The 68,352-nt window shown below is 44.2% G+C and overlaps 1 long non-coding RNA gene across 1 annotated transcript; it reads left to right on the top strand.

Moving 5' to 3' along the window:
* Nucleotides 1-31,401: 31,401 nt before the first annotated feature.
* LOC120324022 lies at nt 31,402-32,800 on the top strand. Its single transcript, XR_005565015.1, has 3 exons — nt 31,402-31,510; nt 32,129-32,392; nt 32,473-32,800. It is a non-coding gene; the product is annotated as an uncharacterized LOC120324022 (long non-coding RNA).
* Nucleotides 32,801-68,352: the final 35,552 nt, after the last annotated feature.

Here is a 68,352-nt window from a genome sequence, read left to right as displayed (position 1 = left end):
TGCTCACTTCTGTTTTGACCTTGCTTAGAAAAATATCAGTGAAGCTTTTTCTTAAAAAAAAGAAAACAACTAAGACATGCCACTTTAACCTCCTCAAACTAAATAAACAAAGAAGGGGTGAAAAATCTATTCCATGCCTTATTCAGCTCCGGGTTTATTGCTTTTCCCTGCTGCATTCAATCTGCACAGCAGTGACTGCCTATAAAAAAGGGATGCCTGGCTGTCTCTTCAGCCCTTTTATTTCCAGTAATATTGTGGCATGTACATGATGGAGAAGCTGTTGATGTTTGTGCAGGCACATATTAATATGTGCCATGGGCAGGGACACCTTCCACTAGACCAGGTTGCTCCAAGTCTTGTCCAGCCTGGCCTTGGACACTTCCAGGGATGAGGCAGGGGAGTGTGAAGGGTAAAATCTTATGTTTCATAAATATATATATACATATATTCATATATATATCATTAATATTATTATCTCTTGAAGGCACATAGAGCCATAATCCACCTGCCAGAATTAATTCTGATTCAATGGGGATTTACTGCTACAAAAGAAATGGGCTTTATATGGGGACTGTGTATGTTTTATAGCTTCATAGAGGAAAACATGACAGTCTTAACTGAACTCAGGGTTTCCCTGTGCAACCTCTGTGAACACACTGCCAAAAGGCAGTGCCTCAGAACAAGGGGACTGCAGAGGTGGGTGGGTCCCTGCACAGAGGGAAAATAACTCACCCAAGGGCTGAGTGATTCCTGAATACAGTAGGACTGTGAGAAAACAAACTCACAGCATGAACCAGACACTGGGCAGTGAAAAGTCCTCTTGGAGGTGAACTGGTTTTAAAGCCCAGAGGATTTGTAGCTGTACAAAGGACTCCCTGCTCAATGCCCCAGGGGAGTTGTGCAGTGAGAGGCACCATGTGTCCACACCTCTCGGTTTTTCAGGGAGTCTCAGCAAGGCTTTATTTATTTCAGTCCTTTTCTTCAGCAAATGGCACTGACTGTGGTGGTCAAATACTGTAAGGAGAGAACAGACTTTGCAGGAACAATGAGCCCCACGAACCTGAGGTCATGGTGTGTCTCTGGGCAAGAAGAGAATGGAATTGTCAGTTCAGAAAGCAAAGGGTATCCAGGACTATTTTCCTTGGTCATCACCCTGCCAGCACAGCTAATATTGCACCTGATTAAAATGCACAGAACACAATTATTTGAGGGGCAGCTTTTCACCTCCTGACTTGGCAAATCCTCTGCACTTCCAGTACCTTTCGCCTTCCCATTTGTTCCTCACGTTATTTCATCCTTTCTGTCCAAGGCAAATGAAAAAGTCTGTGTGAGCCAGGGATTGCCACCAGCTACAGCACAGTGCACACAGCAGTGGCAAAGCCTCACTACCTGTACAAGGCGGGGGGGGGGGTCTGAAGATGCTGCAATTCCAAGGCATCCCAGAACCTGTGTGGAAATGTGTGGGGCTGGACCCTCACTCCTGCCTCACCAGCCAGGGCTGAGCCTCAGTGCTGTATTGAACAGCCAAGCATGACCTGGGTGATTCAGTGGTTTCCCCTCCCTCCCTTCCTGCCTCCCTTTAAAGTGTGCACATCTATGAAAAAAGGCTCTATAAAATGCTCAGACAGCAGAGTCCTCTGTTATCTAACTCCATCTCAGATCCCACCGAAACCAGGCCCTCAGGGAGAGCCCTGCAAACAGAAACCACAGCTCCATGAGGGGGAGAAAGGCTGTTCTGAGAATCTGAGTGGCAGCTTCGACTGAGTGTGTTTAAATCTGCCTCCATTCTGCCACGGGTAGTAAAATTGTACCTGGGGGACCCTTTAAAATCGACATAAGACAGCGAGATGCAGGAGAGTGGTGGTAAGGGGGAAGTTTACGTGGAGAACAACCACAGGATGGTATTTAGAGCTTTATATCTCAGCACTCCATACATTGGTCAATACAGCCTGAGCAGTGATTACAGAGCAGAGCAGGCACAGCCCTGCACTGAGGGGAAGTCTGGGAGCAGATGCTGTCAGCAAAACCCCCATGCCCAGAGCTCCCCAGGAAGGGGGAGGATCAGGCTACCCCCAGTCAGGAAGAGCTCTAACAATTATTAAATACATAAACCAGACAAGAAATTGTGTCCCATCCAACCAGTTACCTTTTATTTTGGTGCTGTTGGAGCTCTACTTTCTGTGTCCTTGAGGCTCAACTCTGAAGCCTGAGAAATTCAGCTGGGCAACCTGGTTGTCTGGTGGGAACCTCAGGTGTGATGTGTGTGGGTGTTTAATTTCAGGTCTGAACTCAGCCCACTCTCTCCTTTGCCTGGATTCTGCCTTTAGAAAGGGGTTCTCCCTCTCCTTAACCTGACACGAGTTCTTAAGTCCTGAGATGGGAACAAAAAAATGTCAATTTGTGCCGTTTGTAAGTGAGGAATGCTGGTCACCCCACAGCCTTTGGCTGGGTGGCTCTGAGTCACATTTGCTGCCTCTCATGGGATTACAGACATTTAAATGATGGTGTACTCATTTCTGGGGGGTTTTATTTTTTCCTCTTTTTTTTTCTTTACCAAATGGCAGTTGTCCTCCTTTGCTTATTAGGAGCTGCTGAGGCAGGGAGGTGTCCTGCAGTGTGAACAGTGCAGTGCATTGAAGTGACATGTGCTTAAGCTTTGGTGTGTATTTAAAATCAAACAGTACAAATAGACTCCTGAAATGCACCAAGGCTGCAGTGAGCGTGCTTTTATCTGGATCTGCTGTGGGTAATTTCACCACTCACAGAAGTTTGAATCTCTCTGTAATCACTTGTGCAGGGACTAAACAAGACAACCTAATTACTTTCAGGGAGAGCATTTTGCAACATATAATTGGGCAGAAAGATGAGAGAAAGCTGGTGTGGTGAGGCTGCTGTCCTGGGATCCCTGATTACCTACGATGCAGCTTTTGTCTGGGAGCTGCCTGCAGAGAGAAATAAACCACAGCCATTTAGGACAACAGCTTGATGCCACAGTCGTTCTTGATTGGTGAAGAAACACACCTTGAGGTTAAAGGGAGAGGTAGAGGCTTGTGCTGCCAGAGGGATTATTGTTTCTGGCTCCCAGGGGCTGTAAGACCCTTTGGAAAGGCAGGGTAGGAAGACAAGCAGGAGCTGAAGGCCAGCAGAGCCCATGGCTGACCCCCTTCCACCCACAGCAGTGGGATCCTCAGTGTGCCAGTGGGGGATAGAAAATTTCATTTTGAATTATGTTTCTGTGGGCTGATTGAAGACCACTCAGTTCAGCTTCCACTGGAAAGAAGAACATTGTAATTGAGATTAAATGCTCCTTCTGTTTTCTTTTCTTTCTTTCTTCCTTCCTTTTTTCCCAATTGATTTTCCTCCCTAGCTGCAGCACGGTTTCATTTGTTTCAGCAGAAATCACTTCTGTGCTGCCCTTCCCTTGTTTCCTAAGTCTGTTCTTTTCCTTTCCTGTATTAGGACTTTATACAGCCCAAGGAACACAAGGCAAAGGGCACCTGTCAGTCCCAACCAGGTGGCCTTCTGGCCACCAATTCCTTCAAACACACGGAGTGAGAAAACACAAACAGAAAATCTGTGGCTCATCCAGATCCCACAGGGTTACCTGCCCTGGAGGGGGCTGGGTGCTCTGATCAGGGATTTTCCTAAAGCCAGGCATCTTTTCCCTGGTGCAGATCAGGAGTAACCCGCTGAATGATCTCACCTGAGACTGGATTTTCTTAATTTTGACTTAATTTTTTAATATTTGCGAGACATGAAATAAATCCATTGAGACCATTTCTATTTCCATTTCAACCCACATATCCCCTGTCCAGGCTGCAAGAGGCATCACTTTAGTTCTGAGAGCTGGTGAGGGCTGCTCACATCAAGAAGCTGAAGGAGAGGGATCTCTCACTTATCTTTCAGCCTGGGATCCCATCCACTTGGGCTGGGAATGCCACCACCAGCCACAGGAACAAGGCTTGGCTCCAGAATTGAAAAAAAAAAAAATCACATTTAAACCTCTCTTACCTTTGTATCATTTTGCATTGACTTTAAAGTCTGACTGGAAGGAGCTGAGGGAAGCATAGGGGAGCTTTTGTTGTTGCTATAAGACAAAGAGGTGTGTTAATGGCTCCCTGCTCAGGCTGTGTGCTCCTCGGAGATAACAGCAGACATATAGGCATTATCGGATTAATTATCAATGTAATGAGTGTGTACTATAGAAAAGACCAGATACTCTATAACCCAGAACGATGTGAGCACCTGCTGACAAATGGCTCTGTGGAGAAATAAGAGGATGTGACTGTCTCATCCCCCTGGATACAGAGTTTGCCAAGGCTATCAAACGGATCCCAAACTAATCCCACCTCCAAATTGCTCTGATGGCAAATGGGTGGGTGGTGACTGCTGAGGCATGAGAGGAGTGTTGCTGCCCAGGGATTTTTGGTGACAGTCCTTACACACTCCAGCAACTGGCTCCGTGCTGCTTCCTAATTTGAATTCAGCCTGGCAGCTCCTGGGGAGTTTCCTTTCCTTGTGTGAAGGCAAAGCCCACTGAGAGCTTTACAGAAAACAGGGAGCAGTCCCACCCCCCTGAGTCCCCGTGGCTGGTGGGGCAGGAGTGCCCGCCCATTTCTGCAAATGCCATCATTTCATAGAATTGTGAAATCATGGAATGGCTTGCATCAGAAGTGTCCTTAAAGATCATCTTTTTTCACCCCCTGCCATGGGCAGGGACACCTTCCACTAGACCAGGCTGCTCCATGCCCTGTCCAAACCGGCCTTGAACACTTCCAGGGATGGGGCAGCCACAGCTTCTCTGGGCAACATGTGCCAGGGTCTCACCACCCTCACAGGGAAGAATTTCCTTTCACCAGGGAAAGGGGGAATTTTCTCCAAGAAACCCCACTGTAATTCCAGGCAATTATCCCACAGCTGTCCTCAGTTCTGAAGGGGGTATCCAGATTTTCAGAAGACCTGAACAGCCACAATTAGGCATCAAAGCATGAGGGAACTGAAGTCTTTGGAATGAGCTTCCCTGTATCTCCATAACAGTGGGAAGGGGAGAGTCTCAGCTTCCTGAGTAGCTGCTGTTCACTTAGCACTGTGCCAGGTCCCCACAGCAGGGAATGTTACCTCAGCACAGTTCTTGAATGTGCGGAGATCAGAAGTAAATCTTCCATTGACTTAAAATCCCAGAGTTCTTCTTAGGTAATTTAGGTACCAAATGACTATTATTAAGTAATTCCAGGTGTTTCAAATGCTTTTCTTTGATTTCTGCCTGATGCTGAGAAACCTCACTTTAGGGTTTAGCAGTAAATAGCATGAAGGATGTATTTTTAGTTTTCTAAAACATTTTTAAAATTGTTTTTAGTTAAGCATTTACCACACACAATTTATATGACAGAGCAGAGTGGCTGAAGAAAATCTTCAGCTTGTTGTAATAGTCAGGATGATTTACTCCCAGCCTTCCCAATAATGAATACTAAGCTCATCCCAAATTATAATGAGAGAGTTTTTGTCTCGTTCTTGTCTTGCCCTTCAAAATAGTCTTGCTACAATCCCTTGTAGTTCTCTATATATCCTAGCAATGCTAAGGACCAAGCAGATTCATATTAATGGAAGATCTGGCCCTCTGGTTTTTAATAATTCACAACACTGATTTTTTCCCCCATCTGTATTCTTGCAATCACCTGCAGGTCTTGAAAATTACAATATAAACTGAAAGTGGGTTGCACTAAGATCTGTTTGTCTAATATAGTCCCATCATTTCTCCTCTTGAAGGTCTGTTTATGCCAGTTATAACTCTCTTTAATAGTCTTGTCCATTTTCAGCAATTTTCCTGCTCAGGAGCAAAGCAAACTGAAAAGAAATGATTTAACTTAGGGAGGTTTAGAATAAAAGCAATTATTCCTCCTGTTCATTAAAGTATTTTATTCTCTACTCTCAGCACCTACCTGTTGTCAAAACACCAAGGTACCAGAGTAAACACTTTTATCCCATATTAATTACATTAATGTTTGAGGTTAAACGTCTGGCATTCCAGAGGGAAAGTGCACTTAAAGGATCGCTGATGAGGCCTGAAGTGGCCTGAAATGACACATTTCCTCTGACCTTGGGCTCTTTGCCACAGCCATGGGAGTCTCAAACTGAGCTTCACCAGTTGTGTTCCCCAGAGGAGAATTCCCAGTCTGCGGAGCCTCCTCTTCCCAAACCCTGCTCCCATGGCAAACCAGGATGTGCAGTCCCAGCCTTTGTGCCTGGTGCCACAATTTTGTGGGAAAACCTCCCACTAGTTCTTTTTGAAGCACAGTTGATTTTTTAAGTCTGAAAGTTCTCAAAGACTGTGCTCAAGAGCACGTGTGTGGGGAGGAGGCGGTGGAGGGGAGTACAAAGTCGGAGGAGGAGCTGGAAATGGAGGATGTTTCTTTGACACTCTCCTTTTCATATCACCATTTCCCTTTTTCCAAGTACCGGAAAGTTTAGCGCTTTCCACCCACTCCCAGCGGGGGGTTAGGAATAAGAGAAAGATTTTTTTATTGTTGTTGCCTTTGTTCTGCCACGGAGAGACTGTATCAGCCCTAATGTCCCCCAGCTGTTAATCAGAACGAGATACAGGATACTGAAAAGCATTTGTGCTTCTCTGAAGTTTGGGAGGCTCCAAAAATAATACCCTTTGTCTAAATGTCGGGGGCTCAGTGGCAGCCCCAGGGCAGCCCACTGATGGAAGAGGGGTGGGCAGGACATGGCCTGGGCTCTGACTGGGGTACAAAGGAGAATCAAAAGAGCAGAAGATTCCTGCCCTGCTTTGCCTGTCCCTCTGAGGCTGGACATGACCTTGCCTGTGGAGGTTGTACTGCAGCCCTCGGATAAGCGGTGGAATCACCCCCCAAAAAAGTCACTTGTCATGGGTTTTGCATGCTGGGCTGTGACACTGCAGTACATCGAGGAGGAGGGACAGGGAACTGTGCCATAATTTGTCTTTAATCCTTCAAACAGTGTGAGTTCAATACAGAGAGTTTTTTAGAGGGGATCAAGTGCTTCCGTCCTGTGTTGTTGTGGAAACCTCAGGAAGGCAGAAAGAGCAAACAATAACCATGATCAGCATTTGCATCGCAGCTCCTGGGCCTGCAGCACAGTGGGTGGAGGGTGAGAGGAACCCTGACCACCTGAGAGACAAGAGTGAGGGAGGTCTGGCAAAGCTAAAGGGCCTGGACATGGCTGTGAACAAAACCAATCACAGAATCATATAATCACAGAATCATTTAGGTTAGAAAAGACCTCCAAGATCAAGTCCAACCTGTGACTGATCCCCATCTTGTCACTCAGACCAGAGCACTGAGTGCCACGTCCAGTCATTCTTTAAACACCTCCAGGGATGGGGACTCCACCACCTCCCTGGGCAGCCCCTTCCAATGCCTGACAACTCTTTCCATGAAGAAATTCTTCCCCATCTCCAACCTGAACCTCCCCTGCGCAGCTTAAGACTATGAAATGGATAGGAGAGAGGGAGTGAATTAAAATCCTACCCCTAAATCACAGTCCCAGGACTGCAATTGCAAAAGCTGTGCACCCAAAGCTGAACAGAAAATGCACAGAGAAACTCCACTCCCAGAAGAATCAAACCCCTATGATCCTGGCTTTGGCTTTCAGTGACTCTGCACGACAAGGTGACACCCTTTAAAGTGAGTCAGGCAGCTGTACCACATACGTATTTATTACCCCAGCTTGCAGCAAAAGCTGCCAGTTTTATACAAGCACATCTATAATTTAACAGAGTCCCTTTCAGAAAGGGATGCAATGGGAAGCCTTGACCCTCAAAGCACTCGGCTGATATTTATAATCCAAACAAAGTCTACGCAGTCACGGTGCTTTTGTTTATAAATCAGACACTTGTGCACCTTCCATAGGCTCCTAAATGTGGCTTTGAGGATAAGGCTGTAGTAAATTGTACCAGCCAGTAAATATGGATTGCTGAGCATGGCATTTCCAGATGCTAAAGCAGAGTCTAATCACCAGACTGGGAGCAAAGGGAATGGCTATAAATGTGCAGTGTGGAAGGGCAACATCCTCCAGTGATGCTTTCCCTGTTTCCAGTCTGTGTCACTACCATGACATATACATAAGTCATCATCATCAGTCCCTGACTGCTATTGGGACACAAGCACAGGGCAAGGCAAGCCAAGGAATCCTGTTGAAGGCTTTCCTCCAAGTTTTAGACACACAGCCATCAGCACAGCTCTCAGAAAGGCTTGGTAGATCCAGTTTCTCCATTGTCTGGTGTGATAACCTCTTTCATGAGAGCTGAGATGTATGAAAACAAGTGGAAAAAACCTGGAAGTGTTCAAGGTCAGGTTGGATGGGACTTGGAACAACCTGATCTAGTGGAAGGTGTCCCTGCCCACGGCAGGGGGATTGGAACAAGATGTTCTTTAAGTTCCCTTCCAACCCAAACCATTTTATGATCCTATGATTCTAAGTGGTACAATTTTTATACTTCTCATCTTTTTTTACAAGCCTGTGGGAAATATTTTAAGAGAAGCAATGAATAAGAAATTCCATTATTCTTATCTTCTTATTTCCCTATCATTTTGTCAGGCTCACAGTGTAACACGTAGCTCATACTGGCAGAGTGTCCAGTGCTCAGTCCTGCCTCATTTGTCACATTGTGCTTCATACCTACCTCTGGCTAACTTTGCACATCTCCTGTAATACCACTAATACACCCTGGAGCATGTCTGCAGAGTTGGGATTACATCTTTCTACCTTTTATCTTTCCTTTTGCATATTGCTACAGACATGACTATACTTGTAGTTTCTTCTTTCAATCCAGCTTTGACAAGACTTTCATTTGCCACATTATTTTTTAACACTTTTTTTCAAAGGAAACACCACCTTGATTTGGTTTCCTCCACCCTTCTTTTAATTGTGTATTTCTTGCCATTGTCTGTGTCTCATTTACAACATAGTCCTCATTTTGTGTTGGTACTAGAACCAATTAGTCTGTTGCCCATCTATGATATAGTTCACTATCCCCACACATTCCAATTCTGCAGCACTCACACATCTTTCCCACTGACCTTTCTGTCATCATAAAACATATCTTCATATAAATTCTCAACTGTGATGTTATACACTGTGAATTCTTCCTAATCCTTCTGTTTGCTCTGTCCAGTTTACTCTTGTATCTGAATATCATACATATACCTCTTCCCTTGACCATAATGGGCATGTTAGACTTATAAGTTTAGCTTATTAAGACTTAATTTTATTTTACTTAGCAGTTTTTTCCTTCTGAGGAGCTTCTAAATGATTATAGAAGTCAATTCTCTCAGTGTCTCCTAATATCCTGGTAAATGGTCCTCCACCACATTTGTGAAGGGTATATTAGTACCCACATTGGTTTGTGGGTATTTCCTATGTATTTCAGAAGTTAAAAAAAAAGAAACTGTCTGCAGTTTTAGCCATTAGACTCACATCATTCCAGATTTGCTACTAAAAAGAATTGGGATTGGCCTCTTTTTTAGGAATTGAATAGTCCTTCTTTGTATGTATGAGCACTGAATCCAGTATTTAACTTTGCACAATTATTGTTATTATGAATGCCACTGCAGTTATTATTTCCCTTAAGGAAAGTCATGAAAAATCCTACCCATTTCTATTCCTGGTATAATTTACCTCCCATCTGGTGAAAGCCCATTGCTATGGTGATGGCACCAGGAGGGATGTGCTGTGGGAAGGAGCCGACACAGAGAAGAAAAGGTGTGGTCATGTCACCGGTGGAGAGACTCCAGTGAGGGGCAGAGTCTTAGGACATTTTGGTCCTTACTGTATTTTGCCATGTTAGAAGGTCACGGACAACAGTTTTGGGTGAAGACAAACAAACTTAGCATGGGGCTTAGGGGATGGAAAAGTGAATGTCCCTAATCTGCTGGTACTTCTGCCAGGCAGGGGTGAAAGATATTGTATAAACAGGGAGAACTCCAATCTGTCTGAACTATTTGGTGCAATGGCTGTTCACAGAATCACAGAATCATTAAGGCTGGAAGAGACCTCCAAGATCATCGTGTCCACCCTGTGCACGATCCCCACCTTGTTAACCAGACCAGAGCACTGAGTGCCACATCCTGTCGTTCCTTGAACATCTCCAGGGATGGGGACTCCACCACCTCCCTGGGCAGCCCATTCCAGTACCTCACAACCCCTTCTGTGAAGAAATTTTCCTGATGTCCAACCTAAACCTCCCCTGCACAGCTTGAGGCCATTTCCTCTTGTCCTGTCCCTTGTCCCCTGGGAGCAGAGCCCGACCCCCACCTGACTCCCTCCTCCTGTTGGAAAGAGTTGGAAAGAGAGAGAAGGTCCCCCCTGAGCCTCCTTTTCTCCAGGCTGAGCCCCCCCAGCTCTCTCAGCTCCTCCTCATAGGACTGATTCTCTAGACTCTTCCCCAGCTCTGTTGCCCTTCTCTGGACATGCTCCAGCACCTCAAATTTTCACTAATTGCTTCTGAGTGGGGCTGTCCATTATGGAAACACCATTCATTCAAAACATGCCTTTGCTTATGACAATTCCTCTGGGTTAGGAAGAATCAGGATGATGTTTTACCACCCCAGTACAGCTGTTCCTGCTGTTCAGCCCTCCAGAGCCAAGCACGAGAACTGTCCCTACAAAGAGAGGGAATGTCAAAATTAAGCCTGATGCAGAACGAAAAATGTAAACCATTCTGCTGCAACTTTCAGGGTGGTTAATGATGAGAGCATGGATTTATCTAATGGCCACTTTGATCATTTACTTCACACACTGTTTCATCCTGCAAAGGGCTGAACGCATCCTGCCATGAGCAGAGGATCTTACACTCCCTGCATGGAGCTGAGGACACTCGACATCACACAGAAAGGGGTCCCCAGATCTAATTTGATCCTGACAAAGAATTCTTGTGGAGAAACAGCCCTATAGAGCTTTGCAGGCAATAAGGTAATTAACAGATCATGGGACCACTTGGGACATTAAAGACTCAGCAAACCCAATAGACCAAAAGGGCTGTAAATTCTGCTAAGGCTAATTCAACTGTGATGCATTAAAATAAGAAGGGAGAGAACAGAAATGAATAGGTTCAGAGTCTCTCACACAGCAGCTCAGAACTATTGCTTTTTTTCTACCATCTGAAATCTTATTAACCTGCAAGTAGGGTTTTTTTATTATTATTGTTTTTTCACCCCCCTTTTCCTTGATTGCTTGGTTTGTACTACATCCAAATGACTCTGGGCTGTATGAATTCCAAGAAAGCTTTTGAAGTAGTTCATAAATGCAGCAGAAAATAGTTGTAAACAGTAATTGAAAAAGGTAAGAAGAAAGCACCATCTGCCTTTTTAAAAAGCATTGTTCACTAGGAAGATCAAATGTATATTTAGCTCATTTTGCATGAAAGAATTAAAAAGAGGAAAACAAAAATCTTCTTGATCTTTGTTCTGCTTCTTGTGACAGGTATGGAGAGGACTGAGCTCTCATTGGCCTCCCTGGTCTAATCAGCTTAATTACAGTTAAATAAGTGGAAAAGTAGCTGCCCAAGATCTCATCTTGCAGAAGAACTGCTGCAGAATGGAAAGCAGGGGTCTGCCCAAGGCACTGGGGGGATGTTGAGTGGGCACTGGCAGAAGCAGGGCAGGAGCTGCCAGGGGCAGAGGGCACTCTTTCTTCGCAGAAACGGTACCTCTTGAACCCCCATCCATCTTCTCCAGCTTGTCCCTTGCCTCCTGTCCCCCATTGCCTGTCCCTCCTGCTGTTGCTGTTTCTCCCTCCCCTCTTCCCAACATCAGGGCTGTAGGAAATGCAAAATAATCCACAGCATTTGCTGTTTGCAGGTCACTGTTGCACAAAAGCAGCATTTAGGTCACCAAGACACCATGAGCTGGCAGCAACTGTTAAGAAGATATTTTGCAGTGACATTATAGAAAGGTCAGCTAACAAGGGCTTTACAATGAAATGTCTGAAAGAGGTTAAAGGACATATTCGAAGGAGATCTCCAGCAGCTATAGACCCAAGCTGTGAAGTGGCGATCCTGCTCTAGACCTAGATTTCAATTTGCCTTAGTTCTCATTGAACCTTTTTTTTAAGGACTAATGGCTCTGCTTATTTTCTAGCTCAGGTCCTTTCTTGGTTCTTCCAGGAAAACCAGAGACACATAAAGTTACATAAAAAACCCTAGAAGGAAATATATGGAGCTGTCTTCTTGTTATGTTAGAGCAGCACTGAAAAGATCCAAATTTCTTGTTGCTAGGAACTTCTTGCGTAATGTGATAAAATAGAGCAGGGATAGAGAAGAGTCATCTTGGTTATTCCCCATCAATAAAGCTGGGAAGCTGTGTCTAGAGAGATGCATCAGCTTCAAAGGGCAGGCCAGGAGAGAGAACTTGTGAAGAGAAAAAGTAGCATTGAAGCCAGGTCTCCTGGGTTCCTGCTCAGGGATTTCAGTCTGTCACCCTGAACACACACTTGAGATGGATGAGGAACTCACAGAGATCTTGTCTCATGGGTTCTCCCCTGGATTTCCAAGGAAATCGAGGGGAAATGCTCTCAGACTGGTAGCTCTCTGCAGGTAAAGAGAAAAGTCATCTTTACCATCCCTTCCAACCCAAACCATTCTCTGATTCTCTGCTTAACCACAAGTGTCCTGCAAGCACCTTGTGGACTCTGGAAGCCAAATTTGGCAAAGCTTCCCTGGACTGATGTCGCTAGCATTTCCACTTGAGCGAGGAAAATGAGTCCTTATCTCTTATCGTTCACTCAAGCTGATGTATTGCTATTTCTGTCACAGAAATATTTTCCAGCTCTTCCTCATACGCTTCCTCCTCACAACCGCGGAGCCGCCGCCGCCTGAATGCCCGTCAGATGTTTGCTCTTGAGTCTGGAGGCGTGAGGAATAGCTGCGAGGGCAAATGGATCATGGAGGAAATTGTTTTCCTTTCCTGACATCTCTATTTTCTCACAGGAGGCTCAGGCAGCTCGGTGCATTGGCTGAGGACATCTGTTTGTGTGAAATACTGCAGCACACACCTGTCCCCTGGCACGGGTGGGCGCACGGGTGCCACGTGGTGTTAGATTTGCTCAGCCACCAGAGATGCAGTTTGTCATCCCCCTGGGGACAAGCCATTACTTCCTTCATGTTAGAACATACTGGAGACTCGAGGTCATATTTTATAGTTTCCTTTTTTTTTTTTCCCCTGATGTGGATCAAAACTATTTTTACTATTGTCAGTGGAGGGTTTGTCTTTGGCAATGTCAGCATTCGATACTACGTAACTTCCAAAAACGGGGCATGGAAGAAGGGCCAATTGGCAGGAGAACAGCCATGTTACCTTAAAAATAAAAGCTAAAGTAAAAATTTTGGCTCTTTCCTTGTTACTGGCTTTCCAGTAATGTGATTGTGCATTGGACTTGCACGGTACAAGATGGAACAGGCAGTGCATTTTAATCTGATAAATAATCTGATGTCCAAAATTCCTTCCACAGAATGAAAATGAGTAAGACTTTTAGGAGCATTTCTAAATTAACATATTTAGCTTTTCTAAACCTCCTGTCACTGTACCGTCTGGATGCCAAAATAAATAATAATCCTTTCTCCAGAGCATCTTCATAAGACTTCAAACATTTACAGAAGTAAAGAAAATAAACCTAGTTATTGTCTGAGTAATCACTTGTTTATTGATGGAGACAAGTATGCTCATTTTTCTTGCTCTCTGGTGATTAGATTATGATAAAATGTGACATTTAGTGATAAATTTGATATGGTTGGTTACATACAGCTTAAAAAAGTGGCTGCCCAATTATTCTTTCCTGTGATGGTGGAATGCATTAGCCACCTGTGAAGAATATTGCAACACTTATGAAGCAAACAAGACCCTCTTCTTTAAGCAGCTGTGACAAACACAAGGGTCACATACGTTCCCTGGCCCATGGATATAATTTTTGTTGTCTCCCTTCACTTTCTCTTGTTGTGGCAAAACCTGAGGCCTAAGCCAGGATTGTAATGAAGTCTGCATTAACTGAGTAGAGGATGAATGTAGGGACAGCCAGGACCAAACTAGGAGGGTGAAAGAGAGCCAGTTTCACACAGACTAGTACACTATGCTGAGAACTAAACATCCACCCAGGACATCACTTGGAAAGAGCTCACTAATGGATCCCAAAGAAAAATTCTCCAAGTGCTTCCTTTCTTTAGTCAGAGCTTAAGTTTCTACTTTTTAACCAAAGACAAATTTGCAGTCCTGCAGGGTTTGCAATGAGAATTGCTGGACATAACATGTACAATGATTGAAACCAAAGCAATGTCCCTGTGAGAAATAAGTGTCCCTGAGCCACACTGGGTCACAAGTGGCAGCAAAGAAGCTGGAATCCAAAGTCCTTCCGTTGGGGATAGCTCCAAATTCTGGCCTATGAGGGACCACCAAAGGTCTCCCAGATCTGTTCTCATACTGAAGATTATCTGTGCATCTTTACCCATATCCCTGACATCAGACACCCACCCCCTCGTGCTGGGATTGGCACATTATCACTACTGGCAGATGCTCACAAGATGCTATTTCCCAACAGCTGTGGAAGTATGACTGCAAATCCCCAGGAATGGAAAGGAAATGTTCCTAGACGTGACTTTCTGTTTTACTTAGGGAACTTTAACATCACAATATAGGTCCTCTGAGAAAACAGGCATCCAGGAACAGGCCATTCTCCAGATTTGTGATCCATCTGACACTTCTCTTTTCTGTTGTTTGGTCCTCATTATTTCCCAATTGCTCTTGTTCATTGAGGAAAATCATCTGTATCATCAGGAGTCTTCTGTGATGAAACATGAATTTTAGAATGAAACAGCATCTTGGCAGAAGCAATAAGGCATCTGGGCCAGCCAAGGAGTTAAACCATCCAAACAAAGTGATTGGGATTAGTTTCAATGAGAAAAGAAATCAGCAAACCCCTGAGGGTGCAATGTATGGGACAGACTCAAAAGATGGCATGTAATTAAATTCTTGGCTGTGAGCGTGCAAGGTTTAGAGGAACATTTCCCTTTGTCCTTCTCTGCTCATTCCCTGGGGCAAAGAGCCTCAGTGAGAGTTTCTCTACCTTGACTGGTGCTCTGAGACAGGAGAGTGGGGGCTGCTCCAGGCAGATCCAAGGCTTCTGGGGGACAGCTCCTTATTCAATGTGTTTGCTGCTTTCCCAGTTGTGTTTCAGTGTTTAGACCCTGCACAGCACCAGAAGGTTAAAGGTTCAGGATGAAATGCAGTTCCCTGGCTCTGCACTGCGCTGTCCGTGCCTGGGCTCCTCTCTGCGTCCCTGTCCCCCTTCTCTGTCTTCTGCAGGCATCTCTCTGCCTGTGGCACTGCAGCCTGCAGAGCTGTGGGAGTCCTTGAATAATAACTGAATGGACTCGGCTCCCTTGCTGTTCTGCCACCTGGATTCCCCAGCCTCGAGCCTGGCAACGGGAGGATCACACATAACCCTCTGACACAGGGAGCTGCCTCTACTCACTCCCGTGTGCTGCTGATTGAGGCTTGCTCAGTTTCTGCTCCCAAAACAAGCTCTGCTTTCCTCTGCCTGGAGCCTGCACATCCCCTCACTGTGCTCAGCTTGTCCTCAGCAGGTCACACATTTTCTTTTTCCTTCTCCTCTGGGGTGATGGGATGTGTGCTGATCAGCCAGGGCTGAACCTCTTGCAACTACAGCTGTTGCCTTTTGAGTTTTCATGTTGGTGCAAGGAGACAAACCCCAGTGCAGAGCCAGCCTAGGATGCCCAGATGTACTGAGGAGAACCAGCAGGACAGGGAACTGCAAAAGATATGAAAATCTGCTCTGCTCCTAACTTCAGAAACTCTTTCTGGCATCACAGACTGCAGTAGCAGGTGTGCTTGCTGTGGATGAGGATTTGAGTCCTAAAGCTCAGCACTTCCCTGCAGTGAAGAATTGGTGTGTGCTAGAGCAGAACACACTTCAGACCATAATAAGGCACTTTCTTGTCCTGGGATAAATGTCTCTTCCCCTCCTGCCCCCAAGCCCTGCAATCACAGGGCCAAATGCAGCTCTTCTCTCCACACTGCTGAGTGTGTCACCAGCACTTCGTCCTGCTGGGTAAGACACTGCTGAGGCAATTGGAGGTCCCAGCAGGAGCAAGGAGCTACTGTCCCCAACACAAGAAGGACATCAACCTGTTGGAATGATTCCAGAGGAGGCCACTAAGATGACTAGAGGGACGGAACACTTCTGCTATGAGGAAAGGCTGAGAGAATTGGGATTGTTCAGCCTGGAGAAGGTAACTTAAGAGTGGCGTTCCAGTGCCTGAAGGGAGCCAACAAGAAACAGGGAGAGGGACTTTTTACAAGGACCTGGAGTGACCAGACAAGGGGGAATGGCTTCAAACTGAAAGAGAGTAGGTTTAGATTAGATATTGGGAAGAAATTCTTCCCTGTGAGGGTGGTGAGGCTCTGGCACAGGTTACCCAGAGAAGCTGTGGCTGCCCCATCCCTGAAAGTGTTCAAGGCCAGGTTGGATGAGACCTGGAGAAACCTGGTCTAGTGGAAGGTGTCCCTACCCATGGTAGGGGGTTGCAACAAGATGATTTTTAAGGTTCCTTCCAACACAAACCATTCTGTGATTCCATAATGTGGTTCCCTCACAGGCAATGGGTGTCTTCTCTCCTCCTCCCTTGCTACATCCCTGAATATCCCATCCCTGCAACTTCCACTACCCCATGGCACGTGCTCCTCTGGAAATGTGTTTGAACATAAGGCATAAGAACTTTGTTACTATATTTACAGCTCATGCACTTTGGGTTTGCACATATGACGTGCGCTGCTGCTCTGCAGCGCAGCATAAGCTCGAGCCCAGCACAGAGCAGTACATTGCAGCACATCCTCCTCTCAGATGGGATTTTAACATCCATCCTGAGTTAGCTGGAATGGGTGGCACAGGCAGGAGCAGCAGTGGTTGCTCAGCTCCCGTTGACAGCAGCACTGGAAAGGCACCAGAGCACTCAGGTACCTCACCTGCCACACCTGCACATCCCGGGGTGACTCGACCTCTCACGGTGCTGTGGGTGGCACTGCTGGGGCTGGAGCCCTGGTTTCATTCACACTCGTCTTGCAGAGGCAGAGCACGAAGGAGAAAGGGAAAGGACAGACCCCGTGTGTCAATACTCCCTCAGAAACCAACTACTCCTCGTAACAATAACAATAATAAACATTCCAGCTGCGTATCAGGAAAACATGAAATGGGCTGTAGAGTACAAATAATTTATTCTCACTCACTAGAATATTAACTCCAGTTTAAGACAGGGATATATTGTCTTTGATTTTTATTTCCAAATTTGAGGAGTTGTTTTCTTTTTGGCCTGTGCTGCTCTTGTTTCCCTTCAATTAAGTCTGAATTCTCCCATTTCCCCTCCCAGCTTAATGCCTAATGTTTCATTTCTCCTTGCAGCTCTATTTCTTCTGTATGTCATGCTTTACTGTTTTTCTTCTCTTTTATTATTTTGGACTCCTCGATGCTGTTTTCTTTCCTCCCACCTTCTTTTTCCCCTCAGTCAGAAAATCCAGCAAACAATTTAAGCTTGTGATTAGGTGCTCCCCTTAAGAATAACAGGTTCAAATACTGATTTCCTGAAGGACATTCTCAGCCATTCTCTTGGGAATACTGCTTTTCTCCCTCACTTTCTCAACTGCTTTAGTTTTAAGGCAGCTGGGGTATAAATAATCACTATGCCCATAGGTGAGGATGAGTAGTGGAGCCATAACAGCTCCTGCCAGGCCCAACAGTGAGGCACAGCGTGGGTGATTCAGCATTTATAGTGCCCCAAGAAGTGGGCAAAGACTTTACTGAACACCAACAGCAACGCTTTCCAGGGATCTTTGTTTGTCTGCCAGAGTATGGGAAATAGCTGATAAACAGTATTGTACTGTGTTTCCAGGCCATTGTCCCCAGAACTATGCACTAAGCTGCTGGAAACAATGATTTATCTCACTGAGTTTGTTAATTAGAAGGTGAATGGGCAACAAGAAATGTATTAGCAAGAAAAAAGGAAACCAATGTGCAGTGACATATGTTCCTGAAATTTATTCTAAATATTATTAAGCTCCTTGGAGCAGCACATCTTTGACTTTTTGAATGTTTACAGCCGTTTCTGCAGTGTAAGGCCCAGTTAAGCACACGCCAAATATTAAACTCAAGAGCAGTTTCATTGATACCCTCTGAGTTTCTTGAAGATCTGCACCAAAGTACAGTTTTTTGACCTGGCAACTGCTGTAATGTGGCAATTCCTTGGCACCTTGGCACCACCTTACAGCCAGATTATAGGTTGTGTTCTCTGCTCTGTGGGGATGTGCACAACTGGGGAGTCTCCCCTCGACTACACAGAGGTAAGGCCTTGAGACTTGTAGTTCCATGGACTCCACCTTCTTTTCCATCAAGGCTTTTGCATTGAAAACATCTCCTGACGATAAATGTTTTATTTTGATGATGGCCCACAGCATGGCCTCTGTCAGTACATAAAACTGGTAGTGGAAGAGCAAGAGACATTTTTTGGGGGATGCATTTACGTTGGAGATTTAGGAAGCAATTAAGATGTCAAAGAGAAAATACCAATAACTACAAAGGATTGGCTTCTCCAAGTAATGCTCTGCAGAACTAAGAACTCAAAACCCAGCAACACCTGGAAGATTAGGCAAATGTGCTCATGGCAGCAATCACTGGGAACACACAGAAGGTTAATAGTTGAGACAGTGACAGTGGTGTTTTCCATCTGTTCAAAGCTCACGCAGATACTTTTTTCCAATCCTACCCATGGCTGAAGCAGGAGGTTGTAAGTGCAAGGATTCGCAGGGAAGCAGATTCCCAGTGAATGTGTTCAAATCAGACATCCACGTGTGAGAACGGGTGTGACTTCACACATACACTGACATTGTCACTTCTGATACCTTGACAAAATGACTGACAAAGGCAGCAGAAGAAACAGCAAAGCAAAGCTCACATCCAAGCTTTAGCTCTCCATTGCTCCTAAGTTTCTCATTTGTTTGGTACCAGTGTTGCTGTGAAATTCAAAATTGAAAATTTGGAGAAAAATTTAAATATTTAAAGTTTGGATTAAAAAAAAAGTCTTCTAAGGAATGGGGAGATGTCTGCATCAGCTGTGTTCATGCACAGTGAGCTCACAGCCCTCCAGCCAGGCTGGGGACTCTCCTCTAATGTTGATTCTTTCTCAGGAAAAATTTCTTCATGGAAAGGGTTGTCAGGCATTGGAAGGGGCTGCCCAGGGAACTGGTGAAGTCACCATCCCTGGAGATGTTAGAGAAATGACTGGACGTGGCACTCAGTGCTCTGGTCTGGTTGACAAGGTGGGGATTGGCCACAGGTTGGACTCAGAGGTCTTTTCCAACCTAAACGATTCTGTGTTTTAAGCCGTGGATGTGGGATTGATTGTAAGTGGAAGAGGTCAGCAGGCTGCTCCCCTTTCTAAAGTGTCAATAAAACACCTGACAAAACTGTATATCTGGGAACTGTATATCTATGCTGGGCTTTGTTGTCTGTCTTGAGAATAGAAGCTCTCTTGATGTTTACATACCCTTCGATCCCATCGCTCACTTAACCTGGGATTGCAGAGGCAGGAACAGCGAGCGTTTGATGCCTCAGTGTCCCTTACAGTGCCAACAGAAACAGAGACTCTTGCAAAGGTCTCACAGGCAAAAAGAAGAAAAAGCACCTCCTAGTCCTTGAGGAAATGGAGCATAAAATACCAGGCGTTAGCTCCTGCCACATCACAAAACTCAGGATTATACCGTAATTCCAGCTCTGTTCTTGGCCCCTGCACTTCCTGGGGGCTCATGGCCCCTCTCTGACACACAGCCAGGGAATCCCAGGCAGAGGTGGGGAGGTGCTGGGGGCAATGAAATGAGCACCCAGGGGCTGGGCAACATGGGAACATCTCCACTGGATTCCTTCTTGGGTTTTGGAGGGGCTCCTGATCCTAGGAAAGATGGTCCCACCTCTCCACAGGCCCATGGGCAGCATTGGCTGTTGGCAAGGAGAGGGAGCACCTGGCAGGAGCTCACCTGCTGCCAGGGAAGAGAAATAACAATCTCTTAAAACAGCCATAAAGAGGGAAAAAAGCAACTATAATTTGTGAAAGTGATAATAGATAACTAGTCAGCATTTAATAGCTCTTCCAAGATATCTTTGAGGATATCTCCTATCCACGTATCTCAGAATTCCTTCTATTTTTTGATTATTCAGATTCATTTTGAATTCAGTGCGAAGAGCACCTTGGCACCATGGAGGACTTCTCACGTTTTGACTTGTCATATCATCAACCTGCCTTAGAAATGAGCTTCAACTAAGCAGGCAGAAGATGGATTCCTTGCTTCATATTTTGTTTTTATTTAGTAGAGGCCAGAAATAAAAAGAAGAGGGAAGAATTGGAACACTTTCCTGTGGCTTTAAGATTCTTAGGAAAATCAGTTATCAAGAGGTGGCCTTTTTTTGGAGATTCAACTGATATTACGCTGTTCATTTAAGCTTATTGAAAGAAGATTAAGAGACAATTTAATCACAGTTTGTGAGTACCTGCATAGGGAGAACATTTGATACAAGAGGATTCTTTAACAGGCAAAGGCATTAAATTGCCAGTTGAATTTAGCAAAGATTAAATTAGAAATAAAATTATTGAAATTTATTTTTTTTTTAACGTCTAGGGCACTTCACCATTGCAACAAGTGATCAAGAATACTCAGTAAATCCTGGCTTTAAATCAAGATGAGATGAACTGATGTGCTGAATGCCCATAGTTGCTCAGGTTTAGGGTCAGAAAGTGTTGACTTGGGTGCTGTGTGTAACTACAGGTCATAGAATCATAGAATGGTTTGGGCTGGAAGGGATCTCAAAGATCAACTCGTTACACCTCCTGCCGTGGGCAGGGACACCTTCCACTATCCCAGGTTGCTCCAAGCCCTGTCCAGTCTGGCCTTGAACACTTCCAGAGATGGGGCAGCCACAGCTTCTCTGGGCAACCTGTGCCAGGGCCTCACCACCCTCACAGGGAAGAATTTTTTCCTAATATCCAATCTAAACCTGCTCTTTTTCAGTTGGGGACTGTCTCCTATTTGCTGGGCCCCCTGCAACAGGCTCCCTTGGAAATATGGGAGCCCAAGACCAGGTTCAGACCACTGTGAAGTGCCTGGGGTGAACTTCAGCACCGAGGGGCCACATCCTACCCATGGCATGGCTGAGCTTCCTGGAAGTGGTTGGCGGAAGGTTTGATGTGTGTCACTCAGAAATCGATTTATTCTGACAGAATGATGACACTTTCTAGCACTGTAAATCCAAGGACTATCCTGATCAGAAACCTTGACTATAAGGAAATTAAAAAGAAAGTGCAAGGCTCTTTCAGTCAGAGTCTAAAATCCTGAACAGATTCTCATCCTGAGCTGTAAAAACATAGGATTCCTTTCCCGAGCAGTACAAGCCACCTCACACCATGAAGCCACTGGGAGCCATAAATCTCACAGAAGAGAACTTATTTTTCTCCTAATTTTCATGTTATCTGCAGTCCACTGTCTTCCCATTACCAGTTTTGGCATCTGGGTGTAGCAGTGATGTAAACATCAATATTTTAACGTCAAAAAAGAATACAAAATGAAATTGAATTCCAGTAAGTATAAAGGAAATACAGCAATGGCTTTCCTATTGAATCCTCTGCAGATTCCAGATAATGGATTATTCATAGACCTTCAGCTCATAATAAGGTGTCCTTTATTCCCGGAATTTGATGCAGTTCTCCCTTAAACTGTGATTATTTTCTGATTCTGTTACCAAGCTGAGTTTTGACACAGTGGTACAATTTCCTTATCTCTCTCTTAAAAGTCACTGCATTAGGCTGCGTAAATGAAAACAGCAGCATTTTCCATGTGCAGTTTTTCCCATATGTGTGATGTTTATTAAAAAAAATAAATCTGAAGGATACTTCACAGCACAGCAAAATGATGTGCAATGGGAAATGCAGCTGTACCCTGCAGGTGCTTCCAGCTGATATATAAACCAGGCTGCTTGGCCACACACAGCAATAGATTTTAACACGCAGCAGAAGCATCTGTAACTCCAACTACCTGGCTGGAAAGACAGCAGAGATGAAGAATATCTGTAATAGGTGCAAACCAGTAAAAAAATCCCAAATCAGCTTAGGAACACCATCACTTGCCTGGCTCAGGTACCTACCTGACCACTCATTCAACCAAAATCAAGTGTGCACACAACTTCCTCACTGATTGGGGCTTATTTGGGATGAAAACCATCACCTCAAGGGGTTTTGGTTGTTTGGTTGGTTTGTTCAACACAAAGATCTGTATCACTTTGTCTCTTCCTTGGGAATCTCAGCTGCGAAAACATGGTGCAATTCAGAAATCCCCTGCTAACTGTTGAATTCTGTGCTGCTACACAGAAAGTAGAATTTGTCTTTCACAGATCTAGAAGTTCTCTAATTACCCTACTTGACAGTTCCCCATGTTTATATAGAGGTTCTTTTTCTATGGCATTTTTTAAGATATAAGATTGATTTCCCAGTTAGCACCATAGAAAAATCACCCAAAGACTTCTAATTCATTTTTTAATGAGTTTTAAAAAACTCTACTGCATACAGTTCAGCCCATTATTCTTTAAGAATAATCCTACATTAAAAGAGGAGTAACTCAATGTTCTCACAGCCTTTTCCCCTCCCTTGGATTTTATGACCCTTGGCCACTGATGTTCAGACTGGCTTTAGACCAACTGAACTTCGAGAGTTCCATTTTCATTTGTGAAATGCACACTAATTCAACAGGGTATTAGTTGACTTAATTAATATTGCAAAAGTTTGATAGGTTTAGATGTTAGACCCTCCAGAAGAACTGGCTGTAAAGCAGATAAAACCATTGTCCACTGTCAGCTATTTCTTTCTAATGAATTTCCAACCCTGATCACAGCCCTGCAGTGAGACTGAACTGCCTTCTTGTCTCTGAGACTGCAATCCTCTGGGATCCTGATGACCTGTCAGTGTTACTTGGAGGAAAAAGCACAATTAATGCAACTTTAGCATTAGATAACCGCCTGTTTAATAATACAGTTTACCAGAAGCAGCTCACTTTGCAGGAGAACTGCAGCACAAGGTAATTGACCTTAATACAGTTCTGTGCCTGTGCCTTTGATTTGGGCCACACAACTAAATTTGTGGTCAATTACAGAGCCTGCAAGAGGGAGCATGAAGGCATAATTAAAGGTTAGTAAGAGGTGGACGCAAAAGGAATAGCTCTGGAATTAAAGTTCACTAATTCACTCTGGTTGTAGGGATATAAACAAGCTCTCAGCTATGCAGAGTTCAAAAGGCCACCTGAGCAGGTAACCCCAGCTTTCCATTGCCAGAGGTCTCCGGGGCAGCAGAGACACAACATGCCCATCTCACTAAATGGATGACAGGAACATTTTTTATATGACTAAGTTTTCTTTACATTGGAAATTACACTTTCAAATAAAGTGCACTTTTTGATCCTCAGAAAAAAAACCCAGTGGTAGTTTATCCCTGTACAGCCCTCTGGATAAGGAAGGTGCATCATTCAGAGTTCAAATTAATGAAGTGAGATTTAGGAGGTCAGAGCCATATTTAATTTCATATTATCATGTCCTCTCCAATGTAGTTCCAGCACGACCTTAGATATGTCACCTCTCCCCCTCATTATTTAAATTCCCTACCCGTAAAGTGGTAATAATAATAATATTTATACACCTCCAAGGAGGGCCACAAACCTCATTTAGTAATGTACATTTGGAGATCTTCATGTGGAATTTATTGCAGTAATTACAAAGTATAGTAAAGAACATTTCAAAAAAAGAAGTTGGGCTTCAAGATTTTGTGATCCAGCATAACCCAATAAAACCCAGCTCTCAAAGAACTCAGGGTAAGCTCTGGGTGCAACAGGATGTTTCTGAAATGGATGCAGGATAACTTGAGGCACATCAAGAATTCATGAATCCACATTCCTGCCTGGAATGCGCAGAAGTACCGAATTCAGGAGGTATATGAACCTGTTCTGGGATGATTGTTTGTTGTGATGAGAAAGCAGAGGAAGCAATATACGACCCAAATGATTAAAGGCAAGGAGGAAAAGTCCACTGTTAAAGCAGCAGCCAGAACATGTGTCAAAAGTGAATCATGAAAATAGCCTTGTACATCCATGGCAGTTTCCCAGAGCCATTCAGATAACGATGAACACGACAGCATGCAATAGGAATAACAATGCCCAGAATTATTTCAACCAGTATATTTTTTAAAGACAGTCATTTTAGTTCTATCCCTGCATCTGCAAATGGTAGTTGAATTAATGATAAATATGACTCGAGCAACAAAAGATTCTGCATTACATTCTATTATCTGCCCTCTCTTACTGCCTGGAAGTGTAATGGAGATATTCCTTACAACTGAACTGCAGATGATCTTGTACCTAGTGAACCACAGTTTGTACAGAGAAACTAAGAGGCTGGGGAAGAACAAAAAGCCTCTCAGGTCACTTGACTGCAAGGTTGTAGGGATCCGTGTAGTTTAATATTTCACTGTAATGCAATTTCCCTGCTGGGATCTCCAAGCACTTCACAAACATTTATGCTAAGATTCACACACGGTTATTGCCTTGCATGGGGAAATTTCCAGGGCTGAGTTCTGCTGCTGTTCTGAAGGCAGAGCAGGGCTGAGGAGGGTGTGAGAAGGCAGCACTTCGTATCAGCGAGGGTAGACATGATCAGGGCTCAGTGAGACAGTCTGTGTGCAGATGTACAGAAGGAGAGACTGACACTGAGCAGGGAAAGGGAAAGGGAAGAAAGCTGCTGTGTTTGAGCTGTGTCACCTTCATCAGATCGACTGTTACGGAGCAGAGTGTGAACATGGACAGGCAGCAGCCTCAGCGTGAAAGGGGATGTTTTAGGCAGGGGGGATTATTATTTTCTGGACGCATCTGGGAGGAGGGTGAAGGGCAGTAGGGACTGCCCAGGCTTCCCTAACCCTTAGCTGGGAGATGTAAATGGAGGAGCAGCACCCCATCCACTTACTAAACCCACCCCATGTAGAAACTCAGCGCTCTGTGAATGGGGCATTCGGGCACTCAGTGCCTCTGGCTTTTCTCAGGCAGTCCCATGTTCCTCCTTCTCCCACTGGCTTCATTATGGAAATTTGTGCACGTCAAGTGATATCGCTTTGTGCTTTCCTGCTGGACTGTTTCCTAAAGGCATTTAGAACTTCAGATGCCAAAAATGTCTGTACTCATCTTGGCTTTGGCCAACTTTGCTAAGGCTTCCTCACTCTTCTGAGGTTCTCATAACCAGGAGTGTGTTTTAACATCCAAATCCTAATCAGGCAATAAAACAAGCCAAAACTCAGCTCATGTTTAGGCAGGAAACCTCGCTACGAGCATCCCACCAAATGCCAACTGTTACTTGCCTCCTCCAAAGGCTTTGCCCCTCTGCCTGTGTGCTTTGATTGGATTAGGATCCCCCACTCCAGAGCAGAGCAATTTGTTGCTATTCTTTCAGCAATTCAATTTTACCCGATGTTATGGGGAACAGCCTGCCTTGAGAAGTGAGTCAGGGCATTACTTTACTTTTACCAGTCTGCTTTAAACAAATATTAGAGAGCAGTGCTCCCTTGGGTACCGTTACAGCAAACAGCAATTTTCAAGCAAGCTCCAGAGTAGATTGCTACTGAGATGCTTCTGTACTAGTAGGATGCCTATCATGCACTTATGGCACTTGTGAGGGGGGTGATGGTGGGGAAAATTTTACTGGCCTTACACGAGAATAGCAGTACCAGGCTGATGAACTCCACAGATTCCTTGGTGTGTGCAGGGATTGTGTGTGTTTGACACAACCTTATTTTTCATTTCCTTTTAGAGCGCAGACCTGGGGCTCATGATACAGATCCTTCTGCCCAAAGGAGGGGGCACAGTGGTAGGACACAAGATGTTTGAGATGTTTGCTGTCCCTTCCTGTGGCACAGCTGTCCCCTGAGCCCTCTGTCCCCACGGGAGACAGACAGCCTGAGGAGCAGCAGCATCAATCTGTTACAAGCAGCATTTCTCAGCCCTTCATAGGTGAAAGTGTGTGCAGTCAGGAAAGCTTACATGTGATGGGATGAGCCAAAGGAAGAAGGGGCTTGGTTGCACTCTTACAGCCTGCACTAGTAGTGCTTTGCACCATTTGCTTCTCCTTTCCACAAATTGCCTTGTCTCCATTTCATTCCCCACTTGACTTTTTTAGCTTGTCTCCCCTGCTCAGCTTTTGCCACAGAAATTGTGATGATTTCCATTCAACTAATGCCCTTCCTTACTCCTCTCCCACCTCACATCCCCAGGCCATTTGTCTCCATTGGGTCCTGCTGGGTGACCTGGGTCTGTCTGCCCTGTTCAGTGGGGTCCCACTGGGACAGACTCCCTGGAGCAGCTCCAAGAGAGGCACTCCTTCCCACTCTAAACTCAACATAGGTGAGGAAATACAGTGATTGCAGGTCTGTTCTGTTCCTCCCATCACTAAGCAATGAGTAGGTATTTATTAGACTTCAAAACCTGTAGCTCACCTCTCCTACATCAAGAGTCTTCCCAGCAGAGCTCAAAGGTAAATGGGCTAACAAATGACTCTGTGAGGAGACCCTCACACAGGTTAAACGTGCTCCTTTTTAATCAGCTGCTAAGTTGTGTGAAAAACTGATATGTGCCTGTCTTCATGGCTTTCTGGTCATGACAGGGAGAGGACTCTGAGCAGTTCTGATGTCTCTTCTAGAGAATGAGAACCCCTGGGTGTTCCCCTGATCATTAGCTAAGGAGGTTGGAGCTGAGTGCTCTGTATGCAGAACTATCCCCACACTCCGTGGTCCAGCTCCTCCCCAGGTCACTGGCATTCACTGTCAGGCAGTAATGATTTTGCTTGGAATCTTGGTCTGTAGGGGGAGAGGCGTGCCAGGAGGGATGAGTTCATTTCTGTGTGTATGGTGAGGAAAATATATATTTGGAAGGGTCTGCATATTGCCCAATGCTGGATCAGGGCAGACAGTGAAAATAGAGTCGCTGTCTCCTGTACTTCATTGGTATTCTGGAGGCAGCTGGACTAGAGACTGCACAAAATTATTTTCAAACAGGAATTACAATTGGAAAGGCAAAAAGAGAGAGATGGAGAGACTTTGGGGGGCATTTGTCAGCTGACAGCCTCAAGGTTGTATTCAGGCTGCCTTGCTGATGACAGAATAAACACAAGAGAACCTGAAACAAATGGTGCTTCATGGATCAAAACAACTAGGTTCTGCCACAGATATTTAGTGGTAAAAGGCTTTTCATTGTGGAAAGAAGGAGTGATCCCAATCTGAATCCACAATAAATGGAGAAACAAGACTCTCTCCTGCTAAACACAGATTGGCAGGGGAGTGCTGGTTGGGGTAAACCCTGCACATCCTTCTACAGCCAGATTTATGCAACAAAGTAGCAATGCCTTACGTGGTGAAGCCCCATTCCCTTCATGTCTGCTATTGGGCTGATAGACACGATTCTTAATTCTGCCAAATTTGTCAGTCTTGACCTGCGAGCCTGATCTTCGGGAAATTCTATTCATTGCTGAATAAATAATGCATGGGCAGTCATGCATTTTTCATGCAAAGACTTTTAAAGGCCACTGTAGTGATGCATGTAAATTCAATTTCTCCCCCCTCCCTCTTTCTCTGCACACTCAACTGCTAAATAATTATTAACATCTGACTCTCAACATGGTGAGGGCTGCACCAGCCAGAGAATCCACTGTTGCTCTGACACTGCTGCCTCTGCTCCACCCTCCATAAAGTAGAGATAATTCCAGGCAATAGCAAAGCAATCTGTCTCTTTTCCTCCCCCTCCTCGCTTTTTTTTCAATTTCTTTTTTTTTTTTTTTTTATAGGGCTCTATACAAAAACACATGTGCATGAAGTGGAGCAGAACAAAGGGACCGGCTTGTGGATTTGACATTCTTCTGGAAGCACATTAATCCCTTCCAGAAAAGCAAAGCTGGTGCCTTTATTTGTAGCCGTTGGCTAATCTGTGTGTGAGGGAACTGAGCGGGCTGGGGCTCGGGGAGGCTTCATCAGGCGAGCGAGTGACTGAAGGGCTGCGACGGGAGGAGGGGGAAGCAACGCTGCTAAACAAGGGCTTAGGAAACAAAGCCAGAAAGCAAATATGGCATGACGGAGGTCAGGAGTGGGAATGTTAAAACCCCCCAGGTTAACTCCCTTCACGTCGGTGCTGGTTGCGGGTGAGATGAGGACAAGAGCTCTGTGGGGCTCAGGGATGCTGCAGGTGAGGCTGCACTGAAACACAGCTCAGCTCTCCAGTGGGTCTTCACAGTGAGAGGACTGTGATGAAGAAACCAGTGGGGTTTCTCCCAGCTCCAGGTGACATTGGTGAAGCAGAAAGGATCAGGAAAATCCCCCTGTGCCATCCTGTCTGCTGGATGAGATTCATCAGGCAACTCTGGTCCCGTTTTTGGGGAGGGGATGAGGTAGAGAGCCTCCAAATCTTCATGAACTTAACCAAATTGCCACACCAGCCTTGCAGAGATGGACCAGACAGACTGCTGAAGTAATAAGTATGGAATAGACGAACTACTGAAATGCATTCCAGCCTCTATCCCCTGGGAATCAAGCTGCAGTTTTACTTAAGAATTCAGGATCTGCTGCAGCAAAGTCGAATAGCCAGGAAGTACAAAGGGATGTGTAGAGGACATCATTTTGGGCATCAGCATGTCAATGTTAGTATAAAGAGTAAAAGATAAAACACCTGGATTTTGAGCACTTTCAGACCCATTGGCAGGAGCAAAACGCTAATACAGTTGCTGCAATCATGTCTGTACTTAAATAATTTCACCTATAAAGGCTTAAAGGTGATGATTAATGCATGCATTTTCCTGGTTTGTTTACACACTAACATTTTGGGCTACTAAGTCCCCGGTCTGGCAAAGAAAAATATCACGTTTCCCACCAAAACTATATTTCAGCACAGTCAGTAAAATTACTCAGATGCTTAAATTAAAGCGTATGCTTAAATGCTTTGCTGCCTTGGGACCTAGTTTTATCATTATATGCTTAACTTGATGACATTTCAGACCTAAAATCTGATGTTCAATCAGGGTGAAACAGATTGCAGAGTTGTTTGCTTCAGAGCTTTTTGGGCTCTTCTTATGAAATATGTGAAGCCATTCCACAGGTCAGAAGAGGTGAGTTTGCTTGTTCAAAGGGCTGCTCACAAGAGAAGGGCACAGGACTGACTACTTGCATGGAGAATTGCATTAGTCTTATTCAAAAATAGCAAGAGAAGGAGTTGGGGAGGCAGGAGAGAAAGGAGATGTGAAGATGAGTGCTGAGGTCTATCCCCTGCTCTTGTCTTAGGGGATGTCATCTGTATATAAGAGCCTGGTCTTCTGTAGTAATTGTAACATGAAGAAAAGAAATTTATCCAGATGCAATTTAATGCTCATCTCTAAAATTGAAGCCTGCACTGAAAGATTTTGGCTAAAGCCACTCACAAAACACATGCATACACATATAAACCTATTTCAAATTCTCCTCTCTGGTCTGAAAAGCATTTTGAAATACAGATGAGAGCTGACTGCAAGCACATCTAGAGAACATGGAGAGAAATCTATCTGAGACAAATTGTGGAAATGAAATGCCCATCTTTACAAATCAATGCCAGAGAGTCCCTGGTGAGGAGTATATAGATCATTTAAAAGACCTCTCATCCTGTTCACTAGGATTCAGCTCCAAAGTACACTGGCTGATGTGGGGTGTTATTAATAGTGTTGGCATTAGGGAGTCAGTCACTTGTACATCGTCCATGGGCTTCTCTTGTCCCTTTTATTTTAGACTTTCATTTATAGGCTGGTAATAGATTTGCATTTAGATGAGAGTAAAACTGGTCACAGTAAGGATGGAAAGGGAAGAAGGCCCCTTATTGATCCTGATAGCGAAGTCTTCCCCTCAGCAGGCTATTTTAATTGACAACAAAAATGACAAATTGCCCAATCTGTTCAGAAAACCCTCTTCTTGGTTTGAAATCCTGTGCCATGTCATGGTTTGCCCTGCTCTCATGGTGCTGCTCTGTCCATGTCCCTCCCTCCCTCCTGCAGCAAATCTGGGCTGTGGTTTGTGCAGTCGCAGGGGGTGGGCTGTGCCAGCGCCTCTGCTAACGCAGCCCCTCCTCTCCTGTGTGCAGATCCACACTCTGAGACAAAGGTGCCTCCTTTGAACCGAGCCAACCCTTTGCTAATGTGCCAAACCTCCTTTCCAGCCAAGTCCTCCTTTCCGGCTGCCTCGGAGCCAGGCTGTGCATTCCCTGTGAGGGGGAGCCCAGGCTCATTTCAGGAAACCCACATGTCGTCGGCTCCTGCATTCAGCACAGTTGTCAATCTTGGTAATGAAGAGGCTGAGGACTGGGGTGGAAAAGCTGTTAAATAAATCATAGTCATGCTTTGCATTTTGATAGGTGTTTTTCATGTCTAGCTCACAGAGTGTCTCATGGATGGAGGGAAGTATCATTGTTCTTCCTTCACAAGTGGCAGAAGAGAGACCTGCTGAGATCAAACAGCTGACTCAAGGTCAGCCTCCAGCCAGTGACAGATGAAAGGTTCCAGCCTTCGTCTCTTGCCCAGGGAGGTGGTGGGGAGGTTTGAAGAGCTGATCATTTGGAAGAAGGGCCAGGTGTGACTTCAGGAGCAGTGAGTAGTTGCTGTGCAGTCAGGCTGAAAGGGCAGCCCTGTCAGGGTGCGACGCAAGGGTTTGATGAAGCACCACAGAAGCTTCCAGCAAAAGCCCCATGGATATTTTTTCCATCCTGCAAGGATGCAGGCTGAGACTATAAATTGCAGAAGCTTCCCTCTAGTCGTCATGTGAATCTTTGCTCCGTGTGTGTGAGGGATGTGATTAGAGACAAACTGTCCTGGTAACACAGCATACAGGGACCATGATAAAATGCTCTGACAACACAGGTAATTTTCTGTAGGTGCAACTCTCTCCTCCCCAGTCCTTACACCTTTTAGGTCTTGCTTTCCACTCCACTTGTGCCATTGTTATATCAGCACCCCAACATTCATGTGGATAAGCTGAAAATCCCTCTGTTTCATTGAAAACTGGCAGCAGGATGGAGATACAAATGCAATGGCAGCTCTGGGTACAGCCTGCTTTTTGGGCATGGATGGAGAACTCTCCCCATCCTGCTACTATTGCCCCCACCCCCAGGAAAATCAATCCTCCTCTTCTTTTTGTCTGGACCAACCTCAAATAGCTGCACCCTGTTGCTAGGCTACCTGGCTGCCTTCCACACATCCCAGAGCTGCTGGAAACCTCACATCAAATTGCAGCTCACATGTTGGGTTATTTTTATCTTTCTGGGGAGATGGGGGATGAATGGACAGCGGAAGGAAGGAAGGAAGATATTCAAGGGCTTGGATCCTCTGGTCAATGGGTAATTTGGTACGTGTCTGAAAAAGCGTGTGAATACGAATGTGTGTGTTTCTGCTTCCTTAAATAGGTAGAAGATGTGCGGGATCATAATGAAATATCTGGCTGGCTAATGAATATCAAGTGACACCTTTTGTGCTATTTTGAATCCTTGATAATTTGTCTTGTGTTCTGCAACAGCCAGAAAAGAGCTGGAAACAGCTTCACAAAGTGCACTGATGCACCAGAAAACCTGTGAAGGGCTGACAAGTGCGGAATAAAAAGCTCTTGGCATTTATACAGCCATGAGATCCTTACATGTGGCTTGGATTCAGATGATCTCATCATGAAGAAGGCAAAAAGATGGGGCAGGAAAGTGAAAAATGGTTGCAGAGAAATGATTCCCATCCCCCTGGGAACAAGGACTGTACTCCCTTGTCCTGAGCCACCTGTGTTACCCAGCCCTGGGAAATGCTGTGAGGGTTCCTGGGCTGCTGCACATGGCAAACTCTGAGCTGGAGGACCCAGCAGATGAAACAGGAAATCCATGAACATGCAGGATCTTATGGACCACCTTACCTGTTCTAAGGACCTTGTCTATACCTCTGCTAATGCACAGCATTGTGTTTTCTTTTCTGCTTTTTTCCACAGCTGGTGAAACTGAGGCAGGCAGAATCTGGCTGCCAGCTGGCCACTGAGGCTGAGGAAAACCATGGCTGGATCCCATAAATACATCATGGTCCATGCCTCATTGAATTAAAAAGACCTAGAGAATATATCACCTCATTTCTTCCGTGTTGCTGCTGGGATCAGGGGCTTTCTGTACAGACCAGCAATAGACTGCAAGAAAATGAAGTTGCTTTGTGGTTTTCTCTATCCCTTTTCTTTCCATAAAATGTGCTGCAGTCATATGAGGTAAGAAACCCGCTGCAGCTCCGATCACCCTCACTGCTTTATACTGGGTTACAGAAAAGGCTTTTTGATTCTGTTTTCAGGTTCAGAGGAAAAAGAAAAAGACTTAAGAAGTGGCATTTTTAATCCTCTCTTTGTATTAACTGATGTCCTCAGTTGGAGAGTGGATGCAAACCACCAGATAACCTCTCCCTAACTGCAGCTGAGATGCCTACCTGGGACCAAAGCCTCCCAGGATAAGAAGAACACAGAGGGATTGGGAGAAAGCTGCTGGGAAATGGTCATTTCACAGGTAGCAAAATGATACACACACAGTTATTGCAGATAGGAGCTGCTGTTGAAAGGGGGAAAAAAGAAGTGAAAAAACTCCACTGCTTAGGATCCATTTAAACCTCACCCTCTAGAAACCATTCCCAGCAGAGACTGTTCTTTGCTTTCAGCCGAAGACGGATTCTCCCTTGAATCACAACTGCCAATTACATATGAAATAATTTCAAGCCATAAAATTGAGCCCAAATCAGGTTTCCTGCCCTCATTCCCTCTGTTCTCCTGAACATCAAACAGCCACTCGGGGCTGAGACCTGGCACCTCCCCACGGCGCCGGCAGGAGACGTTTGTTGGCAGTCGCAATCGTGGGCTCAATCAGTGACAAGGAGATTATTTCTATTTTCTCAGCAGCTGTTTGAAGGGAAATAATCCTGGAAGAGCCTAATGAATTAACGTTGTGAGAGTTATCTGAACTAATGAGAAGGAGTGGAAATGGGCTGAGGAAAAGGGGCTGTTTTTCAAAGAAATGTAGTGCCTTATTGGCTCTCTTTTGCTTTGGATGTTCAAAGGCTCTTTTTTTTTTTTTCTTACAGCAATTTATTTCCTGAGTGATTGAAGAACAAAAACAATTACAAACTGTACTATTTTCATTTTTTTCCTCTGAGCTTTCTCATTTTCACTTAGTGAGATGCTCAAACTGATGATGCTCCTTCCCATCCTCCCTTTCCCCTCCCCCTTCTCCAAGACCAGAACAACTAGAGACTAGCTAAAAACAAAACCAAACCAGAGCAGCAGAAGTCTTCTGCCCTATGCAGGGTTAGATATTGAGCCACAGCATGCTAGGAAAATTAAAATAAAGATGGAAAAGGAAAGAAAAAAGAAAAGCATCTCTCTGGTGCTTCTGAGATCAAAGGAGCAACCCTTGAAATTTGATGGTTGGGAACTTCTGAGAAAAGAGGTTGTTAAACTATTCCTGAATTCCGTGTCTGTTTTATCAGCAGGGAGACAGTGACATTGTTTGAACTAGATACTGACTTTTTCCCCACAGAGGTTGTGTGATGATTTCTGAGCGTGTTCCCCAAGGCTCAGGGTTTGCTGTGAGGGATCAATAGCAGGGGTGATGCTCGCACTTGAAGCACACGGCTCCGCAGATGCAGCCAAAGACCTGGGAGCTTCCTGCATTGCCCATGTCTTGGGCTTTTGCCCAAGCAGCCAGATACAGCTGTGGACCTCACACATTAGCTTGTGGTCAGCTCCCCACAATTCTTACACCTTTCTCTCTGGGTTTTTGGAAGAGGCTGGTGCTCCCCATTGAATCCCAGTTGACCACATTGCTTTGCTGCACAGTTGGTTACAGCATCAGGATCCAAATCTAAAGAGGTGTGTGCACATGTAAAGCTGCCTCTTCATTCACTCCAGGCTGATGGTGGCTGGTGCCCTGCCTGCTACACCCTATTTCATTGCTCCTCACCTTCTCCAGGGCTCACAACACAGCCTTGGCTTCCCTGCAAAATACAACTCTCTCTACTTCTCAGGTTTTTCTCTCTTCAACACACAAATTATTTCATAGGAAGATGTTTACTGTTTGCTCCTCTGCACATTAACACTGAGAACGCACAGAAAGGTTTACCCACTAAGATTAAGGGAAAGATTTGAAATGCAGCCCTGGATTTGAACCACCTCTCTCAGGGGCTGGGACTGATGCTGTGGACTCAGGTCTTCTTCTGGCATGAACTATGAAGGTTGGAAAGGAAAGTGTCCCCACCATCTGCCACCTGGTCCCCACTGCCCTTTGGCTGTGGCTGAGCTGCTGGTGTGGTCACTGCTTAATGACCTTCAATCAAAACACATTAAGCCAGCCAGGATCTGCTATTTAAAGTAGCTCCTCTCCCTTCACTGGAATAACCTAAAGAGCAACCAGATGAGCTCTTGGCAAGCAGAGGTGAGAGGCTGGTTCTGACCTGCTGGTGTGACAGTATTTATGGCATAGTAGCAGCCCAAGGGTTATAGACCTGTTGCTCACGTGTCCCTCCTCACAGGATATCCTATTGTTTGCACTAAATACATTTAATTGTTCATTTCCCATTGTTACTTTAGACAGTCTACACAAAGCTTCTGCCCCACGTGCCCTTCAGTTCACTCACACAATCCCAGGATGGGTCAGGTTGGAAGGGACCACAGTGAGTCACCTGGTCCAACCTCCCTGCTAAAGCAGCATTGTCCTAGAGCACATGGATTATGTCCACACGGTTCTGAAATGTCTCTGGTGAGGGAGACTCCATACCCTCTCTGGGCAATCAGTACGTGGTCACCCGCACAGGAAAGAAGTTCTTCCTCACGGATGTCTCTCTGCAGGTTCAGGCTGAGTTTTCCCTGTTTCAGCTGCTCTGAACTGTGCCTGTGCTCCAGCCCAGGAGTGCCACATGTGTTAGCACACTGCACTGAGCCAGAGGAACACACAAGCAAAGGCACTCCGGGACTGAGACCACAGTTAGCTTTGTTCACGTACAGAAAGGAGCAAAGGGACTGTGACATGGAAAGCGTCCCTGCCTCCCCAGGCTGCTGCAGTTTGGGGAGGGAATTTCAGAGGGAATGAGGTCAGTGGACCAGTACAAAAGCTCTCACGTTGCTCATAAAGCAGCATGTCCCGGTTTGTCTGTGTGTGTGTCCTGGGATGCCACAGTCTCCCTGGTGTCCTGCCCCTTTGCCCACAAGACCTGGAAGGCATCCAGAGCTGCTTCAGTGATAATTTTTCTGGCATGGCAGAGACTGGCAGGTGGTGCAGAACTAATGTGTTTACCAGTACTCACTTAACTCCAGTGCATGGAGGTGTGCTGGGAAGGGGAGAGGCATGACCTGAACACAGTGTGCTCTGAGTGCACAGAGCTGGTGGATGATCTCATGGGGGTCGTGGCCAAACAGGGTAAAACAGAGCAACCCCAGGCTGCTGTAAAGTGTGTAAGAGCTTTGTGAGGTCCAGATCTGCTCCAGGGCTCAGAAATCTCTAAATGGCATCCCATCTGCCTCCTTCACCTGACCTAATAATTAATAAAGCCTTCATCTTTTATCTGGGCAAATGTACATTACAGGAAGGAAAAAATAGCAGCAACCATCCATATGGAAAAGGATTTGGCAAGGCCTCCTCTGAATACTTGTTCTCTGCTTCTGCTTTACTTTACTGACGAAAGAAAGTCTCATATGCCAGAAATGTAAAAATAATGCATGAATAGCAGAAAGTAGCTTAAATGGTTAGAAATAGGAGTAAAACTGGTTGATGAAGGTTCATTGCTCAAAAGGAAATGAGTGAAGAAAATGTGAAGCAAAAGAAAGGGAGAAAAGTTGAAATGTAAAATCAAAGTTTAAAATTCCTGCCTCATTAACAAATCCATGGTGGGGAATTTGTTTAGAAAGAGATTAATGTTATGTTCTCTGTCTCTCTAAAATTATAGTTTGAAAATTACATGAAATATTCATGGAGGATGGGGAGGGAACCAACATCACCTTTGCTTTTCTGTTCAAATGAAACAAACCGAGGTGAAAAAGACAGGGAGTGACTGAAGAGCTTTTCATTCCAGGACAGTATGAAAAAAGAAAATTTTCCTTTCCTGTATTCAACGATTACAATGATAATGGCTACATAGGAACCTAGACAGAGAAATTTCCAACCCCTCTAAAATTCTCTGCAGCTTGCAATTACACATAGTCAAATTTATCGCAGATGCCAGATGGCACAGCTAGAATATTGGCAGGGATTTTTGAAAGAAAGGAGGAAAAATAGCTGGCCCGTTCCATGCCTTGCTTGCCTACCCTTCTCCCTCCCACCCACAATAACCTGTTCCTATTTTCTCTCTCGATGTAAATTTTTCTTCTTCTTTGTAAACCAGCAATTTGGGGAAAGAAACAATCACACTTATTTGGGGTTAAGCCTTCATCTAAGATACCCATGGGTTCCCTGAATTGTAAATGGGTGAAATCACTTAGTTCAAAGGCTTTTCTTACAACTAGCCCTATTATTTTCACTGGGATGAGGATGAGAAATGAGAGTGGGATCTTGCAAGAAAAAAAACCCTTGCACTGTAATCAGGGCGTTGGCTGCTTGCTGGACAAACAGAGAGGAAGGCACAGAGGTACTGATGATAAAATCTGGACGCAGAAATATGTCACCACATATTTCTTTGTGGTGACATTTGCAGAAAAAAAAAAACAAATCAACAGAAGATGTTGATTGTACACCCCACTCCCCCCAAATGCCTAATCCAGGTTTTTGCAAGGGTTTAGAATCCCATTTGTAAGTGCTCAGCAACCAGCTGCTTCTCTTGTGTCACTTGTGGTCAGATTTTCAAACCATATCAATACCCTCCAGGAGCACTGTGACATGCAATCTGCTCCCTGTCTCCAAGGAGGCAAAATTGCTTTGAAAATCTGGCCCAGATGGTCAATGTCAATCAATTTTGGAAAAGTCTATAATGCCCAGCAAGTACCAAGTTATGCATCTCAGAACGATGAACGAAGCGGTGACTCCAGGAAGGACCTGGACCTTATTGTCTTTCATAGGGTGAGGAATTCATGCCAAATCTCTCACTACAGTTCTTTCTATTGGCATAAACTTCGATTCTCCAAGGTATTAATTTGAATTACTCTTTTTGGTTTCTTTGAGAGTTAATTGCCTAAATTGCATCTGGAGACACAGACCCTCGTCAATCTATTTATCTGTGTTTATCCCTCCATCCATCTGCTTTATTTCACTTGATTATTCACATCCCATCATTTGGTGGTTGCTTTCAGAGTTTCTGTGTCAGGTGCAGCATTTCCATGTCTTTTTTTCTGAGCAGTGTTGACAATTCTCACTATCAGGATATTATAGGTTGAAAGCTTTTGTCTTCCTGTGTGCACACACTCTCTCTATATGTTTAAATGAACATCTAGAGGTAAAAAGAAGGCAGGAAGTGAACGATGCAATTACTCCAGCTGTCTTTAATCTCAGCCCTTGTACATAGCACTGTTCAGAGAAAGAACACTAACCCTGCAGACACAGACCTGTCACGGCGCCTCAGTTTTTTGATTTACCATTCCCTTCCTGAGTGGGTGGGTGTGGACGTATCAGGAGTAGAAAAGAGACTGCACAGGCAAGAAGAGGCTGGTGGCAGTTTTCATCAGCCCAGCTGAAATGTCTACAAGAGCCCTTGTTCTTCATCAAGCCCAGGGGTAAATGTTCACTTTCCCTTTCAGCTGATATGGATCACTCAGGGATATCTGGGAGGTGAGTTCACATCAGTCCTGCCCCTTGCACTCTCCAAGCCTTTTGCCCCTCGTAGGGACATCTCTAGGTAACAGAACCATTGACATGCTTAAGAGGGGTTACCCCTCCGTGGTGTTAGGATAATGTTGCCAGTATTCCTCCCATAACCTCATTACTCCTGGACACTTTGGATAGATACTAAATTCCAGACGGCTGTGCTCAGGCTGGCCTTCCCTTATGCACTAATTTACAGAAGAGCAGTGTTTGCTTGTTGCTGTGTCTCTGTGTGGAAGCACCACCCCTCCCCACACTGAGAAATCACTAGTGGTTATGAAATTGCCTCCAGAGCATCATTTGATGGCAAGTAAAGTAAAACAAAAAGAACAATTACCAAACTCAGAAAATCCAGGACTGAAAAGAAATAGCTGGAGGAAGAATGAATCTGTCCTGGCTGCAGTGTGATTATGTATGCAGGCTCCTCAGGACATAAATGTGATCCAAGGGAGATGATGTGTCCTTCCCATATTTAAACCAAGAGAGAAATAATGCCTCCTACTAAAAGCCTATCTGCCCATTTCTCAATTACTCATGCAATCATTCTTCATTTCAGTCTCAAATTTACTCTGCAAACCCAGGTGTGATTACCTAGATTGTTTCTTCTAGGGCCAGGTTTGATGGCTCTATTCAGCTCCAACAACTGCCTCATAAGTCCTAACCAGGGAGGTCCTGAGAGCTGAAGATTTGGAAATAAGGAAACAAGTGTTCATTCCTGAGCAAAACTCTTGTTCTCTCCAGATATGCAGTGGCCAACTCAGGTTAGAGCCAACAGTTCAATTTGGAACAGGGTGACAGAGATTTGTTTTTAACTGTTTCAGTGCCTAAACCAGGAGCTTCAGTGATGTCTGTTTCTCTCCCTAAGTGGAGAGACTGGAATCTGTCCTTTGCTTTATAGCTGTGAATAGTCTATCTCAGGGCTGCAAAAAATGCCATTTATGTAGTATTCTCTTAATGCCTTTTCTGGTGTCCTTTGCTCCTTGTCATGAAGCTCTAGGTGATTGGTGCAGGACCAAGAATACCTTTACTGTGGTCCAGATAACTCTGTTTCATGTTAAAAAATGAGAAGACCAAAGCACAAAGGATGGCATCTCCATATGGTCCCTCCTGCAACGCTGGTTGGGGAGAATTTTCCACCAGTGTCATCATCTGTCACTACCCAAAATGACACTACCAGAGCTGGCCATGTCACCTACCTCCTGAGATTTCAAGAGGCTGATGTGTCCCACTGCAGTCTGTTCATGCAGATTCTTAGGAGGGATGGGAGAGACTATTTACAAGACTGTGTAGTGACAGGACAAGGAGGAATGACTTCAAACTGACAGAGTGTAGATTCAGATTAGATATTAGGAAGAAATTCTTTACTGTGGAGGTGGTGAGGCCCTGGCACAGGTGGCCCAGAGAAGCTGTGGCTGCCCCATCCCTGAAGGTGTTCAAGGCCAGGTTGGTCTGGTCTAGTGGAAGGTGTCCCTGCCCATGGCAAGGAGTTGCAATGAGATGAGCTTTAAGGCCGCTTCCAACCCAAACCATTCTGTGATTCTATGATTCCATGGATCGTGGACTTTAAAAGCAACCCTCTTAGGAGGCTCAGAGCTGGAGTAATGACCAGCAGAGACAGAAAGTGTGTGAAAACCAGGGGTGTGAAGGTCCTTCTGTCTTTCTCCTGAGCCAAGAGGTTAAAGCCTTGGTACAGCTGAGACCCAGCTGATCAGCACTGGCATAACTCAACCCCTCTCTTAACCTCCTTTGCTTTGAAATGCAGCAGGGGATGGCTCTGGCTGCCAATGCCTGTGATAGCTTTTTGGGATGGGGAGGGAGCATCTGGTCTTTTTTTGGCATTTAACTTTCTGGATTTGCCAATTTTCACAAAGAATTGAATAGAGAATAGTGAGCGGGAGGAGTTTCCCAATCAGCATGAGGATCCTTCCGGAACAGCAAAGGGAAGCTGAATTCACAAATCTGAGTGTTCAAGGCAGTGACTGAGCACAGATCTAACTCAGGCACTTGCCAATGGGGTGAGCAATTCTCTGCTTTTCAGAAGTGTGCAATGCCAGACTACGAGCAATCACTTCAGAAAATTAAACACCTGATTTGCTCTCTTTCTTCCTCATCTCTTCCTGCTAAACGTGTCAGTTCTAGTACTCTCTTGTCAGTACCCTGCACTCTGTGCAGGGCCTGGGAAGTTCTATAGATGTACAACGTGCTTTGCCATAGCACTCAGGGAAACAGGGCAAGATAACAACAGATGGGTCTGCTTTGAGACTGCAAATTTCCCTGCCTTTTCTTCTTTTACTTCAATTTGAATCAAAGCATTACTGAGCAGTGGGGAGGCCCTCCTCTCCTCCCCGCCTTGCAGCTTGTTGTCATTTAATAGTGTAACACTGTGTTTATTAATTCCTGCCACTGTCATTGCATTGGGTTTCCATGTGTGTGGGAGAACTCTTTGAGAAAAGGAAAGCGAGGGGAAAAAATAATAATGCCACAAATAATTGCCTTGGCATTCTAGAGAAGAAAGGCAGAGGTTTATGCCTGGAAAACAGCAAGTCATTTGTCTCTAGTAAGGAAAAATTGAGAACAGATTTCCTACAGACACTGGCCACATATTGAACTCATAAAAAATCGTGTGCTTATTGCTTGCTGCATTGTTTCCCCTTTCTGGCTGCCACACTTTGTCCCCTCTTGGGAGGTTTGGCCATGGCATCCCCGTGCTCCCAGTGTGTTACTCAGGGCAATGCTTCCTGCAGCCTCAGACAGCACCCAAGGATTCCTGCCAGGCTGCACTTTCAGGAGGGGCTGAGGATGACAAGGGACCCTGGTTTCCCAGCTTTCCTGACTGGAGGGATGCAGATGAGGCTCTTGATTCCTCCATGCCCAGCTGCCTTCTCTGCTCAAATGGCCTTGATAGATTTTTCCCTTGCATTAAAGGCTGTGAAATCTTTTAGGCTGAAAGATATATGTGCTTCTGATCCTACATCTTTGCTTTTCCTTTGGAGCTATACTGATATGGTTAACTCTGGGTTAACAGGGGTGAAATGTACCCCACCTGCCACAAGGGAAAGGGGCTGTTGGGAACCTCAGCCTTAAAGGGGATGTATTAGAGCTGCAGGCAGCACTGAGAAGTCCCAAAAGAGGGGCTACAGCCCCCCCTACCATCCAGCTAAATCTGTGCCTGTCTTAAAACATGAACAGTTGTACAAACAAAGCCGTAAATTAAAGCACAGTCCTAGACAATGCTTTAACATTCATTCTCCACTCTCCCTCACTGCCCACAGAAGAGTGTTGCCTCCCAGGGGTGAGTGGTCTCCTACATCTGGCCTTCTTTTTCCACCTCTTTGTGTTTTCACTGTCCTACAGCTGGATCAGTATCCCAGGAGGGCAAGAAGCACCTGCCCAGGCTCTGTCCACTTGGGGACAGTGACCTTTCAGGGCTGAGGGACCTGGACATTGCAGGTCAGGATGGGAACTGAGGCTTAGAGGGCACAGAGGAGGTAACTGCAGTCCTGGCTGGTGGTGGAGCATTGCTGGACTTCTGGCACTACAGAAAGCCCAAAGTGACTGTGCTCCTGATGTCACAGCCACAGCTCCTACATGACATGAGACTGAGTGAATCTGAGACATGATATGGTTGATACACGAAACACACCTCTGTGTTGAAACGTCAATAAATCTTTTCACTCTGAAGCCAAGAGTCTCACCAGAAATTGGTACCCATTTCTGAAGTATCTGGAAGAGATCTGACTGCTAAAAAAATTATCCCCTTGAGCAAAATTCTAAAACCTGGGGTCTGCCAAGTTACCCCTGGTGAGTTAAGGGACTCAAATCACTACTCACTGTTGAAAACTGCACTCTTGGTGCAGCCAGGGTATTTCAAAGGCAGAAAACCAACTGAAACAGCACTCCCCAACCTGCAACAACAACTGACTGTGCCTCTTTAGAGAGAGAATGTCTCAGGAAAGGGTTAATTCTGTTTTCATGCCTTTAAAAATAATTATTTGTTGTCACCTTGAAGAGTGAACGATAATAATAATTACAGCTCAAGTGTACTGTTCAGTTGCTTCCTGTCAGAGGGGCTAAGAGCAAATCAGCTAGTCCAGGCTTTTTTGAGCTCATAATTAGGTTCCTACCATCGTATTCCCTCTTTTCTTACAGAAAGGGGGGAAACTGCCTTCTGAAGTATCAGAGAGAGTTTTGTCTAATAATAGAAGCTTGCTCTTGAGTGATGTTTGAAATCCATGGGGGAGGGGAGAGAATGAAACAAGGGCAAGATTTATCCCGCAGCATCTATGCATTGTAATTTCTTTCTCTAGATTTTTTTCCTAGTTGCCTTATAATGTTTTAAAGAGAGCTATAAAATGGTACTTAGTTTAAAAATGTGCAGAGCTCAGCTAAATCTCTTCCTTGATCATGTCACCTTTTCATTCAGTGACTCCACACACTTCCTCTCAGTCTCCATCTATCTGGTCTGTTTAGTCTATAGAGTCTCTGAAACATATAGTATTTCCACGATTATACTGCACATAGTATGTGGGGACTGTTCTTAACTGGGTCTCAAATATATAATTACAACAAAAAACGGCTACAGAGATGTTGATTAGGGAACTGAACCCTGCAAACATACAGCCAAGTGAAGTGAACACAAGGAATGGAGAAAGGGCACAAGCAGATATCCATGGAGCAGGAAGAAGAGAAGATGTTTTCTTTGAGAGGACCATGGTAAAATAGTGGCAGTGTGGGAGAAATTGCCATTTTATAACTCAGTTTTAATGAAAAAAAGCTTATGGAATATTTTCTCTACTGATATTAAAAACAGGTTTGAGAAAAAGTTCCTCCCTGGGAGGGTGGTGAGGCCCTGGCACAGGTTGCCCAGAGAAGCTGTGGCTGCCCCATCCCTGGAAGTGTCCAAGGCCAGGTTGGATGGGGCTTGAAGCAGCCTGATCTAGTGGAAGGTGTCCCTGCTCATGACAGGGGAGTTGGAATGAGATGATCTTTAAGGTCCCTTCCAACTGAAATCATTCTGTGATTGTATGTAAAGAAAACATCAAAGCATGTGAAATTATCTGCTTTGGGGTGGGTTTTTTTTGTCCACCTGAAGTCTCAGCCCATTTCGAAACAAAGGTATTCAGCAATGTGGACATCAGACCTTTGAAAAATACATGAAGATCCTTCAGCATGAGCTTCCCCTCAGGAAGCTGGTGCAAGAGTGTGGTTTTATGGTCATCACATGAATGCAAGAACTAGTCCTGAGAAGACAATTTTGCAAAATGCCTGGTGGACATGTAGACAATAAGGGAGTGTCTGCAATGACAATGGAAAGCACTTTCCCTAATAGGAAACATCCTCCTCATTTATACCATGCCCATGCACTCTGTGGTTCTCTGGGTGGTGAAATGTAGGGTTGATCCAAGACCCTGAGTGCAGCTGATCCCAGTTATCTAATTGCTGCTAATGTTTTTCTCCTTGGTGGGCACAGGAAACTTGTGTAATGAAAAACAAAATTAAAATAGCACCAGGATTCTGTCTTAGGGCACCAAGAGAAAGCAGCACTGGTATTCCTGAATTAGGGGTGCCAACCACTCCAGCTCCCCAGCCAGCTCTCTCTGAACATTTTGTACAGTATCTGCAACAATACTAATGAATGCAATTAGGATGAATCACGTAACGAGGATGAATCAAGGGTACAAAGGGGATCTGACTGCTCAATAAAAACCTAAACCTAAAACCACCCACTTCATCCCTTTCAGAGCTGGAATGGTTTGACCATAGAATCGCAGAATCATAGAATGGTTTGAGTTGGAAGGGACCTTAAAGATCATCTTGTTTCAACCCCCCTGTCATGGGCAGGGACACCTTCCGCTAGACCAGGTTGCTCAGGGTTGGGGCATCCACACCATAATACATTGAAATGTAGTATATTACTGTTCTTTGGCCCAACACTGGAGCTGTGAACATGGAGGACTTTCTTATTTTTATAGTACTCATGCATAAGTCCTCTTAGAAAGGCTCATCACATAACACAGTCTGAGCATCCGTCTGGTGTAACACCAAGTTCTCACCAGCAACTTCTGTTCATGGCAAATGGCAATGAGCATCCTTGTCACCCAACTGATGTGCTCAGTTTGGTATGTTAGAGTCTGGCTGGACAAGTAAGGCACTCTCAATGCTTATTCCCATCTAGCAGATTTGTCTGAGAAACCCAAAGCCCACCTTTAGGCTTGAATCCAAAGCCTGTTTGCAGCTATCAGGGTGCATTAACACTGTCAGGGAAGAGTGAATCCAAGTCCCTTTTGCAAACCAAAGTGGTGATGATAAACCTCTGTGTCTATGCTAGGGGGCCTGTACAGCTCGAGTTTTGGATCTCTACAGCCAGGAGTGTGCAATCATGCCCAATGAAATCATGCTTCAGCATGACATCCAGCACTTACTCATTTGGCAGCTGTTCAGGACAGGTCACTGATCTGAGCACATATCCTGAAACTACTTTAGCACTGCAATCATGCAATCCAATCAATGCTAAGGCCATGCTGACTGCAAGAAATATGGAGAAACGACATTCACAACCCCGTTGCTTTGTCCCCTTTTACCCTGGTAGCAAACACACCTACCAGGACCTGCCACTGCTGAGTGACTTTCCTGCAGGAAGAGGAGGAAAAGAGCATGAGAACTTAGAGTTAAGGCAAACACTAGAAGCCAGACATTCTGTTCAAAGCTACCTGGCTTTTGTTGTGGACATGGGAAAACATAAACCATTCAGAAAGACAGCTAGGAGACAAATCAAAAAGGAAATGCCTTTCCCCAGAACTCATCTCTGTACTGGTGGGCAAGTTCTGAGCAAAGAATTGGTTTACCTCCATCACTTTACATTTGTCTGATACAGTCAAATAAATACTGTAGTTCCCTTTTTAGAATATGCATTAGTTGATTTTTAAGTACCAGGCCAATAGCCCCCAAGGGTATGCTAGAAAGAACCAACCAACCAATTTCACAGCAAATAATTTATTCCACAAATATTGCCTCCCTTCCCAGCTCCTGAATTGGTTCTGGATGGTTCAAAAAATTCTGAGATTTATTTGTTATTCAGAATTGCTTATAAATTTCTTCCATGAATAATGGAATTGGGCTGGAGATTGTTCACTAACAGCCCTTTGCTAACAGTTGTAATTCACTATACAAAATTCGTGTTGTGATTTGATATGTTAGCTATGTGATATTGTCTCCGACTGGATGAATTATATAGCTCACCAGGGAGTGTGGCATGTATTGTGATTGTAAAAGTCTTGATTGGCCATTTCTAGGCAAAGTGGAGAAAATAATCTGAGTGTGGATGTTTGTTAGTGGCAGGTATGTTTCTCAATCCACTTACCCTGACATAATTGGGAGATTGCTTCACTCATGTCAGCAGAAACACTGTCTGTAAAACAGGTAAAAAAGGCATTACAGCAGTGTTTCTGAAATAATACAATCTCTGGGGGCTTCCCAGCTGGCATCTGGTTGCAGATAAAAATGACAGAAGGAGAACACTCTTTTAACCATTTTTTCATAGCACTTATATGGGATTTTTCCGAGTGAATCTGGTGTTGTGTGTTTCAGAGTCAACAGAAAGGGTTCATAAAGGCTGCTGAGCTGCTGTTTGCTTTGTAGTGGTAAAGGCAGTAACTGAGCATTTTGTTCCTATTGCAGTGTTAACTCCAGGTGAAGAGGAAGAACAAACATTGGATTAAACTATTCCCTGCCCTAAAATCCTTCCTCAAGTTCACAGTTGGGTTTCTTTGCTCAACTCTGCCTGTTCCTCTCCCCTCTGCTATTATCTGACTCTCCCCCCAGCCTGTCATTTCCCATCCACATCCTCTCCAGCTCCTCTGTGGCTCTGCCTCTGCAGCCTCGGGACAGACAACCAGAAATGACAGGGATCAGCATCTTTCCTCCACTGCATGCAGGGCTGTGTCTCCCTGAGCCTGGCACCAGAGGATCCAGGGAAAAAGCTGAGACCCTGATGGTTCCTGTATTAAGGGCAACACTTTTTAACCTCTTAAGCAGGGTCAAATCCAAACTCCTCAAACTGAGGAATGCAACAGCCCTGCAGTCCCCCCTCCTATTGCTTAAGGGTGGTAAAAAAAACACTCCAAGGAGAGGTTGGTGGGACCATGTAAACATCAGCCCGTTTCCCACAGCAAAGACTGGTCATCTCTTCCTCCTTTTTTGTGTGTGCAAGTGGCTTTTTCTTTTTTTTCCTGAAACAATTTGATTCAATTGACTTTCTAAATTGCTTTTATTTTATTTGTCACAAGGGTATAGGGCAGCCCAAGGTGAGAAGACGATAAAGCAGAGCTGTGCTTTCTAAATCCAACAAACTCAATTCCCATGTCGGGAATATCGGACGCTGAGGCTCTGTAAGCAGAAGCACACACACACACAAACAGATAAAGCTCCATTGTAACTTCCCAAATGTCTCCTGGTCCTCCCATAGCGTTTCTATCACCAGGCACCTCCACTATGAACACACCAAAAGGGCTCCCATTCCCAGCTCTCTTTCCTGATTTGGAATGATGGGAGAGGAGGCAGCGCTGGGTGCTCTGTGCATACACAAACAAGCTCATCTAAATGCTGTGAGCTCTGCAACAGCCGTGTTCACTCCTCCAGTGCATCCCCACTCTGCATGTTTATGATCCCTCCCTCTCCCATTCAGAGGTACAAAAGCATTTGCTGTATTTTTTGTCTAAGACGATGATGTGAATTTTAAAAAACACCTTTACAAATGAGAAAAAATCCAAGTGGACTTTTCCCAAAAAATGATGTGGAGGAGGGAAATGATGCTCTTAATCTGACAAATCTTTTTTGGGTTTGGGTGGGATTTTTTTGTTGTTGTTGTTGTTGTTTCATTTCCCTCCCTTGCTAATGAAATTCCTAAAGATAAGATGGGTTGTTGTTGCCATAGAAACTTGGTGCTGGCAGAAACTAAGACTGCAGATTTATTCATGCGGCTTGTTAGTCAAACTTGATGCAATAACACAGAATTAATATTTTGGTCTCATCAAGATCTTGCAGCTTTTGCCTCTCTGCAGAACCTGTGAGTAGAGGGAAATGCTAAACTCTGCACTGCTGGGCTAAATCCCTTGGTCCTCTCTGGGAATCACACCAAGGGCAGCTCTGCTTTATTTACAGGGAAGGCTGAATCCCCTTGCTGCTGGGGTGTTATTGCTGCTGCCCATGGCAGGAGCAGGCCTGAGTGGTGACTGCAGGAAATCTGTCCTGGTTCACTTTCCAAGTTCTCTGGGATGAAACTGGCGGAGAACCAATTCTGCCACTCAGAGGCATCTTAATGAACAAAGGGGCTTAACCCTCTGGTAACTCATACAGTGTATTTTGTGTTCTCAGTAACATGCATTTTGTAACTGGTAGGTTACTGGTGGATGCATCCTTGGCCTGTTAGATAAATAAACAGTGATCCTCTTGGTGACAAAGAGAAACTCGTGGAGAGAACAGATGAATGTGCTGTGCCTATGGCAACTCCTGATCCATTCCACAGAGCAGAATAGGGGGTGAAATTTAAGATCATTCCTTAGCTCTAAGTGCATCTTACTCCTTGAGCTTTGCTTTTTCATGGTGGGATCCAGCTCCAATTGTAAGACATGAAAATTGTGTCTCTGAATGTTTCCCCTTTGAATGTTGCTCATGTTTATTTTTACACAGTTCTTCCAAACAAAGATATGACACCACAACTAGGATTATAACTGTAGGAGAGGAAATAGGTAGCAGTAGCAAAGTCCTAAGGGGTTAGAAAGAGGAAGTCTCTTGGCCATGAAGTCTGCTGTTAGAGTTTAGGCTACTTATGGTTCTTGGGCACCAAGTCCAAGAGACACCATGATTCTCAAGACACTTTTTTATTGCCTCCCAGAAATGAGTGAACCAAACAGCACAAATCTGTGACTAGAACTGCTCAATGATGAGTCAGGAATCCTGCACCACTACAGATCAACACAGAGGCTTGCTTGGCCAACTCATAAAGAGTTAAGCCTTTGGAGAATTCATTCCCACAGACTGAATGAAAGAAATCAGTGTTTTGAAATGTTCTCCTTGTTTTAAGCTTGATGATATCAAATTTATCTCTTTACTTGATGAAATGTAACTTTCTTAGATTCTCCCCTGGCACCTTTGTTGTACTTTTCACTACAACACACCAGGCAGCTAGACAATACAGGGACACAGAGGGCAAGGGAAGATGCAGCAGTTCAACTGATGGTTTTAACCAGAATAAAAATTAGCCAGGCTTTAACCAGAATAAAAAACAGCCAAAGTCAAGATTCTTATCCCAAGCCCATACAGACTCCAGTTTACTGCAGATATCAATAGCTCAGTGAGTTCTGGAGGAAAGCAAAAAGGGTAAGGATCACACCAAGGAAACAGAAAGAAAGCACCAGTTCACAGCAGCACCTGAATATCCCTGTATGTGCATGGCTGTGCTTACACAGACACCCTTTTGTTGTACCTACATAGATTATTTTGCCCTTTCACAATCTGCCTGATGGGTCCCTAGCATAAGGATGGAGAAGGGCACACTAAAGGGGCTAAATAAACTGGCTTTGGATCATAAAAGGTGAACAACATTAATGCTCACATGGGATTTGAATTGTGGAGAATTACACACAATGTAACTGGACCTGTATTTTTTTAAGAAAATATATGTATTTCTGTCACGGGATTAACAGTTTAAGCCCCTCACCAGCTTCTCCTTGTTATCATTCTTCTCAAGGAAGCTTTTTTTTCTCTCTGAGATAAATGAGGGCATTTTTTTAAAGGTGCAGAACCTACTGGGGGATTCTTTGTTCTAGTGGAGAACTCAAAGCATGTAGGTAAGAGATGTCCCCACCGACCACACCCCGCCCAGAAGCACTTCAATACCAGACATCCCTCCTTCACAGCAACTGATATGTTAGTGAATTCAAATCTGAAATCAATAAACCTCTGAAAGGAAAGTCTTTTATTTATAACAGTTTGGCTCTCAAATTGCTCAGGATACTTCAGGATTAGGCAAACTAGGCAAGATTTTCTGCTTCTCTATTTCACTGGAGCTCCTAGAGGTGCAAATCTGTGCAGCATCTGCCCTGTAATCATTAGTAAAATAAATTAGAATGCTTGAAGGAGCAGCCTGATTACGAAGTGATCACTAGCAACTATTGTCAATGTTGTGTGCTTTGTTCCACTTACAAGGCTAATTACTGTAACAAAGTGGATCATTTTAAATGGAAATTCTGGATGACTCTCAATGCAAATGCTCATGATTTTTTTCTGGATGCATCACAACCCTCATATGGGAAACAAAGGACAATGGAAATTATCAAAACACAACTAAATTGAAGAAACTATTCAACAGACTTTTGTTAGAGCTCATTAAAAATGTGCATTTATCCTCCTTCTTTTTGAGTGCTTTGTCTGAGGTCCCCTCTCAAGCCCCACCACCTCTACATCTCTTTGCAAAACACTGTCAACCCAACAAGCCTGTTATACTTTCTGACTTCAGCCCCAGGAACCCAGTCCACCTCCCAGAGGAATCACTGGCTGACCTCCTGCTATTCTCAGTGTCATGGGATCGAGCAGAAATTCTCACTCAGTCACGTTCTTAACTCGTAACACACGTGCACTCCCACTCAGCAATGCTCTTCAGCACTGAGGTGGGGCTGAAGGAAAAGCTGTGAGTTATTCACGTCTGAGCATTTGGCACATTGAGCCTAAAGCCCATCTTGCCTGGAAAAACCACCTGACACTGGGCACTGTCCTGCTCCCGTTTGCATGGACTGAGCTCACGGCTCAGTGAAGTGACAGCTGGGAACGTGAAGAGTCTGCAGGATTCAGCCAAATGCTGCCTTCTTTTCTTGGTTCATAAATGTTTTTGAGGCAGGGAAGAATTCTAAGAGGGAGGATTAAGGGGAAATACAGTTTCCAAGAAGACATTCTGAGCACATGTTAATCTTGAGTGGTCTTTGGTATACTGTGGTCCTCATCCATCCACTGTAAAACCTGAGGGTGTTTATAACAGGGCATGTGCTTAGAGAAAACTCTCTTTCATTTGACTAAATCCCTCCTCACCTACTCACTCATTTCTAGAGGGGAAATGGGAGAGAAGAGTTGTCTGTACATTTAGACAATGTATGAGAAAGCTGTGAAATCATTCCCTGCCAAGGCAAAATCAGATTCCGAATTTCTCTTTTTCCTCTGCTCTATTTACTCCTGATTTGAGTTATAATGTTTACTCATAGGCGAAGCACCTTGGAAAAACTGCAGAAGTATTACTCTGCATAGGAAATTTTGGCAAGCTTAGGCTGACAGCTGTTTATTCTTTCTGTGAATACCACATATTTGGGGAGAATACCGTGCTGTAACAAGCACAGCGAAGCCACCACCTAGGACCAGTTCTCTGCTAAGTGAGGTTCAAAGCACACAGATCAGACACGGGTCCACATTCCCACAGTTAATTTCTCTGGTTTTTAACATAACACCATAGGTTTCCTTTCATAACCCTTCTGAACTGCTAGATTTATTTTTTTTGTGAGAACCAGAGGTAGCCAAGAGACTCGCAATTAGTCTCACCACTGTCTGCCCCAACAAAAGCCTTCCTTTGTGCAACAGGTACATCCATTGCCATTGCTGTCAGAGCTGGGAAAGTGGCATCTAAGAGGCCTGATCTGAAACCAAAGAGCAGCAAAAAAGCAAACACATTTCTTGTAGAGGATACATGCAGACATCCCAACTCTATTGCTTTAGATGTTCCACTGCTGCTTTTAGAAATCATCTGCACGTACACACAGGGTTCAGTCCATCCTCAGTACATCAGATGTGCTGCAAATGCTCAGATCAATTGTGCCTGCACAGCAAGTCTGCTTGGAACCTGTTGGTCTTACTCTTTTTTAGGACGTGCCGACTTCTTTTGTTCTGTGTATAATTGGATAGAACTGAAACGAAATAGCTGACTTGGACTATTTCATCCCAGGGAGTTCTGTCTTTATAAAGGGGGAAAGAAAGAAGGAGGAAACATTAAGCTTTATCTTATATGTATGGTGTCAGACACTTTTCAGGCCACTGGTGTAGTGGTGTCAATGGTATTTTACTGGTCTGAGTATTATGTCAAGCCAGTAAATGAGGAACAGTTTTTGTGGTCCCTGTCATTATGTGCTGAAAAACCAGTGTAAGTGGGATGAGAGTCAGCCTGGCTGTGCTAGCAGAAATGAAAACAAATGTTTGTAATAAATTGCAGCTTCAACTGATGTGGCTTTCAGTGATGGTACAAAATGAATGTAACTTATACACCACGGGCAGAAGTGTGGAGCAAACAAAGCAAGGGTGTGAAGGGCAATCACTAAAATGCATGATTGGCTTTGCAGAGCTTTTTGACATCTGTGTAAATCCACTGACTTGAATAGAGTTACCTAAGGCAACTGAGGATGGAAGGAGAATACATTTTTGTGCTTTGAAAACCAGTAAATAAAAACTATTAGAAAAAAAAAAGAGAGAGAGCAAAACAGAATAATCCAAAAGAAGTCAAACTGCTTGTCTTTCCTAGAGGAGATCAATACGAAACCAGTTTCAGGTGTGTCTACTTTATACACCACCAGACTCATTCATACCCTGTCCTCTCAGTGGGCTGAATTAGTTGTGATCTTACCAAATGAGTGGCTTCTAAAGAGACTGAGGGCAAAGAAAGCTAAGGAGTGTTAAACCCAGGAAAAAAGATCAATATGCCTTTGTCCTAAGCCAAATATTTGCTATTCTCAATAAAATATTAGTCTGCCAAAATTTGTCCTGGCTAAAACTGTAGAATGCAATGGGACACTGAGCAAAAAGGCTTTTTTTAAATTCATCTGTGGGACCATGTTGAGCCAAGTGCATGTTCTCCTGGGCTCTGCCTAAGTGAACCAAAGGAGACAAGCTCTAGCCCAAATCAATCAAAAAGATGGTTTTGAATGATATCCCTGTTTATCATTTCATCCATCATTTACAGCTCAGTACAGTGATCCTACCAGTACAGCACAGAGACTTTCCTCATATCTTCTGGTCCTCAAGAATTGAGAGGTACAAGACACACAAGGCCTAAAAACTATATAGAGAGTTAGTACATATATCTTATTGATTTTTTTTAAAGTGAGCAATAGTTCATTTCATTTGCTGCTGCTCTTTGGCCATAGCTTTCCTAGTCCTGCAGACTTCACAGTAGGAAACTCAGAAGACTAAAATCATACAGAGCTCAGTGAAGCCTTCTCACAGGAAGAAGCACACTCTGAATCCCACTAGTGGGCAGAAAAAAAAAATCACTGCTGGACACAAATCAAAATTTCATTGCCAGTGCCATGACCATTGCAGTGGATAAAACAAAGTCACCATGACCTCAGGCGGATCCCTCTGGGATATGAGGCTGTATTGTTGCTCAAGGTAATTAGCTGATATATTTTATCAGTGATCCAAACAGCATTTCCCCCTTGTGGAGCTGATTTGGTAGCTCAGAGAAGCTTGTTTTGTCACAGACTGTTCTGCCGTGACCTGCAAGGATGCTTGTTACGGGGAAACGAAAAGGTCACCAATATTCCCCCCGCATCACCAAGGAGACATGAAAAGCAAGCACTGTTATTTAACTGAGCAAAGTGGGGTGGGCAGCACTGAGCACTTGACAACATTATCAGCAGGGATGAGGAGGGAAATGGGTGGACAGGTGAGCCCTGGGGTGGGAACCTGCCAACTTCTCCCTTAATCTTCAGACTTCATGTCCCTTTTAGCCGACACGCAGCAGCTCAGTGGTTTCAGAAAGCTAATCATTCTGGAAGGCACCTTTTTAATCATTTGACATAAAGCCTGTGATGCATGTTGAGGATAATTATCACTTGCTCTCTGTCCTTAAATGTCTCTCACAAATGTCAGCCCCGTCAGATGAAGAAGAGGCGTTGAGAATCCCTGGATCAAAATGCGCTGGGAAAGAAGCGGCCATTTCCACGTCTGTGAGAATAGCGCATAATAATGCATTCTGTTTGTGCAGGGATATTTTTAGGTTTCAGAATTATGTAAATTGTTCTCCTAAATTACACGCAGCCCTGTGATAGCAGCTAGTAGCAGTTGCAGCTGTCAGTGTCATATGGTGTTGAGCACCCAGCAAGTTGCAGGAGTGAGCCTGAAAATGGTTCTGAGCATCAAAATATCTGCTAATGGATAGGCAAGTCACATCCAGTGCTGATGGGCCTGATATAGGAAGGGAGAGCACTGAAAATGGGTCTCTCCACTCATATCATTCCATGGAACTTCTCACCACTGGTATTATTCCACTTGCTGCTTCTCTGTGACTTGGGGGGTTTGGATACCATTACCAATAAAAACTAGATTGAATGGTTTTGTTATCAAGGTCAACAGTGCCATTAAAACACTTCCAGGCATCAATCCTCCACTCCTAATGGAAAGCAACACAAAATAAATTAGCTGACTGTTTAACCAGCTGGTAGAGAGGCAGGAAAAAGACTGGACAGAATAGCAGGTTTATTTTATCTGTTTGTTTTTTGGGAGGCAAAAGTTTGGAGGGTATAAATCTGTCTGTCCTACAGACAGTGCAGTGGGACCCTAAGAATTAAAGGAAATGCTACAGAATTTTTCAGAGCAATTTGACTGAAATGTGTTTTTCACAGGACTGATGGGGCTGCACTCTCAAAGGATTTGCCTGGTGCTTGACTCCAAAGCTGATGTCCTTGTACATGGCCAGGACACATTAATGGGACTCTGCCTTGCTCTACCTGGAGCTGGGAAACTGAGGCATGGGGCAATGGTTCCTTATTACTGACTTCCCAAATTCACCCTGAAAGGCTGTGGCTGAGCTGAGAACCCAGGCTTCCCAAGTGCAGTCCCGTGTTTAAGAGTTGATGATGAAGCAGAAGTTTGTTTGCAATTAGCCAAAATTCCCTGGCTTATGCAGAGTTGCTGCTCTACCCTCGTGGCAATCACCCTCTTTTCTATCTATAAAACCTTCTCTATCATTGACCTATATTAAAGAAAATTGCAGTGAAAGAACAGATGCAAGCTATAATAGAAGATTAGCATTAGAGGTGGTTCCTGGCAAAGGTTTAATTCCCAAGAGCTCAGATTAATGTTTCTTCGTACGATGCTTCCCCCCCCCTTTTTTATTAAAAAAAAAAAAAATTCCTTTTCTTATTGAAACAGCTTGACTGTATGTTCATGTAAAACCTTTTAACTTTGAGAGCCCTGAGGTCTGAGCCTGACTTTTGTAAGCCATTGGAGTGCTCTTCAGGCTTATCCTTGTTCTTCTCCTGGAATAACGGCCTCATAATCACTAGACTTAGAGAACTCATGAGCTCAAGACCCTGGTAAGCAGGCAGTGAGTTCTGGCTGGGGCTGAGCTTCACTCCCTGAGCAGGGAAGTAGGAATTGGAGCACTGAAGGTTTGGAGAAGCAGTAAGAGAGCTGAAGAATGACATCCCACAGCAGCTTCAGCTGTTGGCTGAAGACATGCACATCCCTTACTCGTGGTTTTATCTGATCATGGCCCTTAGTACAGGTTTTAATCATGTTGTTATGCAGTTCTTAGCAACAAGCAATGAAAATCTCTTTCTCTTTACAAAGCCAGAAAAACCAGCAGCCAAAAACAGACAATAGAAGAGAAATGGATGTAAATCAACAGGAAATATTTTAAGGCTGCAGAAAGAGCACTATAACTGGGTAAATGTGAGCTAAAGGGTCAGCAGCAGCAGATGTTAGGAATGAATGGGATAAAAAACAATGGTTCAGGAGAGATGGGCAGGTTGTCACCATAAGTCTTGTGGATCATTTACTAAATTCTCTTTGCAGTGTAAACATTTTGTTCAAGGGCTGCTCAAAAGATTTAAGAGAACTGTGTAAAAATGTTCTCTGCTCTATAAAATGCTACTGCTTTGCCTTTCTTTTGTCTGGATAGCAAAATAAATGAGAGCTACAAAAATACTGTTGCAACTCGCACCACACATCATTTTTCAATTGTTGAAACAACTGATCTGTATACTTCTCTTCTTTGTGGTGGAAAGAAATTAAAAGGAGGGGGAGACAACACTTTGGAAGGTCCCAAAGTGCTGTGACAAAGGGTGGCACTTGGGATTTGCTTTCCTATGCTTAATTGTATGAATATGCCTAAATGCATCATGTGGTTGCAAAGCTCATTAGCAAAATTAATTCACTGTGCTCTATTCATTTGTTACAATCCTGACATACAGTCGTGGAGCATTTTGCATCTGGAGCTATTTGAAAATGAAGTCACTCTTGAAATACTTTTTCTGGTTGATTTTAGTAGAGTATAAATCGGATGTTTATGGAAACCACAGATTCTCTTTGTGGTGGGATCTCCCACATAACACACTTCATACAGAACAGACAAATGGTACTATACTAAAAGAATGAAGACCAAAGGGGCAAACTATTAACTTAGTTCAAAGAGATACATGACTTTGCTATGATAATTGATTTGCATGGAGACATTAGATCTTCTACTAGTTAGGAGGTGAACAGAAATGTGACGCCCCAATTTCCCATATCCAGGTGTTTTGTAACAATATAAAAGTCACACAGATGTTCATGCTCTGCTGAAATGAAAAACATGACACTTGAATGGAAGGAAGTCAGCTGAAAATCACCAATGGATCTGGGCTTTCTTTTCTCAACAGGACATGTGCCTGTGAGCTGGCAAAAGCACGTGGCTATCACATCTTGTGGGACCGGAAAGCAAGATGCACCTAATCAACATGTGCAAACAATAGAAACTCCTCTGCAAAGAGCTTGGGATAACTAGAGTTTTGCTATTGATGGGAGAGATAACAAGAATAAAGGTGGAGATTAATAAAACCTCTCCTGCCATGCTAAGCAGAAATCCAGTCACAGTAATTCAGAACACTCCTTATATCAACCAAAATACCTCTTTTTTTTTTTTGTTTACAGTCTAAGATTTTGGCTAAATGTTTCACTGCTGGGGTAACTTTTTAATTTGGAAGCTCAGCTTCATCCAATCAAGCCTGTAATAAAGGTAGGCACTGAGCTCTGGTGTGTGGTGCTACATAAACATATTGCTTCAGGATGGACTATCCTAAACTGTCAATGGATTGAGATCTCACTCTGTGGAATTCAACAGGGCATTTGCTCCAAAGCCATTAATGGGCTCTTGTGCAAGACACTCCTCCTGCACTTAATTAGCTATTTGTGTGGGCATTTGTTTATCTACAGACATGAAGCCATGGCCAGACCCCCCAGATGACATAAATTAATCCAACTAACTTTTTACCAGTGAAAGACTGAGCCCAGAACTCAAATATATAGATAGCAAACTCCCAACTCGTGGGTGGTTCCCAACCCTTTGCTGTCATTTTCCTGCCTCATGCAGTTTTGTGATCTAATTGCTTTTTCAGGGTTTTGTGTTTTAGGGGTATCTCTTTTTTCCTTCTAACAATTCAAATTGCTCTGGGAAGAGTCAGTTGTCATGACTCCCTGCTTTTAAGGCTGCTGCTGCCACGTTGCCTGACAATAAGAGGAACAGAGGACCAAAGGTTACAGGGGGAAAAAGCCTAATTATAGCCCAGACTGCCTTTCTCTCTCTAAGGTGAAGGGAATGTAAATTATAATTCCTGGATACAAAATCAAATAGAATTACTTATCTCCTGAAGTCCCCACTGATCTGGCCAGTGCACAGTTAAGCAACCAACCTGCTGCCTCATTATTCTGATGACATACTGCTGCAGGAGAAGCTCCCAGGCAGAGCAATAAACCAGCAAAAATACAGGAGATGGCTCACTATTTTCCTCCACTCTCTTTTCCAGGTAGCTTTCCATATTTCTCTTTCAAATTAAAACATCTGTGGCACCTTTTCCCTGGATCCCGGACAAGTTTTTTCTAGGGAGAAATATGACCAAATAACCCTTGGAACGGCAGAGAATGGAGAAACTAGAATGTGGCCAGACTGCAGTAGGGAAAGCCTGTATTAGGATTACTGATTCCTAGAACAGGCTATTTTCTGGACAGAACTGGAGACTTCCAGTTCCCTTGTTGTCTTTTAGACATAAAGATTTCAGAAATTTTGATGGAATCCCCTTTGCTACATGGAGAAGGAGAGTCAGTACTGCATATGATTTGCTCATGTGATGGAATAAATCTATTGCTTATCTAAGTCTCTCACTGCACCATCAATTTATAGATGTATTTGGGTAGCTGAAGGAACAGAGAGGTGCTCATGGCAATATGAAAAATGACCACACACTCTTATTTCTCTTTAAGCCAGTTGGGCATAGGAGCAACTTAAAGGACTAGGAGAGTCCAGGCTGGAAAAGGGCAATTGAGAGGCAATACAAGGGGTCTGAAGAAGATGAACAGGAAACACACATTTACCAAAAACCTTTGCCCTTCCGATGTTTGCAGCTGGGTGTGCAGGCTCTGATGGGACCCAAGGCAAAAGCTGACATTAGGGCAGCTTGGTGTGAGGGAGAAAATCCCACAGCTACATTTGCCAGAGCTACAAGAGAAAGCACTCTCCAGGGGAGCTGTGATTTAGACCTTATGGAATGCATTAGCAAGTGGTTGGAAAAATCGGAAGACGGCACACACTGCAATGGATTTCGTGACATTTCTATTGCAGGGTTGAGAACAAGGCACCAAAGGACTCAGTGTATCATAAACTGTAAACATGAAATACAGCAGGGGAGCTGCAGCCTCAAAACACAAAACAACCCTCCCTGAGAGCATTCAGTCACACTTTCAAAGCCACAGAAAAATAAATGTCCTCTTCAGCCACAGCTTACAAATTCAAGGAGGGATGAGGGAGTGTGCACCCGGGCTGTTCCCAGTCTCTCCAGGTTAGTGCCCACTCGCCAGCTGCCATCTCCCCTCCACAGCCCTGCCCCCCACCCCATGTAGAATGTAGAATAAAACACCCACTGCAGCATCTGCCAGCCCACACTGAGCCCCACACCTCAAGAAATCACCCCAGTACTGCTCTGCACCCCCAAACTCTCTTTGCTATTTCATTGTGATGGGAATGATTTGCATGAATAGAGCCCAGAATATTCATCTTAAATATCTCCATGTGCTTAGAACTGCAGCTCTTTTTATGGGAGCAGATCCAGGGATTTAGGAGCAAACAAGCTTTCTTCTTTCACCCTTTACAGGACATACTTTGGAGGAAAAAAGAAATTATAAGACCTTGAGAAAGAAGGTATGTAGTAATCATGGGCTTCTCTCCCTCCTGACTAGATTGCAAATGATTTTCTGCATGAGGCTCTTGAGGCACCTCCAGTCACCTGAAAAAAAAAAGGATTTGCTGTCCTTACTCCTGCTGGGAAGATGCTTCTGGTTGGGCTGAGAGACACACAGGCACATCTGAGAGTTAAACAATCCTACACCAGTCCTTGGCTCCCTGTCTGAAGTTCTGCCCACTGCAAGATTTTAAGTAGGGAATGATTAAACATACCACACGTGCTAACATGGACACCTATGCCTGGTCACACTCAAATACATGTGCATTTGTGCAAAACAAAATTGCTGGAGAAAGTAATAGTGATAAATATCTAGCCCTGGTGTATCCATGTTTCTCCCTGATTTCTTGCCTCCTCCTTTACTGCATAAGACACTTTGCCAGTAGTGTTAATTGTTCCTCAGGCATCACCTTGGCAATTTAAACATGATGTGGCTCTAATATATTCTGAAAGAGGCTGTTCTGCAGAGCAAACTCGGAGGGAAAGATCTGATAGAACCAAACACCTATTTTTTTTTCCTCCTATCAGTCTCAGTCCTTTTATTTCCAGTTAGTACCTCAAAGAAAACCTCAATGAATTAAATTAACTAGCTTCTGGTAATGGAGATTATAATTTTATCTGTGTAACAGAATTCTACCCATACAAATGAGATTCTGAACCAAAACTTCTTGTCCACAACTTGGGTAGTTGCAGCAGAGCATGAAGTGGGAAAATACCCACTGGTGCTCTGCCCATCAGAGGGACAGAGACACTAAAATCTCTCCCTTAGGACAGCCTGGCTGTGTAAGCCATCCATTCACCTCCAGGTACCAAGAAATCACGCAGCATCCACAAATTCCCTTGCAAAGGATCAGAATGAAGGAAGAAGACAGTCTAAAGTATTGATGCTGTGGAACAACAAATGTTTCTATGGAGACTTTTCAGCCCCTTTCAAAGGAAGACAGAAATGCTGTTTCTTTTCTGCTGCTAAACAAACTGTGGATGAAGTTGAGGGGGCTGACACCTCTCGTGTTGTCTCAGAGATGGAGCAGCCATGGTAACACAGTTGGTGTCTCTGAGGGAAAAAATATGACATGCAACACTACACATCACCTCTCAAAGGCAAACAGGAAAACCACTCATGTTAATGCAGAGGAGCCTGGGGACCTGGCAGGGAGAAGATTGGCTTCTGGATGTAATTCACTTGCACCATGCAACAAATGGAGGCCAAGGCTATTCTCAGTGGGACCACACCTCCTTTTGCACATCCCATGATCTTCCTTTACTAGGAGCAAAACTCTAGTTTGATGCATCAGTGGTGATGGGTGGATATAAAGCTCCTGAGTGTCTCAAAGTGCTATTTTAGAGCTCCCAAAACAAAGCAGTTGAGCAACTGAAGCATGGATGCTCCAATCCCTATATGCTGGCAGATCTTCACTGGACACAAACCATTATGAGGCTTCTTACTCCTCTGGCCTTCTGGTTGAGGCAACATTGGTCAGGGAGTGTTTGTGTGTGCACTGTGGGGGTGGTGGGGACATATGAACATGTACCACCACTATAAAATGGAAGCACAGGATGAAAGAGCAGGACAAAACCACCCAGAGAACAAGGGTGTTTGCCCTGAGACCTCCCTTTGAAAGGCTGGAGTTAGTCCCACCTTGGGCCATTACAACACAACTTGAAGTCCAGAAGCTCCTAAATCTCCAGGAACCTCCAAGTACTGCTGAAGAAGAGAGAGCAAGGAGGGTCTGCAGGCCCAAGCAGAAGGCTGTGAACCTCTATGAATGAAGACTAAAAAATGTCAAGGGCAGAGGACAGACCAGTGCAAAGGGCTACCAGAGCCCTTTGGGAAAGGACTTTCACATGCACCTCAGGCTGACAGGGCTGAAAGAGAGACAGCTTTGTCTCACTTTCTCACCTGAAAGTCCCCATCAGGTAAGTTCACACATTCCTATACCTCACTGCCACCTTTCTAGTACAGACAAGAGTTTGGCTTTCAAAGGCAGGTTTGAGCTTGCCCAGCCCCATACAATTAAATGCACTAAGACACATAAAACCCTACTGCGTGTCAAACATTAGGTTTCAAAGAGGCACAACCTTAAAAACTAATCAGCCCTCATTCAAATATGTAAGAAAAAGCATTTTCAGAGGGACTCCTGATCCCCACTTTCCTGCTACTGAAGCTCCTGTGAGTAACACATCTGCAGTTCAGTGTGTTATTGTATTTTGTCTTGGTGGCAGAAACAAGACCGCCTACTCAGCCAATTTCTTACTTATTCCATGCTGCTAGAACATTTCATCTTAAAGACAACTATAGTCTCTCTATATGTCATCATAAGTTTATATACATTAACCTTGTGCTAAATTCCAAAGGCTAGAAGCAACCACCTAAATCATGCTAATTAAGACAAATTACTGGAATGCTTGGAAGAACACTGGGAAATGCATTTTGCTGCGTATCACAGTAATGAAAACAAAGCTCAATTCCATAACACTATTAGCTTGCTTATTTCAGCCCTTTATTTTTTTCTGGTCTTTTCTGGTTTCCAAAATCTCTTCCTCCCTCTCAGGGGTACAATTTAAATTAATTCCCCCAGAAAGTCCTCAAAGCAAGTCCATCCTGGCTAGAAGCTGGCCGTTTAGGAAATGTTAATGGACCAATTTAATCCCCAGGTACAATACCTGAGTTCTGCAGAGCTACATCATGATGAACACAGACCAGGTCTGAGAGATGTCTGCTCCTTAATTTTCTGACCTCTGTGCTTCACTGGCATCATAAATCGGCTACAAAGAGGCAGGACCCAACCCACTGAGATGAAGACAACCCCCCACCGTCAGATTCATTTCAGCTGGCTTCTTCATGCCCTTTCCATGAGGAAATTTGGTGGTGAGAAGAAGGCAAGAATTCAGGAATGGTGCAATACCAGAACAAGCAACTCTTCCGTTTCCACTGCTCCAGGGATTTATAAAAAAATTAACTCTAAATTTTTATGTGCAAATGTCCCCAGTAACAAAGTTGCAACAGCAGGAACTTAGAAACACACATGGACCCACGCCAATTCCATCTCTTCATGTCGTTAAGAAAAAGGAAAAAACTTCCCATTCCCAGCCTACCTGTGAAGTCTATCACTCTACAAACCTTAAATGAGGGGAAAGAAGCAGCATGAAGGGAAGGAATACCCCTAACCCTTACAGATGGAATTATGAACAGTAAGACTAAAAGGAAATAAAGGGTATCTGCAAGGAATCACTGTGGCACTATCTGTACTGTGCAGAGCATTTAGCAGAAATTAATTTTCTCCTAGAAAAGGACCCAGTAATTATACTTATATGTCACCTTGTTCTCTTTGCCACATAATCACACTTGAAGTTGCTCCTCTGGAAGTGAACTCCTCTCAGGGCCTCTTTTTTTCAAATGATAGGAGAAACACCTATCAATTATCATCAGAAAGAAGATAATGGATGCTTACTGCTCCCTAAAAGTAATTTTTGAGTTTTCTTTCCTGAGCAGAAGCTAAACAGTGTCTACTGATATTCGTTAAGCAGTCAGCATCCTCCTCTGAAGAGCTGACGTCAGTCTGCAGCCCAGGACCTGCAATTATCATCCCTTACCATTGAAGTGGATGGCTGCCTAGTTACAGCACGATGTGGAGTCTGAAAGGATCTGGCTGACACCAGCTGCCCTCCCTCATAAAGTTTAAAGTGGAAGGTAAAAAATGAAAACTAAACAAAGCTACTAATTTTTGACCTTGGAACAACTTTCACTGGGTCCTGTTTCCACCTCCCCATCCCCCCTCACTGTGCATCCCTTCACTGCTTGCAGGAAGGAAAGTGATAATACAGTTAATTTAAAGTCAGTTTAGATAAGCATCTGGACTTCTGGATCTGTATCTAAACTCTAGACCTTAGGAGTATTTCAAAGCCCTGCTCATCAACACACAATGAAATAGCAAAGTTTTCCTCTGTCAGAAAAATCCCCAGCAAATCTCTTTCCTATCATCAGTGGTATCAGAATTGGAAAGGAATTCCCAGGACCAATCTGGTGGTGAAATGGCAAACAGGACAGAGGGTGTTGGTAAGAAAGCTAAGGCAGCTTGTTCTGGAGGAGGGAGAACACTCAATACTGAACCCCAAAGACACTGTAGAGAGCAGCACCCCCTCTATGCTGTTAACTGTGCTACGCATCAGCTGGGCTGGAGAACCTGGCTAGATCCATGTATTTTCCAGATTTCAGGGAGAACCTACACAAATCAAGGCACAAGTGGAAGTTTGCTCAACAGTGTGCAGAAAACCATACCCTAAAAACCCCCCATTCTGCTTCATGGGGTGCTGGTGTTCATTAGCTTTCCCCCAGGATTTCTACAGAAAATTCTGTCCTTAAAACAGGTCTTCAAAGCACAATCTGTCAAGACAGACACCCCTGTGGAGGGTTACTTGAATGTGGGTCATACAGTGGGACAAGAAGTTGCTCCTCACTGCAGGTAACAGGCAGGTGGGTGGGTGTGGCAACACTGAGCCAGAGCACAGAGGGACAGGTGATGCTGGAGGAGAGACGAAGCAAAGACTGTGAAGGTGACCATGTGAACACTCTTTTCCGAAGTTTTTTGCCATTATGCAACCAGAGCCAGGAGCCTGAATCACGTTTGGCACAGGATAAAAAATGTCACTCTCTATTTGTATGTGGATGGTATTCAGCCTGGCCTGCGAAATGAGCAACTTGCACCAAAACAGGCTTGTAGGATGTAGCATTGAAAGATGACAAAATATATTGTTTTATAACTGCTGGGGGTGGGGGTTGGAGCTTTACATGAATACTGAATCAGAGGCTCATGATGACTTTTACCTTACACCTTGCATGAGCTCACCCATCCTTCTTTCGTGACACTTTCCACTAACGACTCACATTTGTTTGATGACTATCTAAACTCTACCAGACATTCCTACTCTTGTTCCTTTCCAAGTCTTCTTACTAACATTTGGTTGCTATTAACGTCAATAAATAATAGCCTGGTATTTGTATTCATAGCACTGAGCCATCCATCACATAAGCTTGTTTTTTGCTTGTTTTTGAGACAACTACAATTATCCACCTGCTACAATGACTTCAATACCTACCTATTCTACATTTTACACTACTAGGTAGGTATGAATATAAACCAAAGTAATGCTTAGGGCAGATGAGTGGTCTCCTTTTCTTCCTCCGGTTTCTCTTCCAGCAAACCCCATAAACATCAGTGAGAGTATCAGAAGATGCTGGAAACTTATGTGTTAGAAATGAAGAAAACTACTGATTGGTACCCACAGAGAAACAAAGATCCAGCTTCTAAACTTTTTATATGCCTAATGCTACAGGATTGCTTGCAAGGATGATAAAAGATACCTGAGCAGTGGAAGTGCCAAAGGATGTCTACTGCTTAAGAAATCCCTCTGGACATCTTATGGATGGTCCACAGTTTGATATATTGTGTCAGACAGATCCCCTGTGTTTTATACTCAGTAGAGATGACATGAATCACTTAATTCTCAATTGAAATTCAGTATCTGCTGGGTGTAAGGCAGCATATAGATTTTCTTTCAGGGCATTTCATGAAAAGAAATAAAGAAGAACTCCATAAACCCCTGAAATTACAGGTGGAATGTAACAATGCAGAATGCAGGCTGACTAGGACAACTTATTGCTGGAAATAAAGCTATGGGGGTCTCAATGGCTTTGCTTTGACAGGACCTTGGCTTCATAAACTAGGGGGAAAGATGGGAGGATGTGAGGAGACGCTGATTTTCTGGTACTGTGAGAACCAGCATGGCCTACCCAGATCAGTCCGAGATCTGAAATTAGTGAGACTGGGGATGAGTCATCCTCTCACATCCTGTTGAGCTTCAGAAGGTCACTTAATTAACCATGCAGTGACAGAAAGGCCACATGGGAGGCTCACTTTGGTAACCACCAGGCCTGAAAGCTCCTCTCCCACACACCCAAACCATGAAGAAGTTGCTTCTTAGGAGACCACATTGCTGAAAATGATGAGAGGAAGAGCAATTTTATTTCTTGGCAGGTTATTTTTACCCTGGATCATTCCAGTGACCTGCTTCACAGCACATCCCTGTGTGAGGCTGTGCTGCCAAAAGCCAGGTGACAGTGAGCCACAGCACAGACGTGGGAACAGCCAAGTGTTCTGCTGAGCTGCTTCCTCATTTTCTGCCCAGACCTACGTATCCTTCCCTTTGCCACGGGTCACTTCCAGCTCTGCTTAGAGAGACTTGACACTGTGAAAAGCAGTGGAAAGATGACAACCAGGCTGTGCTAATTCAGGTGTTCAGGCTGCTCCTCTGAATCAGAGCTGGGCATGTCACTAAGCTTCCTGGGATGATTTATGCTGTCTCAAAGGGTATTCTGTGGAGACAGGATATGTAATAGACTTGGGGGAGGTTGAGCTCAGTGTTTTGTAAAGAGATCGCCTGTGTCACAATTTGTATTGTGCTTGAACACTGTTAAGGCATCTGAGAATAATTCAGGGAGCTAGAGAACTGCTGTGCCTGTCAGCTCCTGAAGAGTAGAGTCATGTTGTAGATCCAATCTCTAACTCGTATCAACAGCCTAAACAGATGAATTAGGCCAAGCTGATACTGAGCAATTTCTGAGGGGGCATCCAACCTGAAGACATCATCCTCATGAAAGCAGAGATGTTCAGGCAGTTGCTTATCCCCGTGTTTCCTGCACAGCTCCCAGGGTGACACAGCCTCCCTTTCAGGCTGCATTACACACCACCAGCCTACAGCAGGACCGGGGACACAGAGCAGTTCACAGTGATGTGTGGTGTCATCTGATCACAGAGCAGCAGGGCAGGGACCAGCCCTGAAGGGCTCTGCTGTCTCCCTCAATTCACCCCAACCACTCACCAGGCCACAGATACACATCAGTTTTATGGCTCACTGTAGCCCTATCAGTGACCCAAAGGGCTCCCTTTCTGTAACAGACACTTCTTATTCATCCCAGAAGTTTGCTGTGATGTGCTGCAAAGGAGAAAGCTAAGCTCTGGATACTCTTTCAATCCATTCCCTGATGCCTGGGAAATGCCAAATTACTTCCAGTGTGATTCTGAAGTGCAAACACAAGCAGTTGACTGCAAATCCACGAAACAAGAGACTCAAAAGCTTCTCATGGCAAACCCCTTCAAATGGAACAATCAAGGTCTTTGTCCCAACACCACCACCCACAGATGCCAGTAGTGCAGCTTGGGGAGTCAAGCTGGCCAGCGAGGACCTGCCTGTTCATCTTTCCAGGAGCCTTCTGCAGGCAGAATGAGACAGTGAAAATGGCTGAGCCATGAGAGCTGAGAGGGCCAGAGGGTGCCCCCAAGTCACATTTCCTATCCCAGAGAGGTCTACAGTCCCTCTGTGCCTCTTTGACACAACAGACCTTCCAAGCATTGTCCTAAAACTCTAGGTTTTAAGAAATCTGGGATCTGAAATTAGTGAGACTGGGGATGAGTCATCCTCTCACATCCTGTTGAGCTTCAGAAGGTCACTTAATTAAAGAAGGTCACTTGTCCTAAAACTCTAGGTTTTAGGATTTTAGAGCTTTTCTTCTTCCTTGTCACTGGAGCTCACAAAACTGCTGAAACTGTTTTAATATATCAATTGCTATACCTCCCCATTTATCTTTTAATTTACAGCTTTCCTATTACTTACATTCCTATTTCAATCTTTTTCATCCCTCCAGCTTCAGAATGTTTTTCAGCATTTATATCTTTTCTTTTTATTTGATCATCATCTTCCTGTTCTATATTTGTGCTTGCAAACAGACACCTGCGTGCACACCCACACTGACTGACTCAATCTTTGTTTTGTTTTCTGGGTTCATTTTGCACTTTCATTTGTCTCTCACCCTTCTTCAGTCCCTCTTCATTTATCCTCTTTATTGCTGAAGACTTAATTTTGTTGCTCATTTAGTCTGTGACTCCTATCTGTTTGGTATCTCAGAGTCTCCTGTCTCTCAAAGTCTTGTTTATCTCCACACATTTCAATCCATTCCTTCTTTCCCCCCCTCTCTGATATGCAAGTACAGCAAATTCTCCACTTCATTATTTTCCCCCATTTCTGAATTGTTTCACGTTTCTGAGGACACACCCCAGTGATGCCCCTTCTTGCCAGAATAAGCCAAGAACAGCCTATCTGAAAAACACATTAGAAATGTCATGAAAACAATCATAGAATCAGAATATGCTGAGTTGGAAGAGACCAACAAGGATCATCAAGTCCTGGCCCTGCACAGGACACCCCAACAATCCCACCCTGTCCCTGGGAGCATTGTCCAAACACTCCTTGAGCTCTGGCAGCCTTGGGGCCGTGACCACTGCCCTGGGGAGCCTGTTCAGTGCCCAGCCACCCTCTGGGGAAAGACCCTTTTCCTGATACCCAACCTAGATATATCGTTCTGTTGATATTTGCACTGATTTCTGTGCCTTTCTGTGATGCTCAGCACTAAAATGTATGAAGACAGGATATCAAACTGCAATAGTTGCACTACCATAACATTCATTTTCAGGAGTTGTTGCAGGATAAAAGAGCAGTTGATATTAAAATGTCCCATCCACTTACACTTGCCTTTCAGCTGCATAGCAACCACAGACTACCTTTCAGAGACTTACTGGACTATTTTTAGTTCAATTACTTGTTCCCCTGACTCAGACTGCAGGGTAAGTCTGAGATACCTTTCATGCAATATGTGCAAATGAACCTCATTGCTTGCACTCATCCTGACCCATGCAGCTCATTACCAGGAAATTATTTTAGTGACTGAGGTATAAACTTGTATATTTGTGCCTTGTGTCTGACAGATTTTCAGGCTAATTTAGTTCCCATCTAGATTATATAGCCCAAAGTTTTATCATATGTATATCCTTGTCACCTACTTCAGTGACAGAACTACCTGCAGGTGGATTTACCAGCTTGAGGAATAGCTTCTAGCAGGGAAAGCACTGGCTTGATAAGCTAGCAAAGTAAATCAGTAAAAACCAGGAAAGACAGAAGGAGGCTTTTTTATCATCTTTTGGGGCTGAAGATAAACCTTTTCTCAAGCCCTGCTGCAGGAATTCCAAGTGTGGTCTGGAGCAAAGCTACAACAGCTTCTGAGCACCATCCAGTGCTCCTTGTCACTGAATGGCTGACCAGAGACTGAAGAGACAACGTGGATCTGTGCACAGGCATTGTTTAAGTGTAAATTATTCACCATGTTCTCATTTCACTGAATGTAAGGGCATTTAAGCTGACATCTCAGAATAGCTGGCACCCAGACTCAGCACCACAGAACTAGAGTTCTCTCCAGCTTCATCTGCAGAATAACCATTTGCTCTCCAACCTCAACCATTGCCCATATGGGTAATTTCCAACTGCAACAGGGTGAAGTGAGAACACAGACTGGTGATAAAACCTGAAAAATATTTGCATGTAATTTTGACTTGTGAAGAATCGGTATGGCTATTCCAGAATGCAAAGACACGAAGGGAACACAAAACTGATTTGTAAACACTATGTGCCAATATTTATTCTTAGCTCACATGAATGGCTTCCATTAAAGACCCTTTCCAATACTGAAGTATGCATCTAGTCTCAGGAAAAAACACCCTAGATTGCTCAGCTCTCCCTCAGAAATTAAATGTCCACCCCAAACAATAATCATAGCATGGTTTGGCTTGGAAGGGACCTCAAAGATCATCTCATTCCAACGCCCTGCTGTGGGCAGGGACACCTTCCAGTAGAGCAGGTTGCTCAGAACTCCATCCAACCTGGCTCCCTTCAGGTTCTGGATGATTGTCTTTTTTCAGTGACAACTGGGTAACATCTATAAGAGTGTATTAAATGTTTCAACCTCCATTCTACTGTCAACTGCTAGGTTTCTCATCCCTTCAGTAAGATTCGCTTTGCCCGGTTAGTTGTTCTTTTCCTGGTTATCCTCTTTAATAGTAATACCCTTAGTAAATTGTGTTCTCTCTTTTCCTTGCTTAATGGATTGAATTGTGGCTTTGTCTCTTTAGTGCTGTCCTTTCCTATTTGTAATATTCTTTTATATTTAATCCTTCAGCTGAATTCCCATTTCTTCTTCCAAGTTTAACAATTGATGAAACTGGAATCTAGTTAATGTAGGTCACATCCTACCCTTCTCCTCTGAGGGGACACAA

This window comes from Pipra filicauda, unplaced genomic scaffold, assembly GCF_003945595.2.
Source record: "Pipra filicauda isolate LSUMZ 115617 unplaced genomic scaffold, ASM394559v2 scaffold3_size10097308_pilon, whole genome shotgun sequence".
NCBI lineage: Eukaryota > Metazoa > Chordata > Aves > Passeriformes > Pipridae > Pipra > Pipra filicauda.
This window is presented reverse-complemented; position numbering and strand designations above follow the sequence as displayed.